Source organism: Impatiens glandulifera, chromosome 5 (assembly GCF_907164915.1).
Source record: "Impatiens glandulifera chromosome 5, dImpGla2.1, whole genome shotgun sequence".
Taxonomy (NCBI): domain Eukaryota; kingdom Viridiplantae; phylum Streptophyta; class Magnoliopsida; order Ericales; family Balsaminaceae; genus Impatiens; species Impatiens glandulifera.
The window spans coordinates 9,373,416-9,445,504 of NC_061866.1; the positions used below are offsets into that span (position 1 = coordinate 9,373,416).

Sequence of the window (72,089 nt, forward strand, 5' to 3'; positions counted from 1 at the left end):
ATTGAAACAAAAATAACATAAATAGTGTTCACTTAGCAAATACCTTAATACATAATAAAGAAATAAAGTTGTAAGAATTGCAGATATTGCACCTAAAAGAAAATTACTAAAGAAAGCGGTGCATAAAAGAATACATATTATAGTTTATTTTGTTTGTTCTAAGAGTAATTTAACTTCAGTACTCATACACATTTGATGGTAACTTCATTATTACTATATAAAGTAAATGTGTTGATGTACGGTTGAGTTAGTTGTCAAAAGTCAATTGATGGTGAAATAAACATCGGTGTGGACATTGGCAATTCATATTAAAGATGAAGAAATAAAGACCTACTTTAGATACTCTTTATTTGGAAACAAACATTTATAGAATATCTTCATGTAATTGATTCATTTGGAAGGAAGAATTAAGAATTACAACTTATATATGGAATAAAGATTTAACTAAAACAACTAGAGAATTCTTTTAGGGTTGTCCAGTTAAGGTCAGGCCTTATAGGTCTAAAGAAAATAAACTAGACTAAAGAATTTCTAGATGTTAATTATTGGATATTTTGAAAGATCTAGAGATAAATTTAGTCTCATAAGTACTTCAAGATTAGCCTTGAAAATAAATATATATACATAATACTCCTTAAACAAGAGTTTAATGTATGTTCTAGATTATATGAATCAAGAAATTAAGTACATTTATGATGTTGGACAAATACTTGAAGGATCCTGGTTTGGATCATTAAGAAAGCAACCAAACAACTAATGTGATATTTTAAGAACAAAACATTACATACTCATATAGTGAAATCGAATCGGATAGAGATCATTTGGTATTTTGATTCGATTTTTTTTTTGGATACCAAAACAGTCGGAAATTCGTGACACATACTTTTAGTTTAATTATTAGTTTAAAGAATTAATTCTTGTAAGAGTGTTAAGCAGACACTAGAATTATTTCGACATGATGGCAGAATTTATTAGGTGTTTTGTGACATTCAATTAAAGAATTTGACTGCAAAATTTTGTCACGAGGTTGCAAATTATGGATGATATAGAAAGACCACTAAAGTTATTACGTGACAATAATTTGCAGTTCTTTTACTTTAATAGTAATATGAGTTTGACTAAGTCGAACTATTTGGAAAATAAAGAATTCAGAATGTTTATTTATCTATTAAGCATATTTGGACAAACTCTAAAATTACGGATCCGTTCTCTAAATATTTGTTATTCGAGGTCTTTCATGAACATATTGCTCATATGGATATTACATATTTAGATGATATACAGTTTTAGTGGAAGTTTGTATTGTGATGCTTGTATAGATACAATTTGGAATTTATGTGCACATTAAAGAATTAGTTTCTAAAGAAATTAAAGATTTTAGTTTTTTAAAGAAAATCAAGATTTTAAAGTTATTCAGATTGATCTCTATAAGGAATAAAGGAGGACCAGTTGGTATTAGACATGTTAAAGATCACACTACATGTTAATTCACACTACACACCCATGTTTAATCTATGTCATTTGATTGTATTGACATATGTGACTATTGAGGGTTTAGTTACGAATTAATGTAACAAAAACCGCTTTAATCCTATGTTGTTATAATTGATGGACGAGATTGATATAGATGTATTTGTAATGATAACAATATTTTGAGCTCTTAAGGTTATAATATACAATTGAAGGAAATATTATATGACCCAAGTGGGAGATTGTTGGAATTATTTCCAATATTTTGGTACATATATTATTTAATAATTGTATATTAGTTGTTATCATAATAAAGATTAAAGCCCAAATAAAGTGATCTATTAAAGTATAAAGGTTATGGGCTTATTTAGACATCTATAATAAGTATGGGGACATATTTGTGTAGAAGCAGAAATACCATTCATTATTTCGTTAATGGGCCGAATAATAAATGGGTATATTAGGGCTAGGTCCCCAACCCATATAGATAGCCTACCGATTTGTTTCTCTCATCGAACAATAAGATTTATGTTCATCTCTCAAGAACACTAAAGAAGGGCTATCAATATAGGGTTGGAAGACTTAAACCCCACCACATCAAACAATCCGATCCAGGTCCAGGTCCAGAACAAAAAGATCCACATTCAGATTCAGGTCCAGATCCAAGATCAAGAGAAGATCAAGAAGAAGAGAATAACGAAGAACGAAGAATGGCTTAATGGACCGTTCTTCATTCAAGATCCAGGTACGTTTCCGCAATTACAGTTTATCTCGATTTATCGACATAGAGTACTAAAGAATATAGAACTAAATTAATAAAGATTTAGATTAAAGAATCTAACAAAACAAACTAACACTATCAGAAAAAAAAAATGAAAACCCTACTGTCTATCTCATTATCTGTCTCTCTCAGTCTTTGTATACTACATCGACAACGAAATGACAACGAAACTCACAACGAAACCGACAACGAAACCGACAACAAAATAATTTCGACGATGGCTCTGTTTCGCTGGGTTGAGCCTTGAGGTAAGGTTTAACCATTAAAAGTGAAAATTCAACATCATGGTTTGATTGTTATTTATTTTTATGCTTTGTTTTGAGATTGTGTATTTGTGTGGTTAAGCCGTAAAGATCTTTGAAAATAGTTTACTTGTTTAATGGCGCCGAAAAAATATTTATCTGGATATGAAAACGAGAAAGGAAAGAATTAGAAGAACAATTTGTTAAATCTCAAAGTGGTGCGTTTGACAAGTTTGTTAAAAGAACAAAAGCTTCTGAAAATTTAAACTCCACTGAAGCGATAAATGCTGAAGAAATTAATATAGTTAATGTAGATGAGAATGTTGATATGTCTCTTGCATTCCTAAAACATAGGTTTGAACAATTGAATGAGTTTAATGACTTATTTGGGTTACTTATGAATTCTGGAGAGTTGAAGGCATTGAATGAAAGCAAATTGAAAGAAAAGTGTAGCACATTTTGTAATGTATTTTCTCATGAAGGTACGTGTGATGTTAATTTGAGTGATTTGTTTTCTGAACAAAAAATACTACAAGTTGCTTTACCTAGTTTGGATATGCCCGCTGCTGAAATTCTTGATTTTGTAATGTCAATAGATTGCTATCCTAATGTCTCTATTGTATATCGAATTTTACTAACATTGTCTGTTACGGTAGCTTCTGCTGAAAGAAGTTTTTCTAAGTTAAAATTATTGAAAAATTATCTAAGATCTTCGATGTCTCATGATAGATTGAATGAACTTGCTATTTTATGTATTGCTATTTTATGTATTGAAAAAGATTTTTTGGAATATATTGATTACGATACAATTATCAATGATTTTGCATCTAAAAATGCATGAAGAAGTCAATTTCGTTGACAATTTATGTTGCATCTTTGTACATATTGGAAGGTTATTGAAGATCAACGGTGAAACATGAAGTTTATGCGTAGGGCCCCAATTTCGTGTTTTTGTCTAAGGCCTAAAAAATCTCAGAAACGGCACTGAGCGAGAGAGGCTGGGCATATTTTTTGTTGTTATGAGCCGGCCCAGACTAATTTTTATAAAATTAGAAAAAATAAAAAATTGTTAAATTAATATTTTTTATAAAAATAAAAATGTTCTTTTTACTTATGTCTGTTTGACTCGTTTTCAACATTTCACTTTTTTTTCTTTCCATAATTGAATTTTAAAATATAAAAGAAACATTTACTTATAGTTATAAAATAAATTTGTGAGTGTAATAAATTTAATTCTTTTTTGGAATGTTTTCTTAATTTACCATGTTCATGGTATTTATGTTGAATTACTCTATGACATGACATAAGTTAAATATTTAATGCATTATAAGATTTGACAAAAAAAAATGTATAAATATTTTTAAAATAAATAACCAAAATATTTAAAAGTAAATATTGTCTATTTATTTTAATGGATACTAAAATATAGTATCAAAAACTTTTCTCACATGTAACAAAAATTCGAACCCTTAAAGAATTTTTTAACTACGTTATTTTTTAAACGTTAAAATATTTATTTTTCTAATTTTTCTAGAAAAATTAATTGACGACTTTTAAAATATTTTTTTTTTTCAAAATCTCTAATTGATTTAATTTATTATTTAAAAAATTCAAAAAATGTATAAAATTTGGGGCAAGTTTTCTAAAATGTATGGATGATTATTCAAATAAAATCATTCAATTTTTTACGGACTTTTTAATTTGGTATAAGATTCTATTAAGATCTCCATAAGTGATTTAGGGTTTGAATTATGTCATGTAGAGAATAGGTATTATCATACATTTCTTCCTGTGGTAAGCCCTCCAAGAAAACTCATTATTTTAACTGATTTCGGAGAAATTATATATAAAAAAGTACTTAATTTAATGCCAGTGGACTAAATAAGAAAAATTCCACTCGATAGGCGTTGGGAGTTGGAATAGAATAAAAGCACTTTAGCTAGAAGATTTTTTTATAAAGAAAGTTTCTCATATTTTTAATTCACAAAAAGAAAAAGGATAGTTGGTCAAAATTTGGTAAGCATGCCTTACACTCATTTATTTCAATTGGTCAAACGAAGGCTACAGTTCCAAAAAAAAATGTTGATTATTAAATTTCACTTAAGCAACTCTTACTCTTATACTGAATGGCCAAAATTAAATAGTAGATAACAAGAAAAGTTCTCTTATATATATAATTTTTATTTTGTTTTATTATATACATACACTAGCCATTCTCATAATAATCCCAGATATATTACATATTTAACCTTCTTCATTTCATTTTCTATTTAATATTTTTGGAAATTTTGATTTTACATTAATTATTTGCTTTAATATTATTTTTTATTGATGAAATTTTGCTGATAATATTTGACATAAATATATTATTTTATTTTATTTGTGTTGAAATAATTACTTCGATATTCATTATTTATATCTCGCATTGTTTTTATCTTTTATTTTAAAAAAATGACTTCATCTATATTATTTAACCATAGAATGCACGTTACATTATAGTAAAATATTAATAAGATCAAATGGTGAGATAAAATTGAAGTAAGAAATTATATTGGGGAATAGAATTATAGAATGAGATATTGTATTCGTCTTTTTACTTTCAAAAGATAAATTTAAATTATCTTTATGTTATCTCTTATTTTGTTTATTATTATTAGTGTAAATTTATAAATTTGTAAGTTGTCATATGCTTAAAAATATCAATTATCACATGCATTATTAGCAATTAATTAACCAAACTAAGTAATAAAAATTAATTTGAAAAAAAGCATGTTAAGTTATATATGTGAATAAAATAAAAAAGAATCACATTTTCCTAGTCAAAATGCACTTTTAGATAGGTTTCGCATCACCCAAATAAAATGGTGACTTTAATCCACTTAAAAATAATCAAATTACACATTAACCCGTAAAAGTTAACATAATTTAGATGGCATAATAGCCTAAATAATGTTATAAAATAATTAATATTATTTAAGAGATTTTTGAACTCAACATAATTATATAATTCCTGCATGCACATTATTAAAAAGTTACAAATTAAAAAGAATAATTAAAAAATATGTATTATATAAATATTAAGAGCTATTGTGGAACTCCTCAAAATTATATAATTCATGTACATTATTAATGATTATTACATGTACTATTAGCAATTAATTAACCAAATTAAGTAATGAAAACTAGTTTGGAAAAAAAGGTGGTGTGATATGTGAATAAAAAGAAAACCCACCCAAATAAAAACTAATAAAATGGTGACTTTAGAACTCTTAAAATTATCAAATTTTACACAGTTCAACATAATTTGCACGGCATAATAGCCAAAATATAGTATAAATGAATTAATATTATTTAAGAAATTGTTGAACTCAACAAAGTTATATAATTAATGCATACTATTAATAAAGTTGTAAATTAAAAAAAAAATGCCTTATATAATTATTTAAGAGATTGTTGAACTTAAAAAAGTATATAATTCATGCACATTATAAATAATTATCACATGAAAGGGCCTACTTGATATTCAAACACAAAATTTGGAACCATAAAACAAATTATACTATCTAATATATTTAATAAAAATAAAATATATATTTATAATATATTATATAAAAATATATATTAAAAATATTTGATATGAAAATATTTAACTAATTCATAATATATATTTATTAATTAATATTCAAATTTGAGACTTAAAGTGGGGACTATGCAAAAACTAAAGAAAGTAATGATCAAACTAGTTTGGGAAATACGTGTAGCAGTTTGAATAAAAAAAATCCACCCGAAATATAAACTAAAAATAAATAAGAATGGTGACACTTTAATCTTCTTAAAAATTAATCAAATTACACATTAACATATAAAAGGTTCAAATGCATTATTAATAATTTAGATTGTTGAACTCAAATGAATTATAATCCATCTACATTATTAATAAAGTTGCAAATTAAAAAGAACTATAAAAATAATTATATAATTATTTAAGAGATTGTTGAACACACTTGCACTGAGAAAGAATTCATGCACATTATTAATAATTATTACATGCATTATTAACAAATAATTAACCAAACTAAGTAATGAAATCTAATTTCGGAAAAACGTGTTGAGCTATGTGAATAAAAAGAAAACTCATCCAAATAGAAACTAATAAAATAATGACTTTTGAGTCCTCTTAAAAATAATCAAATTACACAAAGTCATTAACCAACATAATTTAGATTGCATAGTATCCTAAATAATGTTTTAAAATAATTAATATTATTTAAGAGATTGTTCAACTCCATATAATTATATAATTTATGCACATTTTTAATAAAGTTACAAATTTAAAAAAAAAATGCATTATATAATTATTTAAAATATTGTTGAATTATAATTTTTTTAACAATTAGTTAACCAGACATACTTTTTAACTAATTTTGGAAAAGGCTTAGTTAAAAAAAAAAGAAAACTCACTCAAATATAAACTAATAAAATGATACTATTCTTTAAAAATCAACCCTCTTGAAAATGATTTTTTGTTTATTGACACGGCAATTCAACCTAATCTCTCTGTTATTTCCCGTTAAAACCTCAATTTTCCCCATCTTAACCATACCAGTCACAAAGTTATATAATTAATGCATATTATTAATAAAGTTGTAAATTAAAAAGAATAAAAAATATGTCTTATATAATTATTTAAGATATTGTTGAACTTAAAAGAATTATATAATTCATACACATTATAAATAATTAACATTTAGCATGTGCATTTGCATGATTAATAATATAAAAAACCGTGGAAAAAAATTACGGATAACATTTTTTATTTTATTTTTAACCGTTTTAAGTTTATGGGTGAGTCAACCCACAATCCGACCCAAGTATCCATTTACTCAACGTCATTATATATATATAAATTAGTTAGTTAAAAAGTTGAAATTATATTAATATTAAAACGTTCCGCGTTTATCAAATTTGGTGTTGAACCTAAAATATAAAGTTTTTGTAGCCTAGTTGGTTAAAGAGTTGTACTTCTTTTTGTTAGGTTGCAAGTTCGAAACATACCTCTAGCATTTTTAATTTTATTTTTAACCGTTTTAAATTTAAAGGCGGATCAACCCACAATCCGACCCAAATATCCAAATTAACCACAGCTATCGACCCGGCAATCCGGACACTTTAAAAATTAAGCATCATTATATATATAGATTATTTGGATGAAAATAATTATTTTTTTATAAAAAAAATGACATAATGTGATTAAATAAAAAGGCCTGAAAATGAGTAAAAAATTATAAGAGTTCAGGTTTCAAACAGAAAACCTTTGTAAAATTTAATGAAACAACAAGATGAAAATAAGAAAAATAATCATAATGAGAACAAAAATGAAGGACACAATCAACAAAGTTTAGAGTGTATTAAAATCATAAGTAAGGGCGACTTTCTCATATGCAGAGCTTCATCTTTGACAGATCAACCAATTTTTTTCACAAGTGGGAATTTGCCTCCACATTCGAATGAGTGAGTTTTCATCAAAGATAATTTCATTTCTAAAAAACTCCACATCATTTCGAACCCTTGAAAATATTTTTGCGTTCCTCTCAATCCAAATATGATAAACAACTTTTGCAAAGTTTAATATCAGTCCATTCTTTTGGGAAGCTAAGAAGACTCATTGATGTGAATAATTCACCCTAAAACAAGGAAGCATATGGCCATTTCCCAAAGAGATGGTTAATGGTCTCCTCATTTCTCATACAAAGAAGGCAACTGAGATCCGGGATATTTATATACTCTTAATTTGATCGCGTGTGTAAAGTCTTTCACGGAACGCCAACCACAAAATTAATTGGTGTCTAGGAATAACATTCGTAGATCGCACTAAATGAGACCATGGAACCACTTCCCTTATGTTGCGAACAATATTTTATGTTAATCCCGAGTCAAACCTGCCTTCATTTTCAATACTCCAAACTCGAGAATCCTCACAATTATTAAATTGAGGAAGACAGAGTATTGAGAATTCTCGTACCTTTTGGAATTCCCCTCAGAAAGTTATTCAATTCCCCGTTTTTGACTTGTTAGACAATAGTCAGTTGACATTTATGTCTTATTCGAATAAGAGAGAAAACACTATTATGAATAATAGGGTGATCCTCGAACTAGGGGTAATGCCAAAATAAAGTTTCGTTCTCATTCCCAATCTGAAGTTCGATCATCTTACCAGCACTATCTTTGAGCTTCCGAATTTTTTAAGGGACCGTGCCATTTTCATCTTGATTTTACACGTCCAGATGCTTATTTTCTTTCTAATTAACCTCGAATAAACCCATTTGACCCATAGTGAGACTTGTTTTTTCTCCAATGCCCAAAAAATGTCGATAGGCGAGAATTTTATTCCATGTAACACATTTTTTAATTCTAATTCCACATTCTTCCTTCGACTTACAAACATCAAGCCTCTTCACTTTTTTGCCTCCGCGCTCTTGAGTCCTAGTGTCGGACCTGAGATTTCGAGGCCTGGGGCGAGCAGAAAACTTGGTGCCCTCAAAACTTAATATTCATACATATATTTTTTATCGATTTAAATATAATAGTATTTGTAACATGAATTCTAGAAATAAAATATCATCAAAACAATATGTCATAAGTAAATACTAAAAAAACATAGAAGATCAAAAAAAATATATAAAATTCATGTTCCGAACTAGTACATAGTCACTTGAATATTACTCGTCTCGCATTTTTTAAAACGAAATTATTGATCAAGTTTGCATAATCAACTTTCTCAATAATTTTTTTCTCGACATAGTTGATCGAAGATAAATTTTAATCAACTTCAATTTGGAAAAACTTCTTTCTGCAGATGCAAAAGTAACTGGTATAGTCAACAAAATTCGATATGCGATATAAGAATTTTGATAACAATCATCCATTGTTTTCAAATAATTCAGCTCAAGAGACCATCATCATCAATAGACTTCAACTTTTCCAAACTAAATAAAACCCAAAGGTTTCTTCGTACGTTTGAAATTGCTCAAACCGAGTTTGAAATTGCTCAAACCGAGTTTGAAGTGAAGAAAGAGTTTGATCAATTATAAATAAGAAGTAACTAACTCGAAAAGATTCTTTAGGAGATTGAGTTACCTCTTCACTATTGATATCATCAAATTGTCTCTTTCTCCGAATGATGCGTTTTTCTCGGAAAATATGTTCAATTCTCATTTCACTTGCAATATGTTCGGCTTCAACCAATGCTTGATCAAATCCAGATTCTCTAAGCTCTTGGAGAAAAGAAATAAGCCCTTTAACTGTCCGATAGCAACATTAATATCCATTTTTTCTGATTGGAGAAACTTACTAACAATGTTAATCTCATATAATAACTTGTACCAAATTATCATTCCGGTTATGAATTCAAAATTCTCAAGTTCAAATGATGTCAAGGCCTCAGTTTCACTCTTTATTTTTGAGTCATAAGAAGTGTTTGTCAAATCAATTAAAGCATCTCGTATTTTGAAGTCTGGTCTTTTATCGACTTCACACTTTCAACATGGCTTTCCCATCGTGTTTGTGATAATGGCTTAACCGTAAGACCTTGTACATGATCTTTGAAAATTTTCCACCGCTTGGTAGAAGAAGAGAATAATGAATATGTGCGTTGTATAACACCAAAAAAGGACATCGTTTTAGGACAACAATTTACCATATCACATAGTGTGAAATTAAGACTGTGGCATCCACATGGAGTGTAGAAAGCTCTGGGATGAATTTCAAGTAATCTATTTTTTACACCCTTGTGCCTGCCTTTCATATTAGATCCATTGTCATATCATTGACCTCTTATATCGTCAATCACAAGTTCGAGATTGCTCAAAATATTTTTAAGCTTTATAAAACGCTCAAGCCCAGAAGTTTCATTAACTTTCAAAAATCCAATCTAAAATTGTGAATCCACCATTCCACCAGACAAGTCCTCAACAATAAAAAATAATCAAGTAAATCGGACCAAAATCTCACCAAAATTGGAGGAAGAACTCTAGTGGGCAGTGGCGTAGTGCCGAGAAACAAGGCTGAAACGAGCGAAAAATGCCCAAGAACTCGGGGAAGGAGACGACCGAGTTTTCTGCTCCGATTCCGGCAAGCTGGAGGATCGACGACGGGCTTGAGGTTTGGGGGAAGTGTTTCCTTTTCTTTTTCCAGAATTCTTGTTCTTATTTTTTTTTCCTTGATTTTGTTGATAAATGGAATCGTGCGATTCTTTTCTCCAAGTAAGATAGTGTTTTTTATTTTCTCCAATTAAGTTAGGGCTTATCATTGATAGATTATCAATTATTATTTATGAGCTTTTTAATTTATTTATTTTTTAAGATTTTGGTGCCCCAAAAATATTTGGGCCTCAGGCAATTGCCTCACTTATTACACAGCAGGTCCGGGCCTGTTGAGTCTCCTCGATGAAGTTCATCGTCAATTGATTAAACTCTTTCATAACTTTCTTTTGGAGGACCATCTGTTGCGTCCAATATCCAATGATGCCCATAACAACTCTAATGACTAATTCAATCTGTCTCGCATAAAATAATCTTTTTGTAGCCCATCCCATTATAGAGTTCTTCACATTTTCAATCAATGGCCTGCAATGAGAGATTTAGAATTGTTTTGACGAGAACATGATACCAAGATAACGAACTGATAATGACCCTTCATTGATTCTCATGATGTCGAAGATTTTTGTCTTTGTTTCCTTATTCACACCACCATATAAGGTCAGAATTTTACTCTGATGTCTCCTTGATAGTTTTGATAGATTCAACATCAGCCTGCGTCAAGATGAATAGATCGTCTACAAAATAAATATGAGTGATGTTTTCTTCCCATATGCATATGGGATGGTAAGTAAATAGACGGTAATTATTGTTATATATATATATATATATATATATATATATATATATATATATATATATATATATATATTCGGACAAAAACATCTAAATCACGCTAGTTAAACCCGTCATTTAAAACAAATTCACACATTCACAAATTATCTCATAAAAAATAGTTAGAATCACTCAGCATGAAAATGAATTGCCAAAACAACAACTCTCGCGTTGCCGTGTGATGTTACTTTTGGCATATAATTCATCCCATTTGAAAATGACATTTGTATACTTTCAAATAAAAGAAAATTTTGGAAATATAATTTATTTAATTAAAGGCAAATTAGTATTATTTTTTGTTTATATATCTAAAAAGGGACTCCATTACAAAATTATAAACCAGAACCTAACATATTGATCATAAATTTAAAATAACAAATATACAAACAAAACATTAAGAAGAAGAAAAATTATGACCATTGGGGTTTCAATGTTGTTGTCACCGAACAACTTTCTCTCTAATACCTTCAACATCTCTTAAAACATGCATAGCAAAGGAGATATAAAAAGACATGCTTATTTTAGCTTAAGCAAATGAATTCACATGTGGAAGATAAATTCCATGTAGCTGCAGACAAAGAACATATAGGATGATGTGGCATCAATCAAATCACGCTCTTTTTGTTCGCCTTCCGATTCGAAGCGCGAGCTCTGTGTCAATTTTAAGGGAGATGTCGAGAGCTTTCACCGAATGAGTCAGAGCACCACTAAAAGGAAGAAAACAAACCATAAAAAATGATAGAAATATAGAATTGGGTCTCATCGAAGTAAAACTTTACACATTTTTTCAAAACATAACTAGAAGAACATTATCCATCAAAATAGAAGGTTAAGTTTCATAAGGCTTCCACATTAGTTGGGGTCAAATTCCCCCATAACAATAGCTTAGGACATGTTTGTTTTTGGATAACCAGTAGGTTGTTCAGCTATTGAAAATTGAGTTTATTTGAGAGTAATTCTTTGGGTAAAGAGACCTTTAAGGGTATAAGAAAAAAAATCATTTTAAAACAAATAAGAAATAAAAGGTATTTTAGTTGATAATATGAATAATTGGATTTATGATTGAATATGAGTTATTTGAAATTAAACCTAAATAACCCAAAATTAACAAGGCCTTAATCAAACTAAGCATAACCTAAAGTATTCTTGTCCACAATAGAAAAATGTAGTGCAGAGAGTGTCACTGAAAGCTATGGCATATTGTGTGGATTGTATTCTTATCCTCAATAGTGATCACCAAGTTCAAGAAAAAAGCAAGATACCATTTGCACTACTACTTTATGTGATTTCAATAGCATCAAGATTTATTTATTATTTTTATTTAGGAAGCTAGCACCGTCATAACATCCACAGTAACATATCAAATATTCTTATAAGAAGGATTGTTACAATACTAGTTTTCAAATAAGTCCATCCACATGGACCATCAAGCATAACCGAATAGTGGGACACTACATTACAAGTATACTACAAGAAAAGACGGATAAAAGAGACCATTACCTTGAGATGTATGTCACTCCAGTTTGTCCAATTTTAGATACAGTGTCAAGAGTAACGTTTCCAGATGCCTATGATCATCAAATAAACAAATCATAGAAGAAGTTAAGGTTTTGATGAGATTCGAAGAACACTTTCGGTTTCAAAATCAATTTTAAAAGGTCTATAGGACACACCTCAGTCTCAAACCTCCCGCTAATGATAGCGACAGCCTCTTTGAGCATTGAAACATCAATATCGCCATTTCCAAATGGTACAACCATATTATCCAGCATAATCCTAGTTAAGGATGTTTTTGTTTCAGATGCATATTGTATCACTTCATGTACCTCCTCAAGTGTCCTTGTCTCAACCTCACAAAGTAAACCAGGTTACAGGTAAAGAAGGGCAAAATTTGGAGCTTGTTTGATGTATTTGTTTTTTTAAAATAATCCTCTTTTGGAAGAAAAAACTAATTTTGATGAAAAAATGGATTATTTTGGTTAAATGCTTAAGATATTTTTTTTATTGATGAATCGATCAATCTGGATAATACATATGAATGATAGATAGTTACCTCAACCCCCATATGAAGATTATTTTGTTCCAAATATGCATCAACTAATCTGAGAGCTTCCTTCACACCTCCAGCAATGGAAATATGATTATCTTTTATCAGTACCATATCAAATAAACCCATCCTATGATTTTGTCCTCCACCTATTAATACCTGCAAAACAATATTCAATACAGTTTTCTCCAAAGCGGGAAAAGGATAAGAAACAATCGCACTAAGGAAGATAAGGATCCATACCGCCCATTTATCCACTAAGCGTAGTCCAGGAGCTGTTTTCCTTGTCTCCAATATATATGCTGGACTTGCAGCATCTGCCATGGCCTGCAATGAAATGTTTCAGGTAGTCCTATTAAATGTCTATTACCAACCATAACAAAGACATTAATAAATTTGAACTTTTAGTTCCTAACAAGACAAAATCTGAGAAGAGCCATAAGAATAATTTGAAGATAAACTAAGGAAGAGTTGTAAAACCTTAGTTAGAGTAGCAATTCCACTCATCCTCTGCATGAAATTAAGGACAACTCTCTCAGATACAACAATGTTATGTGCTCGTCCTGAAAATTAGAAAATCACAAACTAGAAATCCAAAGCCCAAATTCTACAACTTTTGCTTTCACCACTTACCATAAACTTTACCGAACTGTAGTCCTTTCTTAACATAATCTCCATCTTTTACAGACCACTCAACCTGAGGTTGGAATCACATTATTCACATAATTTGACTATTGAACTTTATTGAAAATTAAGGGCAGAATGTGAATATTGAATTTTAAGTGTCAGAATTAGTGTTTAAAAATAAATGTTGAATAAACTAAATGAAATATATGAATTTGAAGTAGATTTTACGACATGATAAAATGGAGAACTGATATCCGAAGTGTACATAATGACTACTTTGATTAATTTACAATTAAATTTGTCTTTTATATTTTATTACAGAGTTGAGTTTTTCGTAGCTTACCAAATTAAACCAATTTTTCTACCTTAGTTTGAGGTGAATCAAAACAATTCAGTGATTTCATAACAGTTATCAAATTTTCTACCTTAGTTTGAGGTGAATCAAAGTAATTCACTGATCTTATAACAGTTATCAAATTTTCTACCTTAGTTTGAGGTGAATCAAAATAATTCAGTGATTTCATTACAGTCATCAAATTTTCTACCTTAGTTTGAGGTGAATCAAAATAATTCAGTGATTTCATAACAGTTATCAATTTGTCTACCTTAGCTTGAGGTGAATCAAAATAATTCAGTGATTTCATAACAGTTTTATCTACATTAGTTTGAGGTGAATCAAAACAATTCAGTGATTTCGTAACAGTTATCAAATGAACTTACTTCAAATAAGACTTGTATTAATTAGATTAAGTGATAAACTGAACACTGCTTAAACAAGAAAAGAATTATCCATCTCTGTACCTTGAGTGACTGATCAACCTCTTTGAATACCATCTCTGCAAGTGAAATTCCAGCAATGACTCCATCCTCCTTTGCCAAGAAACAGGCCTCCACTTCAATATCAGCCGGTATTGTAGCCATACAGGTTACATCCCCTACATTTAAGAGTAAATTGTAAAATACAGAAATAAGAACTAATCAAATGAAACATGTCTATATACAAGATCCAAATATATAAACCTTTATCTCCAGCATCTTCAGAAAGCGCAAGCTTGATAACACCCTTCAAATCATATGTAGGATGAGAAGGTGGGTTTACAGGAAGAGATGCGGAAGATATTCCAATATCTTTAGTTTCAATTGCAGACATTCTTACAGCAAATCTGTAATTTCCTGTAAGCTCTCTTGCTGTCTAAAGACGGAAGTAAATTAGTTCAGCAATAAACACAGACTGAAATTAGAACAGTTTCCATGTGAATCAAAACATGTTAACAAACCAATTTCAATCAAGAAAACACAGACTGAAAAACAACGACACTGCCGTCGTGAATCCTAGCACACCGGAGTTTCTTAGCTGCCTCGATGCGTCGGAGAGGATTGAGGTGGCGATTGAAGGAAAGGGAATAGAAAAGGAGAAGGGAAAAAAGTGAGAAGAAGAAAACCATAGCCGCCGGCGGGTGCACTCAAATATCTATTCCATTTAAAATAGGTGTAGTAGGTAATATCTTTGAAATCTAAATATTTATAATAATTTAAAATGTTATAAAATAGTTAAATTGCGTTGAAAAAATATATAAAAAATTTATCTTACAGTATATCAATTTTTAATTTTGGTAAGTTATTGCGGACAAAACTTTCACTTACGTTTTCAAATGACTTTTTAACTCAATTTTGAAATGATTGACGCATATGCTTTATTCTATTTCCAGATAATGATGTGATATAAGAACTTGTTAGGGGTTAGGTTTTATAACCCTTAATAAGTCGACGAATTGTTAAACAAATCGGCATCTTCCGTAATTCTTTTGAATAAGTTGTGCAAAGAGCAAGTTTTTTAGATTTGAATAAGTTGTGTTAGAAACAAGTGAGTGGTGACAGCTCTTTGTAACACTTGAGTAAAAGACAACTATTAACAGAATGAGCAGAAACAACAATTGGCAGAACATTATAAATGAAAAAAAAGACTACTAATCATTTGAAAACTCATTAAGTAATTTGAAATCTCTCTATCTACTCATACTCTAATTCTCTTCTAATTCAATCTCATTTTTCTATCAATTTCAGGTCATGCAATCATTCTCATTCTCTACTCACTTAAACCTTCATTTATTTTGTAATTACTTAGGTACTGCTTAATTTAGATTATACATATCGTGGAAGTATAATTCTCATTGTATCATTGGTATCAGAGCAACTTTCTTGGCATTATAGTGGAAACGCGAATGGAAGGAGAATTGAATGAGATTCGTAGTCATAGCCAAGCGCAGGACGAACACTTACAAGCGCAAGAAAATCTTTTCGATCAGATGGAGGCGATGATGACATCAATGAACGATGCACTTAGACGGTTAACTCAGGCGTCCGGTAGTAATAATCCGGAACTGAAAGGCGAAAGTGGAGGTGAACGCCAACCTGATCACAGACGTTGTGAGGACAAAAGACATCGGGGTGAACATCCTGAAGAAAGGGAACCACGTGATTATATGTATCATTCACCGACTAGACTGTCAAAAATAGATTTCCCGAAATTTAATGGTGAAGAGGTAGATGACTGGATATATAAAGTGGAGATGTTCTTTTAGGTGGATCACACATTGAAAGAATCAAAGCTAAAATATGTTTGTGCACACTTAAAGGGGCGAATCCGATGATGGTTCAGTTCACATCTACAACATAGGTTAACGGGAAGAGCTATGACTTGACAGGAGTTAAAAACGTTGGTACTAAAAGAGTTTGGCCCGAGTGAATTGATGATCCGTTAAAATAATGGAAAGATCTTAAGTAGTCGGCATCGGTTAAGGAATTTGGTAAAAATACTTGGATGTCATTTACATGTTACCACACCTTACGGAAGAATACTCAATTAAAAGCTATTTAAACGGATTATAAGAGGAGATTACAAATCCAATCAGAATTAAAAAACCGGGGTCATTATCGGAGGCTATGAGAATGACTAAACTACAACAGAGGACAAATATTAAACTATAAGAGGTAGTGTGTGATTCGTTGGTATGAATGGGTTATCTAGCAAATAAAGAGAGTCCACTACTGCCTAATCCTAAGAAACCAGCCTTTGGCAGCAGAAGCAACTACTCGGGAGGCTATAATCGATCATGTACGAGTACTTCTACTAGTGCGGTGAATAATGGAACATTGCTGAAACCAGAAATCACTAATCAGAGTTCCCGAAGGTTTAATATCGACCAGAAAACTCTGGATGAGAGAAGAAAGAAGAATCAATGTTTCTATTGTGAATAAAAGTGGGAATATGGGCATAGATGTAAGTCTGACATGTAGTTATGAGTATTGAATTGATGTAAGCTAAAAGGCAAATAAATGATATCGATGGAACGGAGGCGGAAGAAATATAAGCAGAAGCATTGGCAGTAAGCCTAGAAGGAGCTACCACATTTGAGACATTGAAGATCAAAGACAGTGTGGGTAAGAACATTGTATATGTATTAAAATTCAGGAAGCACACATAATTTTGTGAATTACAGGGCAATCCGTGGAACTGAGTTTGTTAAATCTCTTACACGACCTCTAACTGTGACAGTTGCGAACGGACATTAATTAATAAGTAGCAGTGAATGTCGAGGTCAGAAGTGGTATTCCTAGGGTGTGTATTAATGAAAGATTGATATCCATACCAAAATATGATATCATTTTGGGAATCGAATGACTATCTATTTTGGGTAACTTAAATTGGGACTTTAATGGGCTGGTAATGTCATTCCAACAATCCGGAAGAATTGTGAAATTATAATGTCATACTATCAAGAAAATGGAAATGCTAGACCTTGGGAATTACTCATCAGAAAAGGAGCAAAGGTGGTTATACTGAGTATCAAAAGTCAAAAGGATAATGATACAGAACTATTCTCATTTCTGGCTTCTTTACCCGAGATGGATATGGAGAATCATATAAGGGATCTACTTTATGAGTTTAGCGATTTGTTCCAAGAGTCAATCAGCTACCTCCTAATATAAGCTATGATCATTGAATTTGTTTGAAGGAAGGAGGGCAGACTGTCATCATGAGACCTTACTGATATCATACTCTTCAAATAGACGAAATGGAAAGCATGATAAATGAAATGTTGGAGGCAAAGGTGATTAGAAAAAAGTTATAGCCCGTTTTCTTCCTGGTGGTACTTATCAAGAAGAAGGATCAGAGTTGGAGATTATGCATGGATTATCGAAGATTAAACGAGGTAACCATTAAATATAAATTTCCAATTCCTTTAATTGAAAAGTTGATGGATGAATTACATGTTAGTTGTATTTTTTCAAAACTGGATCTGCGTTCAAGTTATCATCAAGTGAGAATGCATGAAGGTGACATTTGTAATACTATATTTAAAACTCATGAGGGGCATTATGAAGTTGTAGTAATGTCAGTTGGGTTAACCAATGTCCCTTCAACATTTCAAAGGATGATGAATGAAATTTTAAAACCTCACCTAAGGGACGGATCTATGTAGGGAATTTGTAGTAATGCCAGTTAGGTTAACCAATGCCCGAAAAAAGAAATTATGTTTAAAATCTAACATTACCCCCTAATTTTTTTTAAAATTTCAATAGAATTCACTATTTTGTTTATTTAATTATTAAAAAAATGATAAAACTTACATATATTTACTCGTTTTATCCAAAATTTTCTCGTTATTTATTTATTCCCACCATAATTTTTTTAAGCCCACCCTACCATTGAATCATGGGTTCGTCCTAATGAAGTTTGTCTTAGTCTTTTTTGATGACATTTTAATCTATAACAAGAACTTGAACGAGCATGTGAAGCATTTGAGGCTGGTTTTTGAATTATTAAAACAACAACGGTTAGTTTTGAAGTATTCAAAATGTGCTTTTTGCTTGTTGGGAGATTGACTATTTGGGCCATGTAATTTCACAATAAGGGGGTGGTTGTGGACATGTCTAAAATCGCAGAAATTGAATCGTGGCCATAACCGAGTAATCTGAAATATTTGAGGATTTTTTTTAAGACTTACATGTTATTATAGAAGGTTCATAAAAAAAATATGGATCCATTGTGGTCTCATTGACAATTTTGTCGAAAAAATGCAAGTTTGAATGGAATGAGGCAACAACAAAGGCCTTTAATGAGCTTAAAGGAGTAATGATGAGGCCACTGGTACTGAAGTTGCCAACTTTCGATGAAGAATTTGTCATTGAGACAGATGCAAGTAAAACAGGGGTGGGGTCGTTTTAATACATCATGGACATCATATTGTATTAATCAGTAAAGGGTCAGGGCCAAGACTTCAAGCCTCATCAACATATGAACAAGAGATGTTGGTAGTGTTAAATGTAACTAAGAAATGGAGGAGTTACTTACAGTTTAATCCATTCGTTATTAAAATTGATCACGAATCTCTTAAACATCTATTGGAAAAGAAAATTAAACACCCGAGTCAAGAGAAGTGGTTATACAAAATGGTGGGATTCGATTTTTCAGTACAATATATGAAGGGTAAAGAGAATTTGGCAACAGATGCACTATTGAAACTTTCAGAAGAGGGATCTTGCTCAACAATATCATAATTTTCATCAATTTTAATGAAAACATTTGAGAAATTGTGGAATCAATATCTGAATTTGAAGAAGATCATTTCGACCTTGGGGATTGATTCGTCAGGGGTAAAAGGGTTTTCCTTTATCAAGGGTTAGATACGTAAAGAAGAGAGTTTGGTGGTGGGTTGTGATTGGGATTGAGAACTTATGTTATTTCAACAATGCATAATTCGACAGTAGGGGGTCATTCAGGAGTGATGGTCACATATCAGAAACTGAGTCAAGCGTATTTTTGGAGAGGAATGGAACGAGATGTTAGAGAATTTGTGAGAAACTGTGTGGTTTTCCAGCAACAAAAATGGGAGAATCAAGGGTATAAGGGGTTGCTGCAACCTTTGGCTATTCCTACATCCATTTGAGTGATATTTCCATGGACTTCATTGAAGGTTTACCTAAACCCAATGGTTATTCTATTATTTTTGTAGTGGTGGACAGACTCTCTAAGATGGCTCATTTTGTTGGGTTGAAACACCAATTTTCTGCTAGTGATATTGCTCAAGTGTTCATGGATCATATATTTTGTTTACATGGAATGCCGCTAACCATTGTAAATGATAGGGACAAAATCTTTGTGAGTACTTTTTAGAAAGAACTGTGTAAATGGTAAGGTATTGAACAAGCATTGTCTTTAGCATATCACCCACAAACCGATGGACAGACAGAAGTCGATAATCGAAACCTGGAAACTTATTTACGATGTATGGCAGGTCAAAAACCTAAGTCATGGGTAAAGTGGTTTTCTTTAGCTGAAGGATGTAAAAACAGTTAAGGTAGGAGCCTTAAATACCAGCTGCACAGGAATGAAAAAAGACTACTGATCATTTGAAACTCTTCAGGTAATTCTAAATCCCTCTCTACTCCTACTCTAATTCTCTTCTAATTCAATCTCATCTTCTTATCGATTGCAGGTCCTGCAATTATTCTAAACCCTCATCTACTTTGTAGTTAATAAGGTACTGCCTAATCTGGACAATATATATTGTTGAAGTATAATTCTCATTGTATCACGATGTTGCAATTTAAGGCGACGACTATGTTGTTACTCATTTATCTCATCCATATTTAAATATTGTGTGTTTATGTTGTGCCCTAAAATTAAACAATAAAGAATATTGATGTTGAAAGAGAGGAATATGTTTGATTGTCATATAGTTAAAATGTAAATAAATGTAAATAATATGATAAAGATTACGAAATATAAAATATTATATCGTAATTAGAGACAGATCTACATTGGGGTTGAGGTGGGCTCAAACCGTCCCAAAATAATAATAATAATTTTTACACTAAAAATGTGACATAACCCCTTATTTATTTATTTTTTTAATTTAATTCACTGTTTATTTTTTTAATTCTTAAAAATGGGCGAAAACGTAATTTAATATATATGTTTCATTCTTAATTTTCTCAAAAATATTTCAAGTTCAACGATTTTTTTTCAAACTCACCCCCAACTTCAAATCATTGATTCGTCATTGATTATAATACAAAATTCGTAATATACTTAAATTGGTTGTCTAAACAAGAATTATACTATAATGGTGACTATCTCCTTAGTGAAATGAATTGAGAGTGAAACTCACCCGAACTTCAAATTTCGATTATAGAATAAGAATTGTTAATATTTGGAATTAGGTTCTTTATTTTGTACTCTTTGAAAGAGAGCTTAACTATTTCAATCAAATATAAATATATAATAAGTAATTTAAAAATAAAATAAAATAATGTATAACGAAATATTTAAAACTTAATTAAATGTGTAGGATACCAATTATCCATTTAAAATAAATAGGCATGGCAAATTTTCGAATTTTAAGGACCCGATCGACTTGCCCCTATTACTGATACTTAAATTACTTGAATTATCGATTTGGAACCAATTTGTACCGGACCCAAATTGAACCGATTTTTTAAAACTATTTTACTCCTTTAACGATTTTTAGCTGATTAAACTTTAAGAAAATTCTGGTTTTGCTCCTTAAACTTATAATTATATATAATAAATAATAATATATAATTAATATTTGTTTAAAAACAATAGTCTATATATATCACCTGGTTTCAAACCCCCACTATAATTATATAATTTTAGTTTCTTGGTCTAGTAAATGGAAGAAAACAATCACCTTCCAAATATATATCTATATGCAGAATCCACATCACAAAAATATTTTACTAATCAATTGATTTACCTTTACTACCAGGCTTGTCTATCTCAATGTTATAGGGAAAATAAAAAACATTCATGATCATTTTGGATAATTGCAAATCTTCCCATGTCATATGATAAGTCATTACTTGGATTAAGCCTCTTTTGATAAATTCACTACAAATGATTTATTTGTGACATTGCAAATAAATCATGAAATATAATAGATATTAATGTTTAGAAAAAAAGAAAAAAATATATTTTGTACGGTACCAATATGATATTACCCATAATTTCTTAAAATTTTTAGTTTAATACACTATTTATTTTTATCTAATTAAAAAAAATTACATTTCTCTATTCTCGTTTTATCCATAATTTTCTCGTTATTTTTTAAGTCCACCCAAAAAAAAATTTCAAACTCACCCGACTCGTATTCCTGAATCTGTCCCTGGATATGGAGCTAAAAATTCCCAACGTTAGTGAGCAATGTAGATCCTCATGGAGCCTCGAGAGACACCTTAAAGGCGAGGACAATATGGAAACTTAGTTCATCTCAAGGTGTTCTGATCAGCCCTTTATTGTCCCTTAGGTGGAGGGTGAGCTTGATCATTATATATTACTTCTGTTGTTTTGAAATTTTATAGCAGAAGACTCAAAAAAAATGAGGAAGATCACCAAACAAAGATCAAAATCAATTTCATCAGTTGAGTAGGAATTATGTCTTGATGATGATGGACTAAAAGCCTCAAAAGAGTGAGTTTGGGCTTGAATTGTAGGAGATTTGATCACATTTACAATTCGGACACTTTCCGAGAAGTACATCCATATGATAAAAATAAAATGAATTAAAAGGGGGAAGTTAGCTAGAAAAATGTATGTTGAAGACAAGAAACTTTCAGAAGACGACGTTAACTATGCTAGAAAGGAGCGAGAATACGATTTACAAAAATTTGATATGGAATTTGCCGTGTTATAAAATAGAGCTCTAATACGACTCGATATAAATTAAAGAGAAAGTACGTTAATTGCACAAAATATACTTGAAAACCAAAATGAGATAAACCACGTGTTTTCTCACCATGGTGTCAAAAATATGTTATAATGTAAGATTAGAGAAGAATGACTGACTTATTCGAAAAAACATAACTGATAACATATATTTAATGGTCACGTGATTGGTCTTAGCAGTCCAATTCTAAAATATTTAAATTTATTTTATTGCACTGCGAATCCGAACACCGATAAAAACTCATGTGGGTCACCACGATTCTAGCAATCTCTAACCTGAGAAGAATCATGTGTGTCAAAAGAAAAATACACTTCAAAAATATCAACGACAAACATAATCATCTTTAAGAGTCTCTATAAACTTACATCGCACAAAATAATGTTACATATCAATGCGCTTAGTTTTCTCATAAAACATCTAATTATTTGTTACACAATATAATTTTGACTAAGGTTTTATATGAGAGATTTTATTTTATGTTTTACAAATTATTTGTTACACAGTATAATTTTGACTAAGGTTTTATATGAGAGATTTTATTTTATGTTTGTGTAAATAATCAATTTTATTGATTATAAAATCAATTATTGTAAATTTAAATCTAAATGATTCTTCTTTCAACTGCATCCGCAAATCCAAAGTGATGATCAGTAGTAGCATGCTGTATGCTGTTTACCACTAATTAGATGGATATTGTTATCTCAAAACATAAAAAATAAAACAAAAATATTCCAATAAAGAAAAAGATAAATACAATTTAGACAAAATTTTATTGTTTTAAAGTCAAATTTCCTGTTTTAGATTAAAAAATATACGACCCATGATGAGTGAGATATATGCATACCAAATTATAGGACATTATGAATTGTATTGCATACTATAGGCATCTCCCTCTTTTTTGTCCAATTGATTTAAGACATTAAATAATTGCATGACTCATCTTATTATTATGTGTTACACATTTTAATTATTTAATATGTTTAATAGTAAAACAGAACACATAAATATTATAAGTTAATTATATCCCTAAACTCATATATTTTTACATACGCTTTAAATGGATTCACAAATCACAAATCACAAATTTGATGTGTACCCATAACTTAAGGATTTTAATTTTATTATATATACTAAGGACATAGTTATGCTCTTTCTTTTTGTGATTCAAATTTATTTTTGAATGAGTAGCATAACCCTACATTAATGACACTTATTAAAATTAGAATGTCCGTGAAATGATAATTGAATCTAAAATCTTTAATTTCGTAGGTAAGATTTTTATTATTTAATTTATGAGTTTTTTTTAAACGATGATTTTCGTTTCTCTTTTAGAGTACGACTAATCATTGCAAGTGAAACATATAGTCTGTAAACACACTTAATCAATTTAAACACACGATACACATGCTCGAACTTAGAACTATGACGAATTACGGTAAAAATGTTACATTATCCCCTAATTTAAAAAAAATCACTATTTGTTTATCTAATTATTAAAAAAATGGCAAAACATATATTTATCCACTTGTTTTATACAAAATTTTCTCGTTATTTTGTTTAAGTTCACTCCAAATTTTTTTAAAACTCACTTCAACTCAGATTTTTGAATTCGTGTTCATGTCAAGAACCTTAGAAAAACTGATAATATTTATCATTTTTTGCGCTAGGCTAGAAGAGGAAATCATATTAATGAGCTATATGATACTAAACATGGAAAATCAACCGTGAACAATGTTAAGAGCACGACCTAAAGTGTGATATGACAAAATGTGATACGACACAAAGAAAAGAAAAACTTGTTAAGATTAATACATTCAGCCATGAAAATTGGTGTACATGTTCCTTTCATTAAGAAAAAGAAGGTTTAATATATATATATATGATTCAGAGTAATGTGGTAATGGTCCCATCTAATTTTATATTATGATATGAATATGACTCACATTAATCAAGTTAATAAGTATTTGTTGTGCTGTTGAAAGACACAAGTTATAAACCCCACTAAATAATATGGGACAAAAATGTTTGTTTCTTTTTGGGACATAAAAATTATAAATTGTGAAACCTTAGGTGTGACTACTACATTTCAACAGATACATAGATGCTTTCTTAATGTCTCTTCACATCATTCCAAGCCCCTTCCAATTGTCCCGGCTTGTTTGATGTGGGGTTATTTAAAAATAAAAATAATCATATTAAATAACTTGGATGGTTAAGAAAATGAATTATTAAAATGAGTATATCTTGAATATTATAATGGTTATGTTAAAAAAGTTCTATAGAATAAAAAATATGTATTTAATATTTTATTTGATTGCTTAAATAATTGATTGAGTTGTGAGATGTTGAATTATTTGGATTTTTTTAAATACTCATGAAACATGCCCCTACAAAGAGAACTCTTCAATTAATTAAGATTTCATTCCATTGCCACTAACTAAAAACATATGGAGGATTTGTTTGATATGGATTAAATAGAAATAAATTATTCTCATATTATCAATCATTTTTTATATTAAATTGTTTAATTCATTAGTTAAATATTCAATATCCTTATTTTATTATTAACAAAATTAAAATTTTAAAACTATTTTGATCATTGAATAAGAAACTACTCTAGATTATCCATAAAATATTGATATTCAGCATAGTGCACTTACTTTGTAGCTCATAAATGTTAACCATCCCATAAAAAAATCTCATGTAATGATCGAAGTTATCTCGGATATTTGTATTTTCGTCGCCGTTACCAAAATTCTATTGCAAGCTTGAAGATTAGAGATAAGGAAAATATTTTTTCTCTTCCCTACATTAATCTAAACATAGTCTTACTTGTCATTTCTATCTTTTGTGTTTCAAATTTTAAACTTTGGATTTAGTCCAACTTATTTCATCAAGATTCTACCACATCTATTCAATTAAGGATTTTGAGTTTAAACCTATAGCTTATATATTACTTATTGTTTTGTCTTTGTATTATGATATTTATTATGTTCTCAAATAGTCATTTTCAACATTTTATTGTGGCCCGTAACAATAAAACGATATATTTATTCACAAAGAGATTAAAAAAATGTTGTCAATTAATTATAACATAGATTAAATAAATTAGATATATATGTATTATTGAAAAAATAGTATATAATTATGTGTGTGTGCTCACGAAATTCTATTGAAATGATAATATTAAGCATATTTATTTAAATATATAAGACATGAAAATATTTAAATAAATTGAACTACAAAAATGAAATTATTTATATTTTCAATTATGTTTAATGATGGGTTGTACTGAATTTTAACTTAATTTAAATGTAAGTAAAATTCTTAAACTTTTAATTTTGTTTTTAATTTAAAAAATTTACACAAATAATTCCACCTGAAAACATATTTTGTTTTCTTTGCGTGTGAACCGAACATATTTTATTTATATATTGACATTTAGCATAATTTGGCGAGTAAGTTTTGCTCCTGACATGTAAGACACAACTAAAGATATGTTTTAGATTTTTGACTTTTTATAAATTTAACAAGATACACTGTACTTCTCCTCTAAACAAAATATAATTTGTCATTCTATAAATTAATATTGTGTAATAATTACGTACTATTATAATGACAATTATATTTATTTTAAAGTATTAAAATTAAAAGTACAATTAAATTTATTTGTATTTAGTATAAATGTGGATTGAATTAGATTAAAAGAAAATAAACAAAAAATAATGTTTGATAAATTTTTAAATAATATTACAAAATTAAAATATTTATTTTTCACTTTTAGTAAAATGAAAATTTTAAGTTACCAACCTACGGTTATTATTAGAGATAGACTATAAGATAGGATCAAACAAATAGTTTTATTTTAGGAATTTCCATTTATTATTATCCTACTAACTATTAGGTTAAAAAAAACTACAGTACAAATAATAATATTTTTATTTAATGTTTTTTACAGGTCAATGTATATAATGAAAATTAGTGGTTTAAACCAAACAATTAAAACAAAACATTTATTTATACTAAAAAATTATAATATAAAAAAAATATTTAAATATGTATTGTGATAAATAGTATCTTATTTTAATATATATAATAGTAAAATAATTATAATATATATATATATACATTAATAACCTTAAATTAGTAACAACAATAATAATAAATTATATAATAATCAGTTTAATATAAAAGAATTTTATTTTATATGAAAAAAGTACATTTTATTATATATTTTAAAATATCTATTTTAATATTTTGAAATTGGAATTAAATTATATTTATTTTTAAATTTTAATAATAATCGGGTTGATTCACGAATAAATCGATAATTGTTAAATTTATATATTTGGTTGATTTAATTTGATTTGAATTGAATAATTATGTTTTAACGATTTCATGATTTTGTTTACCTACTTAATTATTGATAACCAATTTATTTATTATAAGAGAATTAAGTATCTCAATTATTAATTAATTATAATTGTTGATTTACATTGGATATATATATATATATGTCATACATGTATATATAAGATTAAATCCTATTTTTATTTACTAGGTCGGTGCCTCTCGTTGAATTAACTTATTATTTAATTAATTTTGAAGTGATTTTATTCCATATTATAGATTAAATTTGATATGCTTTGCTGTTTATTCATTCTCTTTAGACACATTAAAGAAATATATTAGGTCAAATCTACTTAGCATAATTTTCATTAGAAATTAATTAAGTCTTATAGGATGTATACATGAACATTAAGGATTAAACAATAAGTTAACCAAGGCTATATTTGATTTTCTTCATTGTTGCAATTGAAAATAAGCTACCAGATTGAATTTACTCAATGAAATAGACAAAATTTATCTAATTAATTAAAGTAAATAATTTCTACTAACACTCAAATATTTAACAAATAAAATTTAATAAACAAAATCAAACTAACCCTAAATAATCAATTTAATTGATTTGACCTCTCTCTTTCCCTTAACAAATTATTTTCAATCATCCTAACACCTTAATAAAATGGCCGGCCGAGGTGGACCGGACTTCTCTTACTACACCTCGTTTGATTTTTGTTTTTTCCTAAACAAAATTGTATGATTAATTTATTTTTTTTTTAAATTAGTTTTTTTTTTTAATTAAAGACCAAAATATCCTTTAAAAAAAATCTCTCTAGATAATAAATTAATTTTAAATAATTAAATAATAAGTATTTTTTGTTTTTAGTAGATAAAAAAAATGAAGTGATCGTGGGTTAAGTTTTATATAAAAATCATTTAAAATCTAAGAATGTAAAAAGCAAGTTGAAACTTGTTTGATATTGGTTTTTTCTAGAATTTTATCCCAAACCTAATATTTTCTCTTCTTTCATTATTTATTTAATTTATCAAAATATTATTTTATTTAATATTTTCTCTCATTTTTGTATATCATATATTTAGAGGATAGAACGATCATTAATTTTTTTTAAATATTTTTTTTAATCCAAAACCTAAATCAAACAGCTCTTAGAGCTAGTTTGTTATAGATTTGTTGGGATTTTTGAAATTTTACTTAAATTTTAAAAATTAGGTCTTTATCATATTATTGTCATTCTAACAATTAAATCAACTAATCTACTAATTAAAATACTAAAATATTCATATTTTATTCTTTTTAAATTGAAATTTTAAATAAATAAAAATAATTTATTAATTAAATCAACTAAATATTTAAATAACTTATATATATATATATTTGGTTACAAACCCATACAAACAAGCTCTAAGATAAAGGCTTCTCTTTTCATCACAAATAGCAAACCTTCCACTTCCATTTCTTCCATCCCTCCACTTCCATTTCTTATCTTTCTCTCTCTCCCTATTATATATACATAAATATTTAAGAAGATTCTAAACATACACAAAATATGCTAGAATGGGTACATGTTGCGGCGGCGGTGGTGGCCTCAGCCGGCGTTCTAGTAATAATCCTCTGGATATTCCGGCGAATTACCGATCACCATAAAGATTCAACCGATAATCAAAAAAACAAATCAGGAATTACATCACAAACCGGGACTCCAAATCTTAATTATCAAAAGAGCCCATATCGTCATCCGTTCATGAATTACTACATCTTCCCTAGAAAAGAACCCGTTTTCAGTTGGGCCGATAACCCATCTCTAATCACAGAAGCTGTCGAAAACGGATGGTCAAGATTCGCCTTTTCAAGTCCCGTTTGGTCTTCTCCGGTGATCCGGGCAGCAGCCCTTTTAGGTCCATGCATGGCGGCAGGGAATCTTGATGTAAACAGAGTTGAATTGGAAATGGAATCAAGTTGGGAAATTTGTCAAGGATCGGCTGATTTTTTGCAGAAATTGAGGATTAATCCGGGTTTAAAGAAACAGAATACGGGTCATTGTTCAATAGCTAAGGCGGCTTTACCATTGCCTGGTCCATTATTGGGAAATCATTCATCGTTTCCACAGGAAGCTTATTTTGAGATAACAATCATGTTGTCTGAAGAAGATCATGAAAACTTTGTTAATGATGAAGAAGTGGAGGAAATGAAAGAGAGTTGCAGCAGCCCAAATGGTAAAACAGAATGTAACAATGGGAGAAAGAAAATGGAAGAGATGAAGCTTTATGGGAAGGATGGAGGAGAAATGGAGAAGATTTTGTTGTCAATTGGATTAACAACAGGAGGGTCTTCTTCTTCATCATCTGTAGTTCCATGGAAGGTTCCAGGTGTTTATAATTCAGGATCAATTGGGTTTGTTTCAGATGGTTCTGTTTGGCTCCGAGGTAAGTATGTTTTTTTTTTTTAAATTTTTTTTTGATGAGTGGGTTTAAAAAGTCATAAAGGGAAATCTTGGTTATGATCGAATCGAATCGCACCTTATGTGAATGGAATAGTAGAAATTGCACTTTTAAGGATTTATAGAAGATAGAGTGAGTAAAATTGGGAATTAGTGGGGTCTCCATAACATTAGAAAAGAGTAGGTTCTTTTCTCACCAATTTGCAACTACAAATGTGGGTGGACTTCATTTGCAATTTGGCATGTTTATAGTCTTCTTCTTTTTTTCTTTTTAAGATTATCCATAACCTTTAATTAAGAACAAAATTAGTTCAATTAATCTATCCAATGATTTATATAACCATGTTTAAGAAAAGATAGATATATAATTAGGGATGACAATTTTAATGTAAAGTCAACTTACAATCCTAAACCTATTCAACTACTTTGCAAATATTTTTTATTATAATTTCTGTCTTTTTTGGTTTTAGAGAATCTTTGTTGACCACGTCTATATAAGTTTTATATTTTGTTATAGCATAGGGATAACAAGTACTCAATCGGGTTCGGAGATTGGGAGTAATTCTACTAATATTAAAAAATATATACATTTCTTATTACTAAATATTAAAGTGATATATCACCTTCTCTTTAGTATATATATTTTAATATATTAAAATTTTATATTATTATAAGGAAATAAATATAATTATTTTTATAAAATATGAAAAATAAATAAATTTATTTTTAGTAATATTCCAGTGGAGTTTGGACAGAGCTCGTCCCATCCCTAGTTAACTAGCGTCAAACTTATGAAAAATTGTTTAAACGGATTAATTCAAATCGAAACAAGATGAATTATAATTGACATCCTTATATATAACCTACCATATATAGGAACACATTAATTTAAAGTGGAAACAATTACTCATTTGTTTCTTAAAATTAGAGTAAAATTTTGTTTTATTATAAACTCGGTATCATCGTTTTCTTTTTTGGGGTTTTAATTAAATTACTATAAATCATTTAAAAAAAATTATAATTTATTCTTTTGAAATAACTTCTGGGACAAGCAATAATGAGTTAGGCCAAATGTTCTATTTTACTAAGTGTTGTCCCACAAGTCATGAATATCCCAGCCGCAACTAATAAAAGAAAATATTTCCTTTGACAGGAGAGAAAACTTTTCCCGGATCAGAAAACACATCATGGGCTAAAACCGAAAAGGTAATCGGATGTGGTTACAACCCCATCCAAAAAAAAGTCTTCTTCACCATCGATTCGGAATCTGTCCACATTATCGAGTGCAAAACCGACGAGTTTGGCGCTCCACTCTACCCAACAATATGGGCAAATGGGGGAGAGGTGACGGTTTTGATCAACTTTGGACAAAGCCCATTTAGATACGCACCAGCCAACATTCATCGAACACCAAATCCATGTTTCATCGGACCAAATGTGAAGAAATCGTCTTCGGTTGGTTATGAAGACAGCAAGGAACTATTCTCGATGGGGAGAATCGATCCGCAATGGCTAAACCGGTCTGGAGTTAAGAGTGGTCCGAAAAGATTGGGCGAGTTTGATGAAGAGTCCGAAGGAGATTTGTTTGAGATTAGGTTGGAGAAGTGTAGTGGAAGATCTCCAATTATTAATGTTGCAATTAACTAACTAAATGAGAGTTAATTAAGAAGTTGCTATGTACAAACATCAAATTTATTCATGGTTCATAAATCATATCATATATAAGTTAATTATAACCTTGATGTAATTTAAGTTTTTTGAAAAATTATAATTTTAGAGTTAGAGGTAGACTTGACAATGAAGTTGAATAAGGAAAGAGTGGTTGTAAGAAGAAACAATTGAAAGAGAAATGATTGATCCATTTGATTTTTTTAGTTAATATATCAAATAAATTTATTTATTTTTAATTGAGTTAAGTAATTTATCGAATCAATATCTTAATAATATATATATATATATATATTACAAATTTTTTATTTTAACCTTTTCAATTATAAAAATTATAATTATAATTATAATTTATGTTGTACAAAGATTAAAAAGTTTAATAGGATAATATCAAGATTTTTAAGATTGTATTATGCCTAGTCGTATGTGTCGCGGAGATGTTGAATCGACATATCACTTATTTTTGCATTGTCGAGTGGTGACCATTATTTGGAGTTTTTCTTAGAGTATTATTGTGATTCGTTGAGTGATGTATGAGTCTTTGGGTAGTTACTATGAAATTTGGGCTTATTTTTGCATTGTCGAGTGGTGACCATTATTTGGAGTTTTTCTTAGAGTATTATTGTGATTCGTTGAGTGATGTCTGAGTCTTTGGGTAGTTACTATAAAATTTGGGCTATCTGGTTGGAGAAAAATCGTCGAACTTTCAATGACCATCTTAGTCGTTCGATGTGTATCATTCATAATTATATTATTATGACGCTTTCTGACAGTGTCAGACCTGAGATTTCGAGGCCTGAGGTGAGCACAAAACTTGGTGCTTTCAAAACTTAATATTCATACATATATTTTTTATCGATTTAAATATAATAGTATTTGTAACATTAATTCTAGAAATAAAATATCATCAAAACAATATGTCATAAATAAATACTAAAAAAACAAAGAAGATCCAAACAAAATATAAAATTCATGTTCCGAACTAGTACATAGTCACTTGAATATTACTCGTCTCGCATTTTTTGAAGCGAAAGTATTGATCAAGTTTGCATAATCAACTTTCTCAATAATTTTTTCTACTCTACTATTTGATCGCTTGTGAAATACTTATTAAGACTTCCTACATGGTTTTGAATTAAAACATCTTCTTTTTGTTTTTTCTTTCTTTTTTCTGCCCCAGACAATTGTTTTCTTATATGAGGCATGCTTGATAAAACTCTAAATTATAATCTGCATTAAAAATTTTATAGATTAACCAGCATTCTATGAATCTATGATTAACCATAATGTTGCACTTCCGTTATGCAATAATGCAAGATATAGATTGTGAATCCACCATTCCACCAGACAAGTCCTCAACAACCAAAAATAATCAAGTAAATCGAACCAAAATCTCACCGAAATCGGAGGAAGAACTCTAGTAGGCAGTGGCGCAGTGCCGAGAGACAAGGCTGGAACGAGCGAAAAAGGCCCAAGAGCTTGGGAAAGGAGACGACCGAGTTTTCTGCTCCGATTCCGGTAAGTTGAAGGATCGACGACGGACTTGGGGTTTGGGGAAGTGTTTCCTTTTCTTTTTCCAGAATGCTTGTTCTTAATTTTTTTCTTTTTCCTTGATTTTGTTGATAAATGAGAATCGTGCGATTCTTTTCTCCAAGTAAAATAGTTTTTTATTTTTATTTTTTTGAATACAAATTAAGTTATTATTTATGGGCTTTTTAAAAATAAGCCCATTAACATATCATTATAATTTATTTATTTTTAAGATTTTGGTGCCCCAAAAATATTTGGGCCTGAGACAATTACCTCACTTATTACACATCAGGTTCGGGCCTGTTTTCTGAGATTCGTTCGAAAAGACAGTAGTGTATGTCAGAGAGTTAATCGTTATTCTCGGAAATTTACGAACTCAGTAACTTATTGAGTACCATTTTTTCTTATTTTTTTATATCACTCTTTATTATGGTGCTTAAACGATTTTTTATTTTTATTTTTAATATATATAGACCTTTTAAAAAAATAAAAATATCAAAGTTGTTAATTTCTTAATATGTAAGGGCACAAAAACTTTGTAACATGTCAAATGCAACAAGGGATATTTAGAATAATCATTATCAATAAACTCACAAAGTCTTCTATCAATCTTAAATGAATGGCAAGTAATCTTTTATCAATCTAAATCAAACGTGAAGACAAAGATATACCATCAAGAAAGATTGGTTCACAAAAAAAAAAAAAAAATTAGAAAAAACTCTATTTGTTTTCTTGAGAATGAACAATCTCTTTTGTTACACCATTAAAAACCATTCCATTTCTTTCTAATTATTTCATAGGAGAATGACAAACATTTTTATAATAAAATAATATATTTATTTTAATATTATCTTAACATCTAAATTAATATTCGAATTAAATTACTAGAATAAAAAAAAATAGAAAAACATTTTATAGTGGATATCATATCCAAATCCAAATCGTGCTAAATCAAATAAGCTTCCCTTTGAAGGTAATTTTTCACATTAAACTCTTCACTTGATTCCTAATCATAAAAGCCATAGCAGGTTTTAATGCACATATTCCATCATTCAAATACTTAATTCTATATAGTAAAATCATCATAACATATAATTAAATAAACATTGATTAATCTTTCTCTTTAAGTTTCTCATCAATCTTGAATTTCAGCCAATTATCCACCCAAATGTAATCCATAATCTTTACTCACTAAATAATTAGTCTACCAACCACTTGTCCTACTAAAATAACACATTTGTAACATTGTATATTTTTAACAATTACTATGTCCAACTCCTCAAAACTAAAAACTAAAATAATTAAAATTTTAAGTTAATTTTTAAAACTTTAACATTAAAAATAAACTATTATGGATTATATAAATTATTAAATAAGTTAAACTTTGTGATTTTAATTGTATAATAATAATACGATTTTACGAGTGTATAAATAATTTGATTTTTATATAAATATATTTATAATTATTTATTCAAATAAATTAACTTGTATTTATATATTATTATTTTTTAATTAAATTTATATTTAATTATATATATATAACAATAATAATAATAATATATAACTAATATTTGTTTAAAGTGAGGTTGAAGTAAATTATCAATTTTAATTATGAGTTTATAAATAATAACAATTTAACTGTCCTATTTAGGGATGAGAATGAGATTAACTTATTTGACAAGTTTGAATTTATTTTAAAAAACGTAACTTTATTTTGATTCAAAATACATATGATTTTAATTCTAGTTTTGCATAAATCAAAAAAAAGAAATTATAAAAATAATTCTAACATGATTTAAATATTTATAAAAAAAATCACTAATCACTAAAAAAAAATAAAGCTACAAATTTTCACAAAAGAATCATTTAAAAAAATTTAAATGTAATTGTAAAATAATACTAATCCCGATCTAAAGGACACAAACTATATTCACCAAATTATAACTAAATCTCAATCCAATAATTTAAGAAATAAAACAAATTAACCACTAATCCAGAAATAAATAAACTCCATTACTAATGAATATATACACTCATGTCTCCTCCTAACACTACAATAACATCCTTAAAACATAGAAAGTTGCAACAAAAACAAAACAAAAAACATTTTTCTTGAAACAAAACCAACAACCTCAAAATCAAAATCTCACATAGATTCTTCTTCGTTCTCGTTGAATTCATGATTCCCATCCACATTCAAAACCGACTCCTTAACTTCCTGAATCATCTTCAACACCTGCCACATTGTCGGCCTTTGTTCCGCAGCACTCGAACGACAAGCAACCGCAACCTCAAGCAACATCACCATCCTCAGATCTTCCTCAGGCCCATCATGTTCTTCTCTAATTGACCTAACCCATTTCACAAGCTCACTCGGCTTGGCATTCAGATGCTCATTAGGAGCTTTTCCTGTTAGAAGCTCGAGCAATAGAACACCGTATGCATAGATGTCACACTTTACGGTTGGTTCTCGACTGTTAGATTTTCGAGCCTCGGGTGCTAGATAGGGCTGGGAATCTGAGTCTTCGACCGAGGTTAGGGTTGAGAGGCAATAGTCGGTTAGGCAGGCTTCGAAATCGCTGCCGAGGAGAACATTGGCCGACTTTAGGTTTCCGTGGACTAGGCGCCATGCTTGATGGATGTAGGAGAGGCCTTGGGCTATGTCTTCTGCTATTTTTAGACATGATGTCCAATGGAGTGGCTTTGCTCTTGTAGATTTTGAACCTAATTCAATCCAAAAACTCATTTTAAATAATTAAATTCTAACATTAAACACAAAAGTGTCCATTTTGAAACACATACAAATCAAATTAGTAGTTTGAGCAAATAAAATAAAACGTATTTGAACGTTTAACAAAACCAAACTAACATGAGAAAAATGTGCAATTAGGCGTATCAAACACATTAAACCGTTAGAGATCTACTAAGTTAGAATAATGTATAATGTATTTGATCATTTAATAAATAAGCTAGAATCAAAATAACCTTAAATGGCACCAAATATATGATTATGAATATATAAGTTTCCTTAAGCTAAGTTACATAATCGTTATCTTATTTAAATCAAGATATAGATGATATAGTATTCAAAATAAAATATTTTGTGTCAAATTGAGAGAGTCAAGATGTCTTTTACCTAATGGTCAAAGAGACCAAAACATCTAATAAAGATTACTATTATATCTGCAACTTACCACAATGAATGAGTAGGAAAATAAACTTTATAAGCTTGTTTGATATTAGATATTTGAGTGTTTTTTTAATTTTTAATTGTATTTTTTTATTTAAATTTAATAAAATATAAAATATAATTTTAATTAATAAAGTGAATGATTTGATGGTTAGAATTATATTTATGTGATTCAAAAGTAGTTTTCTAAGAAAATAATAATATCATAGAAAAGCCATATCAAACAAGTTCTTAATGCTTATGTTTTAATAATTCGTGCTATGTCAGTTCTATGTCAGTAGTAATAAATGCAAGCACCAACAATTTTTACCCATTCCCAAATAATTTTATTTTTAATAAATATTATTTAATGCTAAATAATTTATGAATAAAATATCTCATCCACTTGTACAATTTTAATTTTATGTCTTCTTCTCAATTTACACTTATTTATCCCTAATTAAACATAAATTTCATTTTTTAACTTAAATTTTAATTAAATTTAAATTTAAATACAGTTTTCGATTTATTTTTCATATTGTTTAATTCAAAACCAAACCAAAAATTAAATTCATTTTTTATTATTTATTTTAATATAATTTATTAAATATAATTAAAAAATTATATACAATATATATTAAAAAAATCAAAAATTAAATTCAATTTTATTTTAATAAAGTTTATTTGAATTTGGTTCCGTTTTTGAATTTACTAAAAGAAAATAAAATTCAAAATACTCGAATAATCCAAAAATTAAACCTATAATCACCCTACCAAAAGTGAGCATTTAAACCATAATCCAAACTAATCCAAAATTTGAATTTCAAGGGAGCATTTAAACCATAATCGAATCTAATCCAAAATATTATTTTTAAATTAACTACTTAAGATTGGATTTGAATTTGATTCATATTGGATACTAATTATTCAAAAAAATTCAAATAAAAATATTTTTTCAATTTATTTTCCTAGATGGTTATTTCAACCTAATATAATATTGTTATTATTATTTTTTTTTTTTCCAATAGTAGCTATCAAATTTTAAATAGTTAATTAAATATTTAAAATTAACAATTTTTTTTATCAAAAATAAATAAAATATAGTACAAATAAACAAAATTAATTATAACAAGTTGTATTATTAAAAAAATAACACTAATTTTTTTATAATTAATTAGTTTATAAAAAAAAAAAATTAAATATTTTAAATATTAATTAGTAAAAAAAATAGATAAAAAATATATATTGAATTGAATTATCCAAACCTACCCACCAAAATCCAATCCAAATTGATTCGATTATGAATTTGATAAATATTAGAATTTAATAAGATAAAAAGTTTCGGATTTTACCATTGTCATAGTTACTTTTTTAAATAACTGACTTATTTTTTTTTTTAAATAATATATATTTTTTGGTTTTGTTAAAATAAATCCAAGACGACTCCACCTCCAGGAAACTTCTACTTTCATCAATTGTCATGAAATGATTGATGATTTTGAAGCTTTTGGTACTAATTAAAATTAATCCCTTAATATAAACTTGTTTAATTTCGGATATTTAAATATTCAATGAAAGTTTGAACTTCTGCCCTAACTACTAACTAACTGACTAACTAACTATTAACAAATATAACCGATTTTGATCCATTAAAACTGAAATTGGTTTTGATGTAAAAAAAAAAAAGAAGAAGAAATTTAGATATTTACCGTGAACGAGAGAGAAGAGGCTTCCATTGGGTTGATAATCATAGACCAGTAACCTTTCTTGTTTAGCCTGAAAATAAGCCCTAAGCGGAACCAGATTCGGATGCCGGAGACCACCCACCGACTCCATATGCCGTTCGAACTGCTCCTTGTTCGTTCCCGCCATTCTAGAACTCTCCAACCTTTTCACGCTAACAATCAAACGATTATCAAGAACAGCTTTGTAAGTCGTTCCAATTGATCCTTTACCTAAAAGCTCCGCCGAAGCTTTCATCAATTGTTCAAGCGAATACAGTTGCGATTCGCCGGCACAGAATGTTAAACTCCCGCTTCTCCCCATTTGCATCTTCTTTACCTTCTCTTCCAACTCATTCTCCTCCTCTATCCTCATCACTACCGCCGCGTGAGCGGTTGCAGAAGAATCCGACGCCATCGTTTGACCACCTCCATTGCTCTGTTTCTGTTTCCGTTTCAGTTTCTGTTTATGTTTCTTCAGAGTGAATGCGAAACAGAGAACGGTGACGATTAGGACGAATATGCCAGTGGAGAAGCCGATGATTACTAACATACGTTTGTGATTCTTAGGACTCCGATTGATTCCGGTATTCAGCACAATCGCGGCCATTGACGGCGGCGGTGAGTTCGAATTCGAGTTAGAGTTCTCCACGCCGAAGAAAGGCTGGTGAGAACTGCATTCTATCTTAATAATCTCTCCGCAGAGATTTGGATTGAAGGAAAACGAAGATGAACTGAATTTAATCAGAGATTGCGTTACCGGAATAGCGCCGGAGAGATGATTTCTCGAAACATTGAAGATCTGGAGAGTTGCGATGTTGATTGGAGGAATGGAACCGTTGAGGTTATTCGAGTCTAGACGGAGGTAGTACAATCGATTTAGATCATTTAAAGAGTTCGGAATCAAACCTGTTAGGTTATTGAACGACAGATCTAACGTTTTAAGACGATGAAACGATGAAATAGTCGGAGGAATGGCGCCGGAGAAGGAGTTATGATCGAGGAACAGAGACTTCAGATTGATTAGGTTAGAAAGATCGGGAATGACACCGGTGAGCGAGTTATCCTGTAGGCTGAGTACTCTGAGTTGATTGAGTCTACTCAGTGTGTTTTCAGCGAAGATTCCTCGTAGATTGAAACCTTGAAGAACGAGACGGATAACTCTAGAGTTGAAACATTGAACGCCTTTCCATTTGCAGAAGAACTGAGTTGTGTTATGTGAGAAAGGAAGTGTGTTTGATAAATCGGCTTTGGATTTGAATGCGAGTATGGAAATGGCATCGTTATGCGGAGTGTGAATCGATGAGATTGAAGAGATCGAGTAGAAGAACAGTGAGAGGAGGAAGAAGATGAAGGTTTGGAGAGAAGCTGCCATGGCGGAGCAATGGAGGAGTGAAGTGAAGTTGAAAGGGGGTAATCTTATTTGGTTATATGATATTCTATTTAGAATCTAGGGTGTGAATTAAATTATAATATTTTAATAAGTTGTGATATTTTAAGTATATTAATAATTACTACATTATTTCATTACTTAAAATAATAATAATAAATAAATTACATATTTATTAAAAATTAATGTCATTCTATACAAAAAAAAAAAAAATACTCAATTATTAATTGAGGTTCCAACTTTGTTATACTCGCTATCATAATTAGTTAAAGATTTATTTTAAATAAAAATTAATTTATTTTTTATTAATTGAAAAAATATTTATAAAAGTTTTTGACATATTAAATGTTTTCTTAATAATGATGTAAACCGGGAAAAAAGATTTGAGATCTTATCAGTATCTTACAAAAATCCTAATGTTATGATCTTCTTTTCTTCGGGAGGGACAAAATAGTTATATTTAAATAAATATATAGTTTACTGTTTTTGTCTCTAAATGTGAAGGATGTAGTAATCGAGCTAGCGGGAGAATTTTGGGAAGAGACATTTTTTTTTATAATTATAATAAATTAATTAAAAATCTAATAAGTTAGTTAGGAGATTGATATTCATTCGTTTATGATAAAATCGTAAAGTTATGATAGTTGAAGCTTAATGTGATATCATTTAAAGTTTGAGACTGAGTTTGATTTACATTTAGAACGTCTCTATCTCTTAAAGTTGAAGGAGATGTTAGGGTTATAGGTTAATGTTATTATTTTACATTAAAAAAAATAAATAAAAATTTTGAACCTCATTTAATCACTAAACACTGAAAAAACTAAATTCTAATCTTAAATAACAATTAAATAAACAATATCTTTTAATAATTTTTATTTTTTAATTTATGAAAAATATATCTAACATAAACAATCTGCCAATAATTATTACATTAACAAAAATAAAAAATAAACAATTAAGCTACTAGTATAAATACAAACTTATGAATACGATTATTAATGTGATCTTTTAAATAAGGATTTTTTTGTTTTCCCTAAAGTAGTCTCTCAAAAATTAGTGAATTTAGAAAACATTTTCCTTATTTTTGTTTATTTGTCACATTTTTTCTTTTTTTTATTAATTTTTATAGGTAAATATATACCTCCTTCAAATTAAATAAGTTTTTTAAGTATAGTAATAAAAATATTTTAAAAAATTGTAAGAAACAATTAATATATATGTGAATTAATTTTATATAACTATTTATTTATATTATTTATTTTTGATAAATAATATAAATATTATTGTTAATTAAAATGTTATGAATTTATATTAACATTCTAACTTTTAAAAATTAAATTAATAAAAACTATTTTTTATTAATATTAACTGCTATAACTTAGCAAACATCGTATACTAAAGTTGAGAAATATGATAAAGTTGTGATTGTCCTGATAAGATTTGTAAGCACGACATGACACAATTCACTATATAATTTGTGACCACGACATGCCACGATTCAATATATAATTTGTGCTGATGACATGAAACAATTGAAATTAACAATGTCGTTAATTAAACACAATATTACTGTGAATCATAACGTGCTACTTAGATAAATAACACAATATTTGTATTAGAAGGAAACACAATGAAGGCATTGAACCCCTTTCCATTTGTGTGAAAAAGTAAGAGAACCATCCATTCAAAGTTTCGAACTTAAATTTAAATGTTTTAAATAGGAATGTTTGGACTTTGTAAAGGTCCGGGTATATTTGGTCTGCTAATAATATAATCAGAATTTAGAACTGTTTTTGATATGAACAAATCTAATTATTTAATTTAATATTTTATTCACTAATTATTATTTTTATTTAATATTTATAATATTAAAATTTATAACAATAGTAAATTAATAATTATTTATCATGTATTATGTGTAACTGCACACAAATATATTTTAATTAGATGGATAAATTTTAATTTTATTAAAAAAGATAATAAATTTATTAACAACTTTATGAAAACAGGTTAAAATAGGTTTATTTCAAAATTTAAATATTAAAAAAAAATGAAATAGTTTTTAGGACTATAACCACTACTCAACTCTTGGAATACCCTCCAAAAAATATAAAAAGGTATTGTGTTGGCTTACAATATACAACTCAAATTAAATTTATTTAATTTGTTATCCTAACGCTATTATTAATTAATGTTAGTAACCTAAATTAATTTTTTTTTATATTAAATTAAATATTTTTAACACGATTTTACATAAAAGTTGAATAAAAGACATAATTTAATATATTAAAAATATATAACCACTAATAATTTCAATTAATGTGTTTTTGTAACATTTGTGTACTAATATAAAAAAAATAGTTTTATTTATTTTATATTATTTATTAATGAAAATAACATTATTAAAAGTGAAAATAAATATTTATTATTTGAGAAGAGTAAGTAAAAAACATTAACTTTTAATATTGACTAAAAATTAAAAATCAAACAATAATATATATATATATATATATATATATATATATATATATATATATATATATATATATATATATATATATATATATATATATTATAACATTTAATTATAAATTATTGGATTCTCGCACAACACAATGCACAAAACATTATTTGTGATCAAATTGTTGGTTTCTTACGAGTTGACTCGCCATTCTCAAACTTATGACCATTATATTATTATATATTACTTTAACTGAGAAAATTATTTATTATATTATAAGTAAATGTTTATACCCTATTTTTATTAAAAAAATCAATATTATTATGCAACTATTCTAAGATTTATTTTATTCTAAATTAAAATAATAAAAGTATAATAATAACTTTAATTAAGACAAGTCTACAGATTTACATTAAACTAGGCCTAAATTCAAGAGACATTTGTCAAACTGAACCCGAGCATTACAACTGTGCTAGCTGTCTTATTACAAGAGAATCAAATATGGATATTGGAGACAAATACAGTAACACCAACGACTAGGGTTTATTAATTTGTCTAATCAATTATCTATTTACCATCATTATTCTAATTTGATCATTCTTATATGTATAATTTAATATCATTGGTGCATTTTAAGATGTGATTGAAAATAGTTAATGATTTAATAATTTTATTTTTGATAAACAAGGAATTTGAAATCAAATCATGTGAATAATCACAAAACTTATAATGTTTGACTAGATTAGTTGACTGTTGTAAGAGATCTGGTCTCTGAGAAGTCATTGTCTTGAATTTGGATAGTTTATTTCATTGTTTTTGTTTGTATTTGTGTAGGATTTGAATTTGAATTTCATTCAGAAGATTCTAGACAGTTGAAAAAATATAATTAAAATATTTTGATTAAAATGCTAGTCACATAAACCAACATAAACAACCTGTCAATAATTACATAAATATATAAAAAAAATATTATACTACTAATATAATCACAGAAAGGATTATGAATGATATATTTTAGCATATAAACATTCTTTTAAATAAGAGCTTTTGTTTTTCCTAAAGTCCCACAAACATATTTTTATTTATTTATTTAATATGCTGTAATTTTATATTTTACTTATACTTTTAGATTTTTGTTAATACTTAAGAGTGATGATATTATATCTATTTAAGTTTTGTGCATCTAAAAAATCTCACAAAAATATGAAATGCAGCTAGACTAAAAGTATTTCAATATGTTATTATGTTACATATAACATCTCAACTATTTTGTATCAAGCTTCTTTTTATTTATTTTATTTTTAATAATATTGAGGTTGTTGTAGATTTAAAGGTTATGAACTGATACTAACATTCAAACTTATTTTTTATTCATGAGTAATTTTATTCCTTGTTTGATGGGATAAAAAATATAAAAAAATTATCAAAAGATATAGTATTATTTTTAATTATTTTGTTTATTTATTATATGTGTCTCGAACTAAAATGCATGCATTAATTAAATTTTGGGCTTTAGCTTAGAGTGCAACTGTCCATACAAAAATAATGTGAAGAATTACAAGAAGCATCACCAAAATATGATATTTCAGACCTAGTTGTTTTTTTTTTTCAAAGTTTAAGGGGTTTCTGTGAAGACTTAAATGATTTTGTCAATTTCAGAAATATAAAATTTCTAAAAATTTGTCTTTTTAGAATTCAAATGGTAACGATTAATTGTAATGATAAAAACATTATATGAAAAATAAAAGTAAAAAAAGAGTAAAATTTAAGGAAGAAAAATAATTAATTGATTCGAAAGGTCTTCGAGAAGAACAATAAGGTCTCTACACGAATAACATGTTTTCCAGATCTAATATCCGACATTATAATGATAATGACATTGTGAATAATCCTTAATAACATACTTTGGTTGTTAAATGTTTTTCAACTTTTTTTTCGTAATTATAAAAATATATATTCTTTATTATTGGTATGTTACTTGTATCATAACGAAATTTTGATTTACTTAAATAACAATATGATAATATGATGATATTTTTGTACCGAAATTTGCAATACAATATACGATATGAATGAAATATTAAAATACAAATATCGACTCATCAATAATTGGAAAATTGTATGTGTGAATACAGACTCAATTTTGTTTTTCACTTTAAGAGAGTCCTCATAACTAACCAAACATCATTTCGTTCTCTTTCTCATCCATCACATCACTCAATTTATTTTAATAAAATATTTTTTTATTTTAAATTATTATTATTATTATTATATATTTAATTTTTTTTTTTATCAAAAATAATTCACACATTCTCACCATCATTCCCCATCATTGTCATTTTCTCTATTGAAAGTATTTAGAAAATTAAATCAGAACAAGGCTAGTTCTAATATTTTTACTTTGTTACTTTTTTCTGTAAAATAATGTTTTACTTTTACTTTGACTATATCATGAAGAAGATAATTAAATTAAAATTAGGATATTGAATTTATCTAATTTTATTAAAACAAGAATTCCGATTTTTTATTTTAAATCATCAAATAAACAAAATAATAATTAAAATTAGACAAAAAAAAAAAATTCAATTATAATTCCACCTTAACCAAACAGATTTAAAATCGTGCATGTGTTAGGCTAGACCTTGGCTGTTTATATATGTATATTATATATAGATATATGTATATTATATATAGATATATATTTTGAATTATACTTTTACATAAACTTATTACAACTAATTCATGATAGAAGATATGTTTGTTATTTTTTTTTAAAATGAAGAATTAATAATATATTCTTTTTATGTTATGTCTAATAAATGAGTTTTGTGGGCAACCCATTTTAAATGGTGGAATTGTTATGTTTCCTTGTCGCTTTAATTGTTCATGACCTAAGAAATCATTCTGAAAAATAATAGCCTAAGTAGGTCCGTTGTAAAAATTCTCATTTCAAATTTTATAGGTCTATTAGAAAATATTTTTAGAGATATTTGGTTTTACTTAATTAGTCATATATTAGTAAATTTTAGAGACATTTGGTTTTAATTAATTAGTCATATATTTGTAATTTGTTAATATTTTAGCTCAACTCAGTGCGTGCCGCCCAAAGAATTGGGATGCTCATCCCCGTGTACCAAAATATGAAAAACAAAATTTGGATACACTAATTCTATTGTATTTTTTTTGGTTAAATAAAGTATTTTTTTAATGAGATTTGAACCGTAACTAAATAATTTTTTTTTTTTATTTTTCATCTTAAACCATTAGATTACACATTTTTATTTTTAAAATCTAATAACTTTAACTAATTTTTTTTTTTTATTAAATGAGCTGCCCTCTGGAAGAATGTCTTGTCGTACTTATCCAAGACCAGCCATTCTCAAACCCTGTCCAATTGTTAAAGTACTTTTAAATAGATATCATCTATTAATAAACATTTTTTATATCTCAAACTAAACATAATTATCTATGTGCATAAATATAAAAAATTAAAAAAATGAAAAGAAAATAATGCGTGTGGGCAAAAGATGGCATTGAAGCTGAGTGGGGGTAATAAAACTAAAGTAGGATTAAGTCCATATTTGAAGGTGACATAATTTCAAGTTAATTTATTATTTAATTTTTTAATTTGCAAAAAGAGATAAGACCTATATTGATCTTGTTCCACCTATTTCATCAATAATTTATACTTTTCAAGTCCACCATAAATATTTTGTGGTCCACACTAATTTTAATTTATAAATTTGTGTGTGTGTGTGGAAACGCAAATGTGCTTATGTAAGTATGGGTGAATATGTTGACCCTTGTTTGAGTTTTTCTTAAACATAACGATAATAGATGAATCCAAAAGTTAGACTTGTGATGCACTTAAAAAAACAACGGAAAAATTCTTGATAAAACGAATGGATGAACATAGAATTTGTCATTTTTTTTTAAAATTGTAGAAGTAAATATTGAAGTAAATTGAAAAAAATTAAGAAATCAAAGATATGTCAATATTTTTAACATAATTTTCTTTTTTTGTGGGCTGATCCCCAAACATAGTCTTCCCCCAATAAGGATTACACTTTTAGTTCATCCCTCTAAACAAGTTGAATAGAACGTTTTGGTGGCTATTTTCATTAATGTATAGATTTGACTTGGACAATATATTACTGGTTGACCATTAATCTACCCAATTGTGGGTTATCATCTCTCTAGTTAAAAATTTCCTATTATCTTCAACCATTAGTACAATTTGACTTATGTGTTTGGATGAAGAACTTGTTTGGTCTTGAAGGAGATAAAATCCTGATTTGATCATCATTCATTAATACTTACATTCAATAAATTTTAAATCCTACCCTTTATTCTTAAGATATGATAGTCAAAAAGTTGGTCAATTTTAATTTTTTTTTTCTTTCTAAAAATGAATAAAAACAAAAAATTTATAAATACATTTAATTAAATTATATTAATAATCTAGCAATCAATCTTCAACAATATAATTAGACAAAATAAAATTACAAGAAAATTGATTGAAGCTTTCTCATGAGTAATTGAAGTTCAACAATTATTTGAAAAGGCCTGGAGATGGGTCCTAGACATTGTACTACATTTTATGTGATGGGTTATATTCAATGGGCCTTCTACTCTATTGTACTTTTGTTTGTTTCAATAATTCCAATAAATGTACAAATTCTCCGGCAACAAACACTTCAACAACTGATCCATTGGTAATCCGATTCTGTTCAAGTGGATTTTTGTCCAATTTATCTACATTGACAGATGAACTTCTTTCTGTTCCTAAGATGAAAATTCCATCTTTTTTTGCTCTTAGAAAAAGTGTCTCAATTGTGTTGCTATATATAGTAAAGTTGGGTACAAACATGAATTCTTCTTTGGGTTCACAACAGTCAATCTTCAACTAGCTTTGGCTCCTCAATATTCTACTCCCTAGATGACTGTATTGAAAGACCTATTCAATAATACAATGATCAATCATGATTCAATAATTTATTCCATTATCATATTTTGTTGATTTTTTAAAAGACTTTGTGTTAGTCTTATAGATAGGGGTAGCTTTTTCTTTTTTTAACTTTAGTCATTTCTTTTATTAGTTAGTTAAGTCCTCAATGTTAGTAGTACAATTATGTGTTAGTAGTCTAGTTTTTAGGGTTCAGTTTTAGTCTTATTTGTCTTTAAAAAGTATTGCTTGATGCTAATGAATGTGTTTTTTTATTTTATTTCATTATCTGATTTCAACCCCTAAAAATCCATATCCAAATCTTGTGAAATTCACTAAGTGAGAAGTGAGAATGAATCACTTAGTGTAAGAAATTACTGCAAAACAACAATTTCAGTGTGAGTGGTGATTTTTTTAGTGTATTTTATTAAAAATTCTAAAGGAAGAAATACCCTAGTTTTGTTAAAAATATCAAACAAGTTTCAAACAACTAAATTACAGAATAAACAGAACAATAAACAATTGAATTATAAACAAATCATCAAACAAGAACTATTTGAACCTTCATTTCCTTGTAATGATTTTATAAGGGATATTTTATCTTTGACTGAGCTTCCAACTCTCTTCATTAATCGGAATTCCTCTCCATGTATGTATGAGAGCGTTGCCATCAGAAACAATATCATCCCAAACTTTCCTTCTGTTCTCTTATTCTTGCTATGAATTCTTGTATTTCTTTCTCTTCAGATATTATAGACCAGGGCTTCAAAGTAGCATTTGAAAAAATTCGCATAAAAGCTATCGCCCTTAGACTTTTTCTTTACAAACTGATGGAAATGCACCACAACAGTAAACAACAAATGCGGAATTTATCCTACGTTTGGCAACACTTTCCCAAACCGTTTAAACCTGTGAGGAAGCTAACAAATAGGTATGCAAAATGCAATCAACACAGCCCTAAAACAGTGAGTAACACACCAAGCAAGCACACACAAACAACACAGGATTTTAGCGTGGAAAATCCCTCAATGGGTAAAAACCACGGGACACCTAGTGCCGCTTAAAATCCACTATCACCAGCAAGAGAGCAATACAAAAGTCTTTTCTAGACAATACTAGAGGCATACAAATTCATAATACCCTTGGAAACATGCACATCAAGGATATAGAAACAATCAAAGAACAAGAAAAGAAGAATATCACCAAAAACAACTGCTACTGTTCCGGCAACGAAACCCCGACCTCCAGACTTCAGAATCTGATCTCCACCGTCCAGAATGTTGGCCCAGAAGTTGTGAAGCTGCTGTCCAAAATTAGAACGATCCAACGGTGCAAACTCCGGCAATCATCAAAATACTAAGGCTGCTGAAATTGAAGTTTTTCCCCTCTTTTCTTTCTTGATTTTCTCTCTCTTTCTTTTGCTCTTGTTTCTTGCAAAAGAAGATTTCTCCCCTTTTATATTGCTCCCAAATAAGTGAATAAAGTGGGGGTCCAAATGGACCTATTTGCTGGGCTTTTCCTCATTGACCAAGGAAAACAAAAACCCAACAAATCTCCCCCTTTTCCTGACTATGAGGAAGATTTCGCCATCCCGGCGATCGAACAACACACCTTCAACTTTTCCCTTGCCAATGCCTTTGTCAACATATCGGAACCATTATCATCAGTGTGAACTTTATCAAGTTCAAACAACCCATCTTCAAGAGATTCTCTAATCCAATGATACCGCACATCAATATGTTTCGTTCTCTTATGAAACATGGAATTCTTAGCAAGGTGTATTGCACTTTGATTATCACAAAGAACTACGTAGCGCTGTTGCTTGAAGCCAAGCTCCTGCAGAACACTGGTAAAAAAAAGACCTTTACCGACGGTTTTTCCCGAAGGTTTTGTAAACCTCTCCTAAATACTCCCGAGAGGAACAAATCTTTCGCTATTAAAAATAGATTCCGAGAGGGGTGTAAAACCTTCGGGTTTATTCATTATTACCGAAAGTTCTACAAAGAACTTTCGGTTTTTACCTTCACAAAAAACCCAAAAATTCTAAGTGTTGGATGTGGGTTAATTGCGAAGGTTTTTGTAAAAACCTTCGGTTTTGAAATCCCTTGGTTTTTTAATTACGAAGGTTATTCAAAGAACCTTCGGTTTTTCCTTTTTTGAAAATTTCATTTCCGAAAGTTTTACAAAGAACCTTCGGTTTTGCTCAATAAAAAAATTCTAATTTTTGAAATTGTTTTTTCCGAAGGTTTTTTAATAAACCATCGGTTTTGACTAATATCAAAACCGAAAGTTTTTTGAAAACCTTCGGCATCAACCTCTATAAATACATACCCTTACCCTTCTCTTTTTCATTCCGCTCATTTCTCCTTTCTCTCTCTTCCGCCGCCGCCGCCTGCCTCCTCCAAGCCGCGGGTTCTTCTCCTCTCTTCAGGTAATTTGTTTCATTTGGTTTTTTTTTGTTTTGTTTATTATAAGATTTAGATTTCTTAAGTTTATATATATATATATATATATTATAGATCTAGATTTATGTTAGTTTACGTTATTTTGTTTGATTAATATATATATATATACATATATCTGAAATGTATTTAGGATATGGGTGATTCGACATGGAATAGACTTCGGCGTACACCGGAGAAACTGCCTCTGTGTTACCAGAATCTGATAGCACAATCAGAAATTGCGGCACGTGAGGAAGAGGTAAGAAAGATGACGCTGAAAATGGAACAAATCCGATTAAGGGATGCGGAAAGAGGTCGTTTGCTCAGTGAAATCAAAGCGGACCGGGCCGAAATGTCTCAGAGATTAGAGAATCTTGAACAGGAACTTGTATTGTTGAGGAGTCGACTGAATCAACTACCCCCTCCTTCCACCCCATCTAATAATTAATTTCTAGATTTATTATGGATTTATTATGGGTTTATGACAATTAATATTTTTATGCGTTATGTTTTAATATTTATGAATTATTGTTATTATGTTTGGTTTGGTTTGGTTTAATATGTTGTTAAATAATTATGTTTGATTGACTTTTCAATTTTTTTTAAAAAAAAAACGCATTGTCAAAACCGAAGGTTTAATTGAAAACTTTCGGTTTTGACCCATTTTTTAAAAATCTTTGGGTAAAAACCGAAGGTTTTCAAATAAACCTTCGGGTTTGACCGCTATTTAAAAAAAATGGGGAAGGCTAAAAACCGAAGGTTTTCAAATAAACCTTCGGTTTTACCCATGTGTTGAAAAAATCTATTTTTTTTCTAAGTATGGGGAAGGCTAAAAACCGAAGGTTTTCAAATAAACCTTCGGTTTTACCCATGTGATGAGAAAATCTATTTTTTTTCTAAGTATGAGGAAGGCTAAAAACCGAAGGTTTTCAAATAAACCTTCGGTTTTACCCATGTGTTGAAAAAATCTATTTTTTTTCTAAGTATGGGGAAGGCTAAAAACCGAAGGTTTTCAAATAAACCTTCGGTTTTACCCATGTGTTGAAAAAATCTATTTTTTTCTAAGTATGGGGAAGGGTAAAAACCGAAGGTTTTCAAATAAACCTTCGGTTTTACCCATGTGTTGAAAAAATCTATTTTTTTCTAAGTATGGGGAAGGGTAAAAACCGAAGGTTTTCAAATAAACCTTCGGTTTTACCCATGTGTTGAAAAAATCTATTTTTTTTCTAAGTATGGGGAAGGCTAAAAACCGAAGGTTTTCAAATAAACCTTCGGTTTTACCCATGTGTTGAAAAAATCTATTTTTTTCTAAGTATGGGGAAGGGTAAAAACCGAAGGTTTTCAAATAAACCTTCGGTTTTACCCATGTGTTGAAAAAATCTATTTTTTTCTAAGTATGGGGAAGGCTAAAAACCGAAGGTTTTCAAATAAACCTTCGGTTTTACCCATGTGTTGAAAAAATCTATTTTTTTTTCTAAGTATGGGGAAGGGTAAAAATCGAAGGTTTTCAAATAAACCTTCGGTTTTACCCATGTGTTGAAAAAATCTATTTTTTTTCTAAGTATGGGGAAGGCTAAAAACCAAAGGTTTTCAAATAAACCTTCGGTTTTACCCATGTGTTGAAAAAATCTATTTTTTTTCTAAGTATGGGGAAGGCTAAAAACCGAAGGTTTTCAAATAAACCTTTGGTTTTAAGAATTCCCAAAAAACTTCTGATCAAGGTCAAGACCGAGAGGTATATTTAAAACCTTCGCAAATACACATCAAAACCGAAAGTTAATTTTATAACTTTCGGTTTTAACACTAACTAGTTTGTTATATTATTTTGTTTTTAACCCACTAATCTTAACTTCTAACTAATATAATCAATTTTGTGTTGTATTTTAAAAATTTATATTGTGCTTCATGTTCAAATATTTATGATTGTGTTTGATTATTATAGAGAAGTCTATATGAATGTTCATGTTTGATTATTTTATGAATGTATGTAATGTTTGATCATATGGATTGTGCAATATTTTAAAGACATCAAATGTGTTAAATTAATGTTGTCAAAGGTCATTAGAAGGTGAAAAACCAAAGAATTTAACAATTTGTCAAGTGCTAATTCCGAAAGTTATATAATTCACTTTCGGAAATAACCAATAAAACCGAAAGTTTTATATAAACTTTCGGTTTTGACATTTCTCAAGAACGAGGGTTTTATATAAACCTTCGGTTTTGATGGTTATTTCCGAAAGTGAATTATATAACTTTCGGAATTAGCACTTGACAAATTGTTAAATTCTTTGATTTTTCACCTTCCAATCTAGACTCCTAAGTAATATAATCAAGTGTGTGTTTTAACTTAAAAAATTTAGATTGTCTTTAATGTTAAAATGTTTATGAATGTGTTTGATTATATATAGAAGTGTATATATATGAATGTTTATGTTTGATTATCATATGTATTTGTGTAATGTTTGATCATATGGATTGGGAAATGTTTTAAGGATATCAAATGTGTTAAATTAATGTTCTTCAACGTTATTAGAAAGTGAGAAACCAAATAATTTAATCATTTGTGATTTTGTAAAACCGAGAGTTTAATATATAACTTTCGGAAATATGCATATAAAACGAGGGATTTACCAAAAACTCTCGGTTTTTATAAAATTCAATATAATTATAAAAATATAAAACCGAGAGTTTAATATACAACTCTCGGTTTTGGGCAATTAAATTTAAATATAAAAAATAAAAACCGAGAGTTTAATATACAACTCTCGGTTTTGGGCATTTAAATTTAATTGTAAATAACAAAAAAAAAATATAAAACCGAGAGTTTTAGTATAAACTCTCGGAATTCAACCATCAAAAACCGAGAGTTTTCAATTAACTCCCATAATTTTATTGAATAAAAAACCGAGAGGTTTTGTTATAACCCTCGGGAATCACCTTTAAATTAATAAAACCCTTCTTTTCTTCCCCGTTTCCTTTTCTCTCTCCCCGCTCTCATCTATCCTCTTATTCCTCCACGCCGTCCCTCTCGTCCCTCCCACGCCGTCCCTATTCCGCGCCGATTGAAGACCTCCGAAGACGAAGACGACGAGGATCCCACTCTCCGCCGCTTGAAGACGCCGCTGTTCGAAGACCGCCGCGCGCTCTCCGCCGCACTTTGAAGACCGCCGCTTTCCGCCGCACTTTAAAGACCGCCGCCGGAGACTGCCGCTATTAGAAGGTTAGTTATTGAAGTTATATATATATATTTTAGTTTCGATTTAGGTTAGATTGGATTTTAGGTTAGATTAGTTAGATTTTAGGATTGAATCTATTAGATTTTAGATTAGGTCAGATTGGATTTGAGTTAAATTATTTTAATTGAAATTATGTTAGATATTTGATTTAGAATTGAATTGGATTTGATTTTAGAAATTTGTATGATTTGTATTGAATTTAGAATTTGATTTTTTGGGAATTTGTTAGAATTCGATAGAAATTAGAATTGAATTGGATTTGATTGGAATTGATATGAATTGGATTGAATTTAGAATTGAATTGGATTTTATTTTAGAAATTTGTATGTTTTGGATTGAATTTAGAATTGGATTTTTTGTGAATTTGTATGAATTGGATTATGTTAGATTATGTTTGGTTGATTTTTGTTGGATTTTAGGGTTGATTTTGGTTCATTTAATGAATATTTGGTTAGGTTGATGAATGTTGGATTTTAGGTTTGATTTAGGTTAATTTAATGAATATTTGGTTAGGTTGATTTATGTTAGATTATGTTTGGTTGATTTTTGTTGGATTTTAGGTTTGATTTTTGTTGGATTTTCGGTTTGATTTAGGTTAATTTAATGAATATTTGGTTATGTTAGATTAGGTTTGATTTAGGTTGATGAATGTTGGATTTTAGGTTTGATTTAGGTTAATTTAATGAATATTTGATTACGTTGATTTATGTTAGGTTTTATTATTGTTTGTTTAGGTGGAATTTTGGTTGGATAATGTTAGATTAGGTGGAATTTTAGTTGATTATGTTGATTTATGTAGAGATTATGTTACAATTATGTAAGCCTATTTAATTTAGACAAATTTAAGTAAATAATTAAGGGTTTTTTTTTTTCCATTTTATTAGAAAGATGGAAGTACCCGATAAAAGCTGGATGACCTTACGTCGAGATCATCCAGATTACGAGGAAGGTGTTGACAAATTCCTCGAGTTTGCTGTTAGGAGTACATCCCGACAAAAAGTGAAATGTCCTTGCGTGAAATGCTTGAACACGCCGTTTATGGAAATAGACGAAGTGAAGACTCACCTCATCATTTATGGAATAAATGTGCATTATGAGTACTGGTATTGTCATGGAGAAAAAAAACGTACTACTCAAGTGGTTAATGAAGATGTCGATGAAGATGCCGATGACTACGATGATGATGATGATGATGATCAGTCAGAGGATGCCGTACCAGAATTCAACGATCCGAGAACGGAGACGAATAATACAGTTAACGAAGAGGTCAATGAAGAACGTTATATGCACAATTTCATAAACGATATGTTCTCCAACGTTAATGATGTCCCGAACAACCATGAACCAGTCGAAGATGCGCAGAGATTTTATAAATTGCTTGATGATTCCAAACGGCCATTGTATGAAGGTGCTCGAATAACGAAATCATCGGCACTATTGAAACTACTTCACATAAAGAATGTCTGTCAATGGACAAATTCTTCGTTCGATATGTTGTTGCGTCTACTTAAAGACTACATATTACCGATTGACGCTCAATTGCCAAACTCCTACTACGAAAGTAAAAAATTCATTACTGATATCGTGCTTAAGTATGACAAGATAGACGCATGTAGGAACAACTGTATGCTATTTCGGAAAGACGACATAAATGAAGATTCTTGTAGAGTTTGTGGTCTTTCAAGATGGAAAGTCGACTAAATAAGTGGGACAGTTCGAGAGAAGCAAAATGGGAAATTCATTCCAAAGAAGGTGTTGAGATATTTCCCTCTAATACCAAGACTGCAAAGACTATACATGTCCTCAAAAACGGCTCCAATGATGAGATGGCATAAAGAAGGAAGAGTTGATAGTGATACGTTGAGACATCCCGCTGATTCCTTAACCTGGAAAACGTTCGATGAAAATTATAAAGATTTTGCGTCTGAATCTTGAAACGTAAGACTAGGTTTATCAAGCGATGAGTTTCAACCATTTGCAAATGGAAAAAAGTCATATAGTGTTTGGCCGGTTATTCTCGTTCCTTATAATGTGTCACCCTCTACTTGCATGGATTCTAGCAATTTTATTTTATCTATGTTAATTCCGGGTCCAAAGAGTCCGGGAGATGCGATTGACATATTTCTCCAACCATTGATCGACGAGTTGACTGAACTGTGGCAAACTGGTGTGAGAACGTTTGATGCACACATCTCGCAATACTTTAACATGCGAGCGGCGTTGTTGTGGACCATTAACGACTTTCCCGCATACGCGAATTTATCGGGCTGGAGTACGAAAGGTAAATTTGCTTGTCCTTGTTGTAACAACGACACGGTATCTCTTCGATTGGTTCATGGTTCCAAACAATGTTACATGGGTCATAGACGCTTCCTTCCACCGAAGCACAAATACAGAAGGGATAAAGAGTCGTTTGATGGTCGAACTGATTATGGAGAGCCCCCTAGATTGTTAACGGGTCAAGAAAGTTACGAGCAAGCACGAGACCTAGAAGACATAATTCTTAGTATGGATCTAAGCAAGAAAACCAAGATATATCATGAAACGCGGGGAGACAATTGGAACAAATTGAGCATTTTCTTCCGCTTGCCTTATTGGAAATCATTATTATTGAGACATAATTTGGATGTGATGCATATTGAGAAAAATATTTGTGATAGCGTGTTGGGAACAATAATGAATGTGAAAGAGAAGACGAAGGATGGTCCTAAAGCGCGTAAAGACTTACAACTATTAGGCATAAAGTCATGGTTACATCCTATAAATGATGAAGGAGTGGTTCATTATCCAGAAGCGCCTTTCACTTTGACATCCGATAATAAAAAACGTTTTTGGAAATTCTTGAAAGATCTCAAGTTGCCTGATGGTTTTTGCTCAAATATCAGTGGTTGTGTAAATTTGGAAGAGAAAAAGATTTCGGGATTAAAGAGTCATGATTGTCACATTTTGTTGGAATATCTTATTCCTTTAGCAACCCGTGGATTACTTCCAGATAATGTGTATGATGCGTTAGTAAATTTGTCTCGGTTCTTTCGGTTGTTGTGTTTCAAAGAGTTGATTCAAGCGGACCTCGAACAATTGTACATGGATGTTACATTGACACTCTGCAAATTTGAAATGATTTTTCCGCCGTCAATTTTCGACATCATGATGCATCTCCCGGTTCACTTGTCATTTGAGGCTTTGCTTGGGGGACCTGTTCAGTATCGATGGATGTATCCATTTGAACATTACATGGGTACAATGAAAAGATATTTGCGGAATAATAACTGTGATCGATTTTTTTTAAAAAATATTTTTGACTTTTGATCAACTAGTTTGAAAATTCTGGGCACTCTTTAAAAAATTTATTTTTTGAAAACGTGAGGGGAATTAATTTTAATGTTGAAAAAATTTAAGTTTTAAAAACGAGGCTTTATAGACAACTCCATATCTTACCTTCCCGTCGAATCTGGGAGAGATTGGGAGTTTTTTAATGGGAAGTATGTCATAGGCCTTTTTTAACTTTTTTCAGTATTAATTAACCTCACGACTAGAGAGTCGCCACCTAATTTCAAAAATTAGGAATTTAAGAGATGTGAGTTCGGCGTTTGGTTACGTGTGGGAAAGGGTTTCTTAGACGCTATGTCCCACAACGCCCCTAAGGTCTCTACTAATTAATTTTGGCCTTTCTTTAAACATTCTTACGCTTTACATTTTAGGATTTTCCATTTTAAGCATTTAATGAGTTTGCATGAGATAAACAAATAAGCAAAGAAAACGAGAGCAAATAATTCACACATAAAGTTATCCTAAAAATCAAAACTATGCAAGTTATTAATCAAAAATTAATTGGCCTAAGTCTAGATTAATTTTTAAGAAACTTTAGTGAATTATTTAAAGGTCTAAAATTTTACTATTTTGGGGTTTTTTTATTTAAATAAAAAATAATAATGAAAATAATAAAAATAATAATAAAATAATAAAATAATAATAAATAAAATAAAAAAGTCCTATGTCTAAAGAAAATTCTAAGTCTAAGTTTGGACTAAGTTCAATTTTAGTTAGGATTTAATTTTAATTTTTTTTTTCTAACCTAGGATCAAACAAGCCACAAACTCTTAACTAATAAAAAAAATGTCAACAAAAAAATAAACCTAAATCTAAAATGCAGAAATAAAAAAAATAAACAAATAAACAAATAAAAAAAATAAAAAAGTTGAAGACTGCAGCAAGCCGTCTGGGAAGCGTCAGAAGTCTGATTCAGCAGCAGCTGGAGCAGAGCAAGCGTCGTCTGGAAAGCGCCGAGACCCTGGGAGAAGTGCTGGAAGGCTGAAGAACATGCGTCTCCTTGTAGAATAACTTGCTGTTTTTTTGGTTTTCCACCTAATCCTAGCTAAAAAAAATTATTTGGTGATCCAAATGGATCCCAATTAACATGAAACTTTGCAGAAAAATTATAATAATACAATTAAACATTTATATAAATAAAAAAAAAACCTTAGATCTAGTTACTTAAAAGAATAAAAAAATCAACAATACAAAATAAGGCAAATTTTACATTTTTTTTATTTTGGTAGTGTTTTTGAAAACTTTTTCTACTTTTTTATTTATTTATTTACATGTTATTTCTATTCTACTTATTTACATGATTAAGGTACATAAATAAAACCTACACGCCTATCAAAACAATAAATTTAAAGGAAATCATGCATAATATAAAGTACAAAGAAAATAAAAATCAAATGAAAGTAAAATTCAAATTCAAATTTAAATAAACAAAAGAAAGGAAAAAGAGCTTACAAAGGGTTACTCTTTATATCCTTGCAAAAAAATGAAAACCCTAATCAAGAGACTTGTGACTCAACAAATCTAGTTGGTGCTCTTGCTTAGGTTTTTTAGAAAAGTAGGGTGTAAAGAGAGAGAAGAAGGTGAAGATTGAAGGTCGAAAGTTGAAGTCCTTGCTAGGGTGTTAAGAGGGGTATTTATAGGCCAAGCTATGAAACCCTAGGGCCCAAAGGCCCATTTAACAAACTTGACCGTTGGAAAGAAAACTATTTTAAACATTTACAAATGTTTAAAATAATGGAGCAATCTCCACTTGACATGTCACTAAATCAAGTTTTCAATCCAATGGGATTTAATCTTTATTTAATAAATGATGTAATACTTGGTCATTTTAATTTTTAATTAAAAATGACCAAGCCTTCATGCTTCTCCAACGACTGAATTATTCTTCCTTTGACAACTTCTTCCTTTATTTTAGCAATCTCTTTTTTCCTTCTTTGACCTTCTTTGACCTAGGATGCTTATCATTATTGTGTAGAAACCGTTATCTTTTTATTTTTGCACGTTATCCCTTTACACACCCTTCATCCTACAAAAAAAAGATTTTGTTAAAAACAAAAATAAACAATTTTATTTTTAATTATTCCTATTTATAAGGAACAATTCTAATTAAATAAATAAAATGCAAACTAACTTATTCAAGAAATCAAATTTCAAAGTTTAATCTAACTAATCTAACAAACAAAATATAACTAACGAAATTTTATAAAAACGCTAATATATATTTTGTAAAATATATTTTTTTTTTATTTTTAATTTTTTTTTATAAATACCCAAGGTAATTAATTAAATAAAACCTTGAATATTCTAAGTATAATAACTTCTCTAAGTGTTGTAACATAGACAAATTACTACCTTATCTTTATTAAGAATCCAAAATCAATTATTTTCAAAAACTCAATTGTTCTAAAAATAATCGTCTTTAATATAAATCGTGCAATGAGTCCGTGAATGAATTCGAGAAAATTTTATAGACTCAGATTTATGAAAAGTATAAACTATAAAATTAGGTGTGAAAAATGAGTGTCTACAGAATGCCCCTCTTGGACAAAATTTGTAGAAAACACTTGGTTTAGAAAAATGCATGTCCAAGCTTGAAAATAGGCACTGCGTTTTGAAAACACCCAATTTATAGTTTATTTTTGGCTTCCTTGAATGAAAAGAGAACAAACCTGACGAATCTCTCGGGAGACCCGTGTAATTTACCCTTCATTCTTCAAAGTCGGTTTATCATCCACTCGTTGACGATTCACATTTGTTTAGAATATGCATCGCTCCTGGTTTATCGATCATGTAGATCGAGCCTGGTGGTTTCGACCATATTTCTACACACCTCGCCTAGTCTTTGGATTGTACATGAGTACACATCTTGACTTAGTTTGCTGATTGTATATATATATTTTTTTTAGCGAAATACTATTTAATCACAATTCTACTTAGTGATTATATAGAATCTAAGTATCGCTGGTCAATTTAGCGAAATACTATTTAATCACAATTCTGTTTAGTGATTATATAGATTTAAGTATCGCTGGTCAGTTTAGCGAATACTATTTAATCACAATTCTGCTTAGTGATTATATAGATTTAAGTGCCGCTGGTCAGTTTAGCAAAACACTTTTTAATCACAATTCTGCTTAGTGATTATATAGAATCTAAGTATCGCTGGTCAATTTAGCGAAATACTATTTAATCACAATTCTGCTTAGTGATTATATAGATTTAAGTATTGCTGGTCAGTTTAGCGAATACTATTTAATCACAATTCTGCTTAGTGATTATATAGATTTAAGTGCCGCTGGTCAGTTTAGCGAAACACTTTTTAATCACAATTCTGCTTAGTGATTATATGGATTTGAGTATCGCTGGTCAGTTTAGCGAAATACTATTTAATCACAATTCTACTTAGTGATTATATAGATTTGAGTGCCGCTGGTCAGTTTAGCGAAACACTTTTTAATCACAATTCTGCTTAGTGATTATATTGATTTAAGTATCGCTGGTCAGTTTAGCGAAATACTATTTAATCACAATTCTGCTTAGTGATTATATGGATTTGAGTATCGCTGGTCAGTTTAGCGAAATACTATTTAATCACAATTCTACTTAGTGATTATATAGATTTAAGTGCCGCTGGTCAGTTTAGCGAAACACTTTTTAATCACAATTCTGCTTAGTGATTATATGGATTTGAGTATCGCTGGTCAGTTTAGCGAAATACTATTTAATCACAATTCTGCTTAGTGATTTGAGTTCGAAGTTAGACTTCCTTAATTTTCAAAACACTAGCGTCTTCTTCAACGGTTTTGAAATACTTTCAAGAATCGGTTCCATACTTTCTTCCTTAGAGTGTGTCGAGAGGAAACCACATGTAATCGATGTTCTTCGAGATTCATGCTGTCACTTTTGGGGACTTGTCTTTCGCCAAGACGTTTTGCCCTGAGTTTTTCGAGGGATTTGTTCGCTCGAATGCTTAATCTTTCAACCACGCGTCATGAGGTTGAGCCTCGCTTCTCAAATTCGGAGGTTAGTGTGCTTAAGATTCTATGGCCTTGGGCTCTTTTATACTCAGGGTATATTTAATAGAATCGGTACATTCTTGTTCTTGCATTGGCAATTTAGACAAGAGTCTAGATGAACAACAAATGGTGATTTCAATATCTCAACCTCTACGAGTATTTTTCTATTTTATTCGGCCTCTTTTCTTTATGACCGGGGTGTATCTGATAGATTCAAACACTTTGTTCTTGCTTAGCAATTAGATAGAATCTAAATGAACAACAGTATTGTATTTCATATCTCAACCAACACAGTCTTTGTTTAATTGATTTTACTTTTCTTGAGGTCTTAGATCTTTGGCACTTGACCTCCAATTGAGACGAGACATCGCCTTTGTTGATGACATGGTTCCGAGTTTGGGCATTCATCTTTTTATGAGCTCTCTCTTAAACATCAGTAGTTTAAGCTTTCGTCTAGGCTCGAGGTAGATCCATTTGCGAAGCGCTTTACTCAGATTCCACAAGTTACATTAGTTCGTCAAGAGACATCCATTGGGGAGAAACGTATTTTCCCGCATCCCTACTTATTTCTTGCACTCGCTCATCAGTTCGCTTGGCATTAGAAAAAAAATCAGGGGTCTATCTTTTCTTTTTTTTTTATCTTCCACAAATGCCCCTAGTTTCGACACAAGAGGTTTGATTGTTTTGGATAGATTTGTGATCCCAATTTCTCGTTGGCTTTAACTCTTTTGGGATCTTTCAATCATTTCATTTTCATAAAATGCCCCTAGTGTCGATACAGGGTTTGATTTTTGAAAATGTTTAGGACCGGGCTCATACAAGCTGCCTACGTATCCCATAGCTAGGGGAATTCAGGTCCAACGTAGTTCCATGCACATGCTTGTGAAAAATGTTTGTGTATGTGTGAATGTTTTGAAAATCTTTTGAGATCATAAGTCGAAGAGAAAAATACTTTAGCTTTGGGCATTATATTTTCTCAAGTGGGACTCTGTGAGGATCTTGTAGTCATTTTTATTTTAATAAAAATGCCCATAGTATTGACTAAGAGTTTTTGGTTTAGGAGTCAACTTAGAGTGTGATTAACTCCCTTTTTAATGTATATGCAATGAATGTATGCGATGTGTTGTTAAATGAAATGTCTATCAACTTCTTTCGATAATTGACAGTGGTGACCGCACCCTGGATGGGTTGCCTACGTACTCTCGAGAGAAATCAGGTCTCACGTAGTTCACAACTTGTGAAGTTATGAACTTTGATGTATGTAATGAGCAATGAATGTATGTTATGTGAAATGAAATGTCTATCAACTTCTTTCGATAATTGATAGTGGTGACCGCACCCTAGATGGGTTGCCTACGTACTCTCGAGAGAGATCAGGTCTAACGTAGTTCACAACTTGTGAAGTTATGAACTTTGATGTATGTAATGAGCAATGAATGCATGTTATGTGAAATGAAATGTCTATCAACTTCTTTCGATAATTGATAGTGGTGACCGTACCCTGGATGGGTTGCCTACGTACTCTCGAGAGAGATCAGGTCTTACGTAGTTCACCACTTGTGAAGTTATGAACTTTGATGTATGTAATGAGAAATGAATGCATGTTATGTGAAATGAAATGTCTATCAACTTCTTTCGATAATTGATAGTGGTGACCGTACCCTGGATGGGTTGCCTACGTACTCTCGAGAGAGATCAGGTCTTACGTAGTTCACCACTTGTGAAGTTATGAACTTTGATGTATGTAATGAGCAATGAATGTATGTTATGTGAAATGAAATGTCTATCAACTTCTTTCGATAATTGATAGTGGTGACCGCACCCTGGATGGGTTGCCTACGTACTCTCGAGAGAGATCAGGTCTAACGTAGTTCACAACTTGTGAAATTATGAACTTTGATGTATGGGATTCAACACGCATGCTTTAGATGAAGTATCTTTTGAGCATGTCGACATTGAAGGGTGCTGAGAGTTCTTCTCCATCCAAGGTGGTCAATCTCGTGGCGCCACCTGAAAAGACCTTCTTGACGAGGTAGGGTCCTTCCCATGGTGTTTGGAATTTCCCTCTAGGGTCTAGTATCCGTAAGTTCTTCTTTAGAACTAAATCGCCTTCTTGAATGTTCCTAGGTTTCACCTTCTTGTTGAAAGCTCTGGTCATTCTTCTTTGGTATGCTTGCGTGTGACATAATGCGTCTAACCTCTTATCTTCCATAAGGGCTAGCTGATTGTACCGTGACTTACACCAATCTTCCTCCACTACTTGTGTCTCGAGTAAAACTCTTAAAGTAGGAACTTCGATTTCGATAGGTCGCACTGCATCCATTCCGTAGACCAATGCAAATGGCGTTTCTCCCGTTGACGTTCGAATGGTTGTTCTATATCCCCATAAAGCGTATGGAAGCTTCTCGTGCCAATCCTTGTATGTCTGAGTCATCTTCTTGATGATAGTGATGATGTTCTTGTTCGCTGCCTCTACTGCGCCATTCGTTTGGGGACGATAAGGTGAGGATTTGTGGTGTTCAATCATGTATTCATCTAGTACTTTGAGTACTTCTCCCCGGAAGTGTCCACCATTGTCTGAGATCAAAGCATGAGGAACTCCATAACGTGCAATGATGTTGTTTCGTATGAACTTGGCAACATGTGACGACTTGAGAACCTTGTATGATTAAGCTTCGACCCACTTTGTGAAATAATCGATAGCTACCAGGATGAATTCGTGTCCGTTTGAAGCGTGAGGATAAATTTTCCCGATGATATCTATTCCCCATGTCGAGAATGGCCATAGTGAAGTCATGTTGTAAAGTAGAGATGCTGGGGTGTGCTTCAAGTTCGCGTAAACTTGACATTGATGACACTTCTTAACATATTCTACACATTCTTGTTCCATGTTCTGCCAGTAATAGCCAAAGCGAAGGATCTTCTTAGCGAGTGTTGATCCGTTCATGTGTGGGCCACATGTTCCTACATGTACTTCCTCCATGATCTGTGATGCTTGAGGTTGGTCGATGCATAACATGTTCTGACCGTCAAAGGAGCGTCGATATAGCTTTCCTGCGAGTAGCACGTAGTTGTTTGCGTATTGGCGTAGAGCTCTCCTCTCTTTCTTTTGGAAGTGTGAAGGATACTCTCCATGCTCAACGTACTTCTGTAGAGGTTCGAACCAAGGTTTGGGCGCCACTTCGGTGTTGGCAATCGTCCTCTTCTCGAAGTCTCGTTTCTGTTTCTGACGAATCTTCAAAGGCTTGATTTTGATTCCTTCTGGAATTTGCGTCATGGCTGCTAACGTGGCCAAAGCGTCTGCGAATCGATTTTGACTTCTCGGAGCATGTGTGAATGTTACATGTTCAAACTTTTCTATTAGAGTCGATAAGTGTTGATGGTAGGGTTTGAGGTTGTCTCCTTTGACTTGCCATTCACCATTAGCTTGTGAAATGACTAAGTTTGAGTCTCCTACTACTTCTAGACGTCTCGCTCCTTTTTCATGAGCAATCTTCAAGCCAGAGATGCACGCTTCATACTCTGCCTCATTGTTCGTCACTTGATATTCGAGCTTGACTGAGATTGGGTTGTATGTTCCCATAGGATCGATGAGTAGTATCCCGATGCCATAACCTTGTTTTCCTGAAGCTCCATCGAATAATAGCTTCCATGTTGTAGGGTTAATAGTCATCACTTCGTCGTCTGGGAATGCTAACTCCTCTTCGTCTTCAACTTCGATTGGTTGGTCTGCGAGAAAATCTGCTACAACGCTCCCCTTGATAGATTTCTGAATTGTGTATACGATGTCGTACTCTGATATCATCATCATCCACTTAGCTAACCTTGGAGAGAAAAGCGTTTTCTGGAATAAATGACGAATTGGATCGAGTCTTGATACTAAAATGACTGTGTGGGCTTGCATGTAATGCCTTAGCCTCTTAGTGACCCAAGCTAGAGCCCAACACACCTTTTCTACTGGCGAGTAATTAAGTTCGTAGCCCGTCATGCGCTTGCTTATGTAGTAGACTACGACTTCCATCTTTTCCTCGTTTTCTTGGGCTAGTAGACTACCCATTGCGTTTTCCGTGACTGTTAAGTATAGGATTAGCGGTACGCCTGGTCTTGGCGGCATCAGAATGGGAGGATCCTTGAGGTATCCCTTTATCTTCTCGAATGCGTTCTGACAAGCATCATCCCAGACGAATCTTTCATTTTTCCTTAAAAGTTTAAACAAAGGATCACATGTCATAGTCAACTTGTTTATGAATCGACTTATATACTGGATCTTTCCTAGAAAGCCTCGCACTTCTTTCTCGCTTTGTGGAGGTGGCATTGCCGTGATCGCTTCTATCTTGCTCGGATCAACCTCAATTCCTCTTTGTGTGATTAAGAAGCCTAACATCTTTCCTGCTATCACTCTAAATGTACACTTCTTTGGGTTGAGCCTAAGTTGGAACTTTCTGATGCATTATAAGAATTTGTCAAGATTTTGGATGTGCCCTTCTCGATCTTTTGATTTGACAATCATATCATTGACATAGACTTCTACCTCCTTGTGAATCATATCGTGAAAATCATCGTGGCAGCTCGTTGATACGTTGCTCCTGCGTTCTTTAGCCCAAAAGGCATGACCCGATAACAAAATGTTCTGACTTCTGTGATGAACGTTGTCTTCTCCTTGTCTTCAGGAGCCATCAGTACTTGGTTGTAACCTTAGAATCCGTCCATGAATGATAAGAGTTGATGGCCTGCTGCATGATCCACTAGCACGTCGATGAGTGGTAGTGGAAAGCTGTCTTTAGGGCTTGCTTTGTTGAGATCCCGATAGTCTACACACACTCGGATCTTTCCATCTTTCTTTGCGACTGGGACTACATTGGCGATCCATTCTGGGTAATCTACCACTTCGAGGAATCCTGCGTCGAGCTGTTTCTGAACTTCCTCTTTGATCTTGTCCACGATGTCTGCTTTCATTCTTCGGAGCTTCTGCTTCACCGGTTTCGCGTCTTCATAAAGTGGTATGCGGTGTTGGATGATTTCTAGATCAATGCCTGGCATATCTTTATAGGACCATGCAAAAACGTCTTTGTTTGTTTTTAAAAGTTTAGTTAGATTTTCTCGTTCTAAATCATTTAAACTTTTTCCAATTAAAACAATTTGAGGATCTTCTTCTGTGTTAAGGTTTATTTCAATTGTTTCTTCTGCAGCAAGTTCCTTAAGGCCTTCAATAATGACATCATTAAACCGTCAAATTTACTATGAGGTGGAGCAGTAATGGCACTCCTTGCTTGTGATGATTGTTGACTTTATTTAGGAGAAATGAGTTCTCTTGATGAGCATTTTGTCCTTGAGTTTGACGTGCTTGCATGACCCTTTTTTTGAATAGACCTTTCTGCATCTTTCCAACCGTCCATGAATGCCCTGCTTACCTTTTCTCTTTCTTCTTGCAAGCTTTTCAGATTAAGGGGTTCGATTGTCGCATAAGTTTCGACTTCCGCTATGAGGTCTTCAAGTTGTTGCCCCAATTGTATCAGTATATCACGAAGATCGTCTTTCTTTAGATGAACTGACTCATTGAACCTTCTTGGTGGGTTAGTCATTGTAAATTATGGTAAATATGAGTATGTTGTATTAAAGAGAACAAAGTCAGTTCGAACCCCTTTATCAAGTAAAACAAGCAATGCGTTGCTCGAATGCACATAATCCCTAACACGATAGACGCTCAATTTACCCATTCACATTGTAAAACATGTAGAAAAGGATGAGTAAAATAAGAATGAGTTATTTTATTAAAATCCTAAGTGTCATGGATAAAATCACAAACTCAAGTCATAAAATAAAATAAGAATAGAAAGCAAGCACCCCTCATCCTTTCGTTACAATGTCGCTCATGTATCTTCATAAGGAGATTTACATTTCAAGCATAAAGAAATCTAGTCTAAGTCTTCTAACTTCAAGTCTTTTCATCTTTCTTGATCGTCTTTGCGCCTCATGCGTCTCTCTTGATCGTCTTTGTATTTCACGCGTCTTTCTTGATTAGATCTTGCGCTTAGAATCTGAGTAGTAAAGACACAAAGAAAGAAAACTAGTTACATTAGATTCTTCTTTTAGCTTTTCTAGGTTTCCTCGATTTTACTCCTTTAAAACTATTAAGTTTAGCCTCAAAATTTCGAAATTGTTCACATGTTTCATGACATTTTAAAACTTTGAATGGATAAACTGAGCACCTAGAAATATCTATATGCATACATGTATTTATCATATATAGTAGTCAAGTAAAGGGCTTCGTGACGTGGCTTTGTTGCTCGACAGGACGAGACGAGGCAACGGCTTGGTAGAATTGGCTTTTTGGATTTTTGTTCTAAAGTTGGAAATGGCTTAAGAGAGAGTTGTTCCACCGACAAGGATACTATCCCAAAAGGGATCTCTCGATGTAAGGGGAGTTCTCAATTGGACATCCCCCTCACCTCTATTTCAAAATCCCTCATTTTCAATAGTAGGGGATATTTGAAAAGAAGAGAGGGTTAATCCGGGTTTTTTCCTGTTGTTTTTCTCAACTCTCAAATCACACAAAAGCCTTCAAGGCAAGAGTTGAGGGTGTCATTCACATTGACTACCCTTAGCACATAAAATATAGGTGTGTGAGCTTCATCCAACGATGTATACCCACACACCTTCACATTGGAGCTCCAAGTCTCATGCAAATAATCAATTAATGTGAACATGGAGTAAGAATTAAAGCGTAAAAAAAAGTTTAAATACTTGGCCAAAATTACTTTCAAGTCAAACGTCGAAGGTCCCCAGCAGAGTCGCCAGAAAACTGTGATCGATTTTTTTTAAAAAATATTTTTGACTTTTGATCAACTAGTTTGAAAATTCTGGGCACTCTTTAAAAAATTTATTTTTTGAAAACGTGAGGGGAATTAATTTTAATGTTGAAAAAATTTAAGTTTTAAAAACGATGCTTTATAGACAACTCCATATCTTACCTTCCCGTCGAATCTGGGAGAGATTGGGAGTTTTTTAATGGGAAGTATGTCATAGGCCTTTTTTAACTTTTTTCAGTATTAATTAACCTCACGACTAGAGAGTCGCCACCTAATTTCAAAAATTAGGAATTTAAGAGATGTGAGTTCGGCGTTTGGTTACGTGTGGGAAAGGGTTTCTTAGACGCTATGTCCCACAACGCCCCTAAGGTCTCTACTAATTAATTTTGGCCTTTCTTTAAACATTCTTACGCTTTACATTTTAGGATTTTCCATTTTAAGCATTTAATGAGTTTGCATGAGATAAACAAATAAGCAAAGAAAACGAGAGCAAATAATTCACACATAAAGTTATCCTAAAAATCAAAACTATGCAAGTTATTAATCAAAAATTAATTGGCCTAAGTCTAGATTAATTTTTAAAAAACTTTAGTGAATTATTTAAAGGTCTAAAATTTTACTATTTTGGGGTTTTTTTATTTAAATAAAAAATAATAATGAAAATAATAAAAATAATAATAAAATAATAAAATAATAATAAATAAAATAAAAAAGTCCTATGTCTAAAGAAAATTCTAAGTCTAAGTTTGGACTAAGTTCAATTTTAGTTAGGATTTAATTTTAATTTTTTTTTTCTAACCTAGGATCAAACAAGCCACAAACTCTTAACTAATAAAAAAAATGTCAACAAAAAAATAAACCTAAATCTAAAATGCAGAAATAAAAAAAATAAACAAATAAACAAATAAAAAAAATAAAAAAGTTGAAGACTGCAGCAAGCCGTCTGGGAAGCGTCAGAAGTCTGATTCAGCAGCAGCTGGAGCAGAGCAAGCGTCGTCTGGAAAGCGCCGAGACCCTGGGAGAAGTGCTGGAAGGCTGAAGAACATGCGTCTCCTTGTAGAATAACTTGCTGTTTTTTTGGTTTTCCACCTAATCCTAGCTAAAAAAAATTATTTGGTGATCCAAATGGATCCCAATTAACATGAAACTTTGCAGAAAAATTATAATAATACAATTAAACATTTATATAAATAAAAAAAAAAACCTTAGATCTAGTTACTTAAAAGAATAAAAAAATCAACAATACAAAATAAGGCAAATTTTACATTTTTTTTTTATTTTGGTAGTGTTTTTGAAAACTTTTTCTACTTTTTTATTTATTTATTTACATGTTATTTCTATTCTACTTATTTACATGATTAAGGTACATAAATAAAACCTACACGCCTATCAAAACAATAAATTTAAAGGAAATCATGCATAATATAAAGTACAAAGAAAATAAAAATCAAATGAAAGTAAAATTCAAATTCAAATTTAAATAAACAAAAGAAAGGAAAAAGAGCTTACAAAGGGTTACTCTTTATATCCTTGCAAAAAAATGAAAACCCTAATCAAGAGACTTGTGACTCAACAAATCTAGTTGGTGCTCTTGCTTAGGTTTTTTAGAAAAGTAGGGTGTAAAGAGAGAGAAGAAGGTGAAGATTGAAGGTCGAAAGTTGAAGTCCTTGCTAGGGTGTTAAGAGGGGTATTTATAGGCCAAGCTATGAAACCCTAGGGCCCAAAGGCCCATTTAACAAACTTGACCGTTGGAAAGAAAACTATTTTAAACATTTACAAATGTTTAAAATAATGGAGCAATCTCCACTTGACATGTCACTAAATCAAGTTTTCAATCCAATGGGATTTAATCTTTATTTAATAAATGATGTAATACTTGGTCATTTTAATTTTTAATTAAAAATGACCAAGCCTTCATGCTTCTCCAACGACTGAATTATTCTTCCTTTGACAACTTCTTCCTTTATTTTAGCAATCTCTTTTTTCCTTCTTTGACCTTCTTTGACCTAGGATGCTTATCATTATTGTGTAGAAACCGTTATCTTTTTATTTTTGCACGTTATCCCTTTACACACCCTTCATCCTACAAAAAAAAAAGATTTTGTTAAAAACAAAAATAAACAATTTTATTTTTAATTATTCCTATTTATAAGGAACAATTCTAATTAAATAAATAAAATGCAAACTAACTTATTCAAGAAATCAAATTTCAAAGTTTAATCTAACTAATCTAACAAACAAAATATAACTAACAAAATTTTATAAAAACGCTAATATATATTTTGTAAAATATATTTTTTTTTTATTTTTAATTTTTTTTTATAAATACCAAGGTAATTAATTAAATAAAACCTTGAATATTCTAAGTATAATAACTTCTCTAAGTGTTGTAACATAGACAAATTACTACCTTAACTTTATTAAGAATCCAAAATCAATTATTTTCAAAAACTCAATTGTTCTAAAAATAATCGTCTTTAATATAAATCGTGCAATGAGTCCGTGAATGAATTCGAGAAAATTTTATAGACTCAGATTTATGAAAAGTATAAACTATAAAATTAGGTGTGAAAAATGAGTGTCTACAATAACCACCCAGAAGCCTCTATAAGCGAGAGCTATCTTGTAAATGAGAGTATTAGTTTATGTGCAAGGTATATGGAGGAAGAAGATCAAGAAAATGCACAAACTGAAATATCGGGCATTTCTATATTTTCATCGTTGGAAGACCTTTCTAACGGAAAAATATACAACTTGGATTATATCGATCGAGTGACAGCTCATTCATACATTTTGAAAAATTGCCCCGAAGCTGAACCTTTTTACATGTAAGATTCTATGTTGCTGTTATTAATTAGCGTTAAAAAGTATGCTATTTAATATTCGATCTATATGCAGAGATTACATGCAGTATTGCAATAACAACGAGTCTCGTGGAGAAACGTTTGCCGCATATTTCAAACATAGAGTGAGTTCATTATAAACCATATATTCTAACTCTTTATATTTATTTTAACAACTACATGTCGGGTAAATGTATGTATAGGTTGCTCAATTAACCGAATTTAACGACATATCAAGAGACCTCAAGATCTTAGGAGAAGGTCCAAGTATGTACTCGTCTATGTATGTTTGGTGTAAAGTAAACGGATACAAATTCTGTACAGAAAAACACGACGAAGGTTTGACAACTCAAAATAGTGGGGTGGTTGTTGAAGGGTTCAATGGGTCTGAAACTATGTCATACTACGGAGTTTTAACAGATATAATCGAAGTGCAATACTTTTCTCACAAACGAGTTGTTTTATTCAAGTGTAAGTGGTTTGATACACACTCGGGGGAACTAGGAGTGAAAGTGGATAAATATGGCTTCGTAAGTATAAATGTAAACCGATTTTTAAAAACCCAAAGTCAAGACCCGTATATATTGGCGAGTCAAGCAAAACAAGTCTTCTACGCCCTTGATATGTCAGCCCGACCCGGTTGGAAGATTGTGACAAAAATAAAACCGCGGTTTACAAATATATAGATCAGATTAATTAGGTAGATTATATGTTTTTTACTTTATATTATTTCTTATTACTATTTTATTTCAATTAGTCGCTCATTTATTAATGGTATGCATTAAGAATGTCTAAAGGTAGTAAAGAACCTTGGTGGAGTTTGAGGAAAACACCCAGCAAACTCTTAAAGCCGTACTAGAACCTCATTGCACAATCAGAAAACTTAAGGCTCCGAGAATCGTCTACTAGAGATGCACCACCTATTGCTGTAGTCCCGATAGCTACTGCTCCCCCAGCAGACGAGGATGTTGAGGCTGCTGAGGTAGAAGAGTTTGTAGAGAGTACGTTTGCTAATGTGGGGGATGAGGACGATGAGGCTGACGACGAGGGTCACGAGGACCCTCAGGACGTGGATGAAGAGGAGGAGCATGGATCGACTCCCGACCCATCATCGACAGGTAACTTGTTTACAATTAGTTATAGTTTGAATTGATTCACATATCTAATTATGAATTTGATCTATTTTGAAGAATCTTGTGCCCGCAAGAGATGAGGGAAAAACAAGAATATTGCGTTATCTAAGAGACTAGTGGGGACAAGGATTCCTCTCACTTTTAGAGAGGTAGATGGGAGACCGGGCGATGTTGACGTTGGAAGAACAAGGTGGTCTAGACATGTGGGGTCGGTTGTGCGGGATCCCTCAGCCGTCTCGCATCGTCTTTTGAAGTGGAAGGCATTAAGTGCTGACCAATTGGATTACATTTGGAATGCTGTGAAGGTAAAGATTAATTAATTATACATTGATCATTCAATAATTATTTTAAAACATTTGAATGTTTTTATTTTCAGGATCCATTCGAGGCTACTAATGGTCCTATTGATTCTTTTCGAAAGACCGCAATGGGACACGTCAGACAGATATGGGATGGCGCTCGGATTTGCACAAGGAATATATCCGCATCCATAAAGGAGACGAGACCGCGGTACTTGCCAATCCTCCACCAGACTACGATCGAGATGATTGGGAGTTTGTGTGTCGCAACCATTTCTTTACGGAGAAATTTAAGGTACGGTTTCATAATTCAAATAAAATATGATATTAGTTATTCTAACTTCAATTTTTTTATTTGAATTTCAGAAAAATAGTAGCACAAATATAGCTAACAGAAAGCAACTGAAATTTCCGCATCATACAGGAAGTAGACCGTTTGCTCAAATTGAAGAAGAGTTGGTAAGATTGTTATGAGTTATATAATAACTTAATATAAAGATTGTTTTGAGTTATATAATTTTTTTTTCAACAGGCGATTGAAATGGGACGGGCTCCATCTGTCGTTGAAGTGTTTAAGAGGACCCGTACCCCAAAACCGACAAAAGAAAACCCAACTCCCGTCCCGGACGACCGCGTTCAAGAGAAAATTGTAAGTGAAGTGAATTGAATTTAATTAAATTACTTATAACTAGTTTATAAATTATTATATAATTGACAAATTATTTCAAATTTGCAGGTTGAGATGGAGGAAGTTCTAAGTAACGAACCGGAAATATCAGACTTCGAGTTGACGGAGAGAGTATTCGGTATGGGATCAGGCGTCCGACCCACACACTTTCGTCAGGATCTACGAAGTTCTAACAATTCTCAACGAGCCACTGATCGATTGTTTGAGGAGAATCAAAGAATGGCGATGAAACTTGAGGAATTGAAGAAAAGGGATGAAGAAAAAACTCAAACGATTAATCAAATCCAAGCGGAAAAGGTAGAATTGATTTCAAGAATGGATAGGGAAAGTGCAAAACAGGAGAAGGAAAGGTTAGAATTGAATGCAAGATTAGAGAGTTTTGAAATGTTTATGCGGCAATATCAACCACCCCCTCCCCCCACCAGCTAGTTCTAAGACATTTCGACTATATGAATTGATTGAATATGTTTAATGGTTTAATGTAAAACATGTTGTTGGGATGATTGATTGGAGAATTTTGGAATGATGATTTTGTTTTATGAATTGATTGGTTTGGCTGAACAGGTTTAGGTTTCAGTATGGGGTTTCGGTTGAGCACAAAACAATAGGGCTATTTTGTAAATTTTTAAGAGAAAACCCGAAAGTTAAATGGAAGCTTTCGGTTTTTCTTTAAAGGGAAAAACCGAAGGTTAAGCTAATAACTCTCGGTTTTTCTTTAAAGGGAAAAACCGAAGGTTAAGCTAATAAATTTCGG

General features: G+C 30.6%; 3 protein-coding genes across 3 annotated transcripts; 1 reads left to right on the forward strand and 2 right to left on the reverse strand.

Moving 5' to 3' along the window:
• Nucleotides 1-11,760: 11,760 nt before the first annotated feature.
• On the reverse strand, nt 11,761-15,535 carry LOC124938193 (nicotinate-nucleotide pyrophosphorylase [carboxylating], chloroplastic-like). Its single transcript, XM_047478589.1, has 10 exons — nt 15,375-15,535; nt 15,118-15,289; nt 14,899-15,032; nt 14,104-14,167; nt 13,951-14,033; nt 13,714-13,797; nt 13,477-13,629; nt 13,097-13,273; nt 12,924-12,991; nt 11,761-12,130 (listed from the first exon to the last, which is right to left on the reverse strand). Exons 2-10 carry the CDS (start codon nt 15,245-15,247, stop codon nt 12,034-12,036), a joined length of 990 nt encoding a protein of 329 aa, XP_047334545.1. The 5' UTR covers nt 15,248-15,289; nt 15,375-15,535; the 3' UTR covers nt 11,761-12,033.
• Nucleotides 15,536-28,691: 13,156 nt separating this feature from the next.
• Nucleotides 28,692-31,375, forward strand: LOC124940578. The gene is made up of 2 exons (XM_047481105.1): nt 28,692-29,639; nt 30,807-31,375. Exons 1-2 carry the CDS (start codon nt 28,763-28,765, stop codon nt 31,298-31,300), a joined length of 1,371 nt encoding a protein of 456 aa, XP_047337061.1. The 5' UTR covers nt 28,692-28,762; the 3' UTR covers nt 31,301-31,375.
• A 3,439-nt stretch (nt 31,376-34,814) lies between these two features.
• On the reverse strand, nt 34,815-39,121 carry LOC124939754 (probable inactive receptor kinase At5g67200). Its single transcript, XM_047480193.1, has 2 exons — nt 37,730-39,121; nt 34,815-35,575 (listed from the first exon to the last, which is right to left on the reverse strand). The coding sequence occupies exons 1-2, from the start codon at nt 39,114-39,116 to the stop codon at nt 34,998-35,000; spliced, it is 1,965 nt and encodes a 654-aa protein (XP_047336149.1). The 5' UTR covers nt 39,117-39,121; the 3' UTR covers nt 34,815-34,997.
• Between the last annotated feature and the right edge of the window lie 32,968 nt (nt 39,122-72,089).

Coding starts and splice junctions, on each gene's coding strand:
- LOC124938193 (XM_047478589.1), bottom strand. CDS start 15,247: ATGTCTGCAATTGAAACTAAAGATATTGGAATATCTTCCGCATCTCTT. Junction 12,992..13,096: donor GCGGGAGGTTTGAGACTGAG/GTGTGTCCTATA, acceptor TGATGATCATAG/GCATCTGGAAACGTTACTCT. Junction 12,131..12,923: donor GGAGTGACATACATCTCAAG/GTAATGGTCTCT, acceptor TCTTCCTTTTAG/TGGTGCTCTGACTCATTCGG.
- LOC124940578 (XM_047481105.1), top strand. CDS start 28,763: ATGCTAGAATGGGTACATGTTGCGGCGGCGGTGGTGGCCTCAGCCGGC. Junction 29,640..30,806: donor TGGTTCTGTTTGGCTCCGAG/GTAAGTATGTTT, acceptor TTCCTTTGACAG/GAGAGAAAACTTTTCCCGGA.
- LOC124939754 (XM_047480193.1), bottom strand. CDS start 39,116: ATGGCAGCTTCTCTCCAAACCTTCATCTTCTTCCTCCTCTCACTGTTC. Junction 35,576..37,729: donor CCTCTTCTCTCTCGTTCACG/GTAAATATCTAA, acceptor GGATTGAATTAG/GTTCAAAATCTACAAGAGCA.